At 45.6% G+C, this 60,274-nt stretch overlaps 1 protein-coding gene across 1 annotated transcript; it reads left to right on the top strand.

Annotated features, from left to right (window-relative positions):
• Nucleotides 1-8,272: 8,272 nt before the first annotated feature.
• Nucleotides 8,273-34,350, top strand: LOC122927444 (prenylcysteine oxidase-like). The gene is made up of 6 exons (XM_044279290.1): nucleotides 8,273-8,401; nucleotides 25,287-25,493; nucleotides 25,911-26,085; nucleotides 30,163-30,374; nucleotides 31,217-31,369; nucleotides 32,791-34,350. The coding sequence occupies exons 1-6, from the start codon at nucleotides 8,299-8,301 to the stop codon at nucleotides 33,450-33,452; spliced, it is 1,512 nt and encodes a 503-aa protein (XP_044135225.1). The 5' UTR covers nucleotides 8,273-8,298; the 3' UTR covers nucleotides 33,453-34,350.
• The last annotated feature ends 25,924 nt before the right edge of the window (nucleotides 34,351-60,274 follow it).

Here is a 60,274-nt window from a genome sequence, read left to right as displayed (position 1 = left end):
ACAGACAGGAATAGTCTTTTGTTATACGAAAGCTATCACCCACCGGGCCTAATCAATTCACTCCCACTAGTAAAAGTAAGGCTAACACAAATGAACAATAAGTTCGCAGTTCGCGGGTTCCCACCCAAAATATTGAGAGAACACGCACAACGTGTAAGCAACACAAGTAGAGATGACCTCCTAAAACCAAAAACAAAATCTGGCACTAAACAGGACAGCAGAATCCCCTGTGTAACGACCTACTCCACTTGGAGTACTTCCATTAAAAGAATTGTGTATAAACACTGGCAGATCCTGCAGAGCAGTATCCCCAGTGTTTTTCACCTCAGACCCCTGATGTCCTATAAACGTCCACCCATTATCCGTGACCAACTGGTGAGATCCGATCTTGGATCTATGAAAATTGATGCACAACGCACCATCACGGGATAACCCAACTTGGGTACTTAGCCATGCTTGGGATGTGCCCAGTGTGGCAATGTCACAAAAGGAAATTCTTTCACGCACCCCTCCTCAGGGGAAAAAGTACTATATAAGGGGCCATTTCTCATGTATGACAAATTATGTCATTTATCTCATCAAATGCCCCTGTGGCTTGGGATATGTGGGTGAAACCACACAAAAAATAAAGGACAGAATTAGCCAGCATAAGTCCAATATCCGCACCAACAAAAAGGAAGCCCCTTTAGTACAACATTTCCAGGAACACAAACACACGCCTAGCCAATTACGCTTTCAGGTGATCGATTGGGTCCCAAAACCCCGGAGAGGGGGGGGTCGTGATGACATGTTACATTCAAGAGAAATGCAATGGATCCGCCGCCTGGGGACCTTGGGCCCGGGAGGTCTAAATAAGGATTATAAATATGCCTAATTTCACGAATGTTTAACTTATACGTTTCTCACATTTCTCTCCAATAGGTTCTTCCTTCACAACGTATCCCCATGATTCCACGTAGAACGTTCACTATAGACCACCCTTCATTAAACATCTATAGTCCAATTAAAGGGGTTGTCCGGGTTCAGAGCTGAACCCGGACATACCCTTATTTTCACCCCGGCAGCCCTCCTGAGCCTGGCATCGGAGCATCTCATGCTCCAATGCGCTCCTGTGCCCTGCGCTAGATCGCGCAGGGCACAGGCTCTTGTGTTTACAATAACACACTGCCGGGCGGTAACTTCCGCCCAGCAGTGTGTTCGGTGACGTCACCGGCTCTGAGGGGCGGGCTTTAGCTCTGCCCTAGCCGTTTTACTGGCTAGGGCAGAGCCAAATCCCGCCCATCAGTGCCGGTGACGTCACCGGGGTTCCTGTCAGCCCCATAGAGAGCCCCGGTACGTCACCGGAACTCAGAAAAATGCCTTTGCCCTGCGCGATTTAGCGCAGGGCAAAGGAGAGCATCGGAGCATGAACTGCTCCGATGCTCATGTCAGGGGGGCTGCCGGGGGGGAAATGGAGGGCTGTCCAGGTTCAGCTCTGAACCTGGACAACCCCTTTAATGTATCGCTGCCATTGGGTATAGTATGCCTACAGACCTAGTTATAGTTATAGATATGAAAAGTGTATGTGTTTGATATGCAAAAACCAGTAGCACCATATTGAGACAATTGAATCACACCACCACCCCTTATCAGAATGATGTCTACGAATTTTAGATCCCAAGATACAATGGACATGCACTTAATCGCATCCCCACTATAGTATATACAATACCCTCCCAGACCAGGACCTTAAATGGCCGTAGGGGACTCTAGACATCACTGGGCATGCGCCAGTCCTTCTTCCCACTGAACTCCAGGAACCAAGATGGCGCGGCGGGCATACAGGGGTAATGCGCATGCGCAAAGTCCCTACACACTGCAGCTCCGCCCCCCACACACGTTGGCTACGCACCGCAGCTCCGCTCCCCACACACGCCGGCTACCGCCGGATGTCCGGCTTTGATTCTAAATAAAATACCACGGCGTGCTCCGCATGCACCGCACGCCGTGGAAACACTCAGACCAGCCATCCAGGTATTTATATGATATACTAATGTACTTGTACTTAGACTCATATTATGCGCAATATACGATACCGGCATTTAGGCTCTGGAATCAGACTGCTGCTGCCACTATACCAAATGGCTGTATAGCCCTCATATGTGCTACAGGTTCTTGTATTCTTACATGACATTTCGAACGCCACTTCCCTCCCCAGGGTGAATACAAGGGTTCATTTTGTGATAATATAACTTGGGCAACCCCCATAACCCTGAAATCGCATCTAAATCATAGACCTTAAGGATGACCATATACTTTAACCATGTCGCATCCTGTAATTAATGTCTTACTATAATCATGTATCGAGCCTGCCACTGCAGTCGTGTTTTGGGTTCTATGCTCTAATCAGGTTCTGGCTCTTTGGCTCTCTACTTTAATCATGTTTTCTCCAAATCATGTCTTAACCCATTTTTTCTAGAAAATATTTTTCCCAAATCATGCCTGAAACATGTCTCCCCAATCATGCTTGCCTGAAACATGTCCTTAGCATGTCCTTCCAAATGATATTCATTGCTTTCCTGTATCATAAACATATGACTCTTGACGCTAGCGCACAGCCGCTCTTTTTAATGAAATAATTGACTGGCGCCAGTGCCTTATACGAATGTTGGACCACAGAGGAACTGATGTCTACGGCTTTGTCTACCATCAAATCATGTGTCTAAATTGATATAAAATCAAGTGTCTAAATGATATAGGATCAGTACTTGCATGCTAGCCACGTCTCCCTTTATGACATGAATTATCTATTTATTAATACAACAGATGAATTGTTGATGGCCTTTTGGATGAGCTCTCACTTGTTAAAGGGCTTCTGTCACCCCACTAAAGTGTTTTTTTTTTTTTGGGCTAGTCAAATTAGTTATATTGCGATATATGACAATATAATTGTGTTACTTACTTTGATCCAGCAGTTTCTGCAAAAAACGAAGTTTTAATATATGTAAATTTGGTCTCTACCAGCAAGTAGGGCGGCTACTTGCTGGTAGCTGCTGCAGAAATCCGCCCCCTCGCCGTGTTGATTGACAGGGCCAGCCGGGATCTCCTCCTCCGGCCAGCCCTGTCGGCATTTCAAAAATCGCACGCCTGTGTGGATTCGGCGCAGGCGCTCTGAGATGAGGAGGCTCGTCTCCTCAGAACTCCCTCAGTGCGCCTGCGCCGATGACATCATCGAAATAGAAGACGTCATCGCGCAGGCGCACTGAGGGAGTGCTGAGGAGACGAGCCTCCTCATCTCAGAGCGCCTGCGCCGAATCCACACAGGCGCGCCATTTTTGAAATGCCGACAGGGCTGGCCGGAGGAGGAGATCCCGGCTGGCCCTGTCAATCAACACGACGAGGGGGCGGATTTCTGCAGCAGCTACCAGCAAGTAGCCGCCCTACTTGCTGTTAGAGACCGAATTTACATATAAAACTTCATTTTTTGCAGAAACTGCTGGATCAAAGTAAGTGACACAATTATATTGTGATATATCGCAATATAACTAATTTCACTAGCCCAAAAAAAAAAAATCACTTTAGTGGGGTGACAGAAGCCCTTTAAGGAGTGATAGATATGAAATATTTCATGTGAATTGATATGTATATGAATTTTTAATTGTACTGTTCTGTGTTTATATTTGCATTTATAGCTTGACAAAGGGCACCGAACTGGGCCCGAAACGTTGCAATAAGCAATAAATGTCTTGAGATTGTACCACTAGTAAATAAAGATTGAATATAAAGCTACCCTGCTGACCTTGGTGTGCTGTCTCTGAAACACTTATTCAAAGCTACTATTTCACTCCGCGGGTGGAAGGAGGCTATCGGGAGACGTGCACCCACAAAAGCCATCCAACTAGACGTGTGCTGAGGTCTCACTACGGTTATGAAGATGGGTATCTGTGGATGGCACTGTTATGGGGGATCTGTGGATGGCACTGTTATGGGGGATCTGTGGATGGCACTGTTATGGGGTGGGAGATCTGTGGATGGCATTGTTATGGGGTGGGGGGATCTGTGGATGGCATTGTTATGGGGTGGGGGATCTGTGGATGGAACTGTTATGGGGGGATCTGTGGATGGCACTGTTATGGGGGATGTGTAGATGGCACTGTTATGGGGATCTGTGGATGGCGCTGTTATGGGGGATCTGTGGATGGCACTGTTATGGGGGATCTGTGGATGGCACTGTTATGGGGTGGGGGGATCTGTGGATGGCATTGTTATGGGGTGGGGGATCTGTGGATGGAACTGTTAAGGGGGATCTGTGGATGGCACTGTTATGGGGGATGTGTGGATGGCACTGTTATGGGGGATGTGTGGATGGCACTGTTATGGGGGATCTGTGGATGGCACTGTTATGGGGGGGTCTGTGGATGGTACTGTTATGGGGTGGGGGGATCTGTGGATGGCATTGTTATGGGGTGGGGGATCTGTGGATGGCACTGTTATGGGGTGGGGGATCTGTGGATGGCACTGTTATGGGGTGGGGGATCTGTGGATGGCACTGTTATGGGGGATCTGTGGATGACACTGCTATATGTCATCCACAGATCACCCTCATAACAGTGTCCCCCAATACACCAGCCCACCACTCACTGAAGTATTTATAAACATGAATCCTTATCCTGTTATTAAGTTTAACTAACGCTGCGCTCTCCCATGTTCCCCGGTATCCCCACAGCACTTACGAACAAGCTTCCATAGCAGGCAGAGCGGACGGCAGCAGTAACGTCACTCACTGGCGTCGCGTGCCTGCTCCGCCTGCTTCATTCATAAAGTGGGAGGAGCAAGCGCTCGACGCCAGTGAGTGACGTTACTGCTGCCGTCCGCTCTGCCTGCTATGGAAGCTTGTTCGTAAGTGCTGTGGGGATACCGGGGAACATGGGAGAGCGCAGCGTTAGTTAAACTTAATAAAGGATAAGGATTCATGTTTATAAATACTTCGGTGAGCGGCGGGGCCCGGTGTAAGAGTACAGTGACTGCATCGGGCCCCGCCCCTAGTTCCGGACTCCAGCCCCTCCTCCCTCCCGGATCATACATTGCAGGCTGCGATGTAAAATGGAAGCATTCGCCCCATAAGACGCAGGGGCATTTCCCCCCCCCCCCCCACTTTGGGGGGGGGGGGGGCGGGAAAGTGCATCATATGGGGTTCTGAGAGCTACAGTTTTTAATTTTTGAGAGATTTTCTTATGTAGGGGCTTATTTTTTGCGGGATGAGGTGACGGTTTTATTGGTACCATTTTGTGGGACATACACCTTTTTGATCACTTGGTGTTGCACTTTTTGTGATGTAAGGTGACAATTTTTTTGACAGTTAGTTATATATTTTTTTATAGTGTTTATCGGACTGGGTCGATCATGTGATATATTTATAGAGCTGACCGTCACGGACGCAGCAATACCAAATATGTCTATTTTATGTTATTTTTTCTATTTTAATATTTTTTTATTTATTATTCCTTACTTGGGAAATTTCTTTTTTACAGGTGAAACCTTTTTTTTTTTCTTAACACTTTCTTTTTTATTTTACACTTTTCGTACAAGACCTCTGGGGGACATTTTCACCCCCCAGAGAGGCTGTACTGCGCAATACAGCACTGTACAGCCTCAGTGCGGGGCTGATCGAGGTCTCTGAAAGACCTCACACCGCTCCCGCACTCTCCGGTCCCGGAGAATCACATTCACGGTGACCGCTGGGTATGCAGCGATCCAGAAGGCAGGGACACCTGGGCACTGTCCCTGCCTTCTCTAAGGGTTGCCCTTCTGTCACTGACGATTAGCGTGCAGCTGCAGTTTCTGAACGGACGTTCTGGAACGTCCATTCAGAAATAGAGATCCACCCATAGGACGTTTATAGTCTATGGGCGGACGGGAGGTGGTTAAACGCCACTGTGCCTAAATCCAGGCACAAATAGTGTTTCTACATCGTCCGCGACACTTTCTAAACAGGGGGAGTAGCGTGGGGAGAGTTGTGTGAGCGGAGTCATCGTCTGAAAAAGTGCCAAGAGCTCTAGTGGGCTGAGTTTTTTTAAAAGAAGCCAGAAAGACAAAAAACGCTAGCAGGCTCTCAGTTAAAATCTGCAGCTAGTGTTTTACAGTAAAGAGAAAAATATATAAAAAATAGGTGCAAAAAAAAAAAAAAGGCAAAAATGAAGACACAAAAGAGCAGAAAAAACGCTAGGAAAACCTATGTGTGAAAACAATCTTAGGACTTGTGCACACGAATGTATGCTGGCTGTGCCCGGCCCGCAAACATATATGCGGGCACCGGCCGTGTGCACACTGTATCGCGGATCACATGAATGGGTCCGCAATCCAGAACATACAGAGCGGAAGACCACAGAAGCACTATGGGATGCATCCGTGGCATTTCAATCTGTGGCCTTCGCACCGCAAAAAAATAGAACATGCTCTATTTTCTTTGCGGTGCGGACAGATTGCGGTCTTGCGGACCCATTCAAGTCTGTGCCGGCCAAACTGAAGGTGCCTCAGCATGTGCGGTCCCGTATGGGTGGCCTTAGGCCTCTTGCATACGAATGTATTTTCTTTCTGTGTCTGTTCTGTTTTTTCTGCGGACCTTAAACGGAACCATTCATTTCAATTGGTCCGCAAAACCCCCAGAAAGTACTCCGTGTGCATCCCGTTTCCGTTCCGCTAAAAGATAGAACTTGTCCTATTATTGTCCACATAATGGACAAGGATAGTTGTGTTCTATTAGGGGCCAGCTGTCCTGTTCCGCAAAATACGGAATGCACACGTAACGTCATCCGTATTTTTTGTGGACCGCAAAATACATACGGTCGTATGCAAGAGCCCTTAGGGTACATTTTTCTTATAGGGATCTGCATTTTTCGTGGCTCACACGCAGACCCATTCATTTGGGTCCACAAAAAATGGGGACATCACACATCTGTCACCAGAATACGGTCTACATCTGTGTGGCCGTAACGCAAATTACAGAACATGCCCTATTCTTGTCCATTTTGCAAGAAAAAATGCAACAAAGTGCATTTCTGGCGATGCAAGTGAGAAAAGTACATTATGTGTATTTTGTGGATCTGCAATTTGTGGAAAATGTGTGCAAAACGGATGGCGTGCTGGAGGCCTTCTGTGACTCTTATGCGGTTTTCAGCGCTGGTAAAAATGATAGAAAACTGCAGCTTCTACATTATCAGATTATGGTGAATCCTAAAAATAATTGCCAGAACTAGTTTTTGTAAAAAAAAAAAAAAAAAAAGGGAATATAAAGCGATATGTACTGTACCCCATAATGTTACTATTGAAACAGTGAGCTCATCTGGGGAAAATCAAGCTCTTGCTATGTTGAGTGAAAAGTATAACAGATATGGCTTTTGAAATGCGCAGAAGAAGAAAAAAAAAGTCCAAAGTCCATGACAGGCCACGCCCTTAAAGGGGCTGTCTCACTTCTGCAAATAGCATTTATCAGGTAGATACTAATGTATTGTGATTGCCTATTTTCCATCACATTATACACGTCTCGTTTCCATGGTTACGACCACCCGGTAATCCAGCAGCAGTGGTCGTGCTTGCACACCACAGGAAGAATCGTTGGCCTCTCTGGGGGTGGCCGAGACTATGGGTGCGCACACAGGCACGCGTACGCGGCAGCTCCTGGCCTGACCACCTCGTATCCGCGCTGTAGCGGTGGTCATAACCCCTGGATACGAGCAGTGTATAATGTGAAGAAAAAATGAATCCAGCCAGCAAAGGAGGCAATATGGACAATCACAATACATTAGTAAGTGCCTTGTAATAACTTTCTCTACATGATAAATGCCATTCACTGAAGGGAGACAACCCCTTTAAAACAAATCAGCTTATCTTGGAGATTGCTGTGTATGGCACAGGGAATCTCTGCCCGTCTCATAGAGAATGAATGGCATAGCGGCGGGCATACACCATTCAGAAGTGGTATGGTACCCCCGTTCTCCTGATCGGTGAGGGTCCCACAACCATATTTCACACTGGACTATTACTGTTGAGGACAGCTTTTAGGCTAGCATCCCTCTGCAGGTCTCCCTGTCCCCAATCACAGGGGCAGCAGGAGGGTAACTCGTTTAGGAGCGTCCAGCCCTGAGCCCTTCTATCTCAGGCCAGCTGTCACTGCCTTGTCATGGGGCCCTTACTGCTCCCCGTGTATCGGTGCAGTCGGGCAAAGTGCAGGGGAGGCCGCCAGGCGACAGCGGCTGAGAGAAGAAGGAGGGTCGAGCATGCGCACTTCGATTTTAGGCTGCGAAGCGTTAGGGGGACGCCATGCAGCTCTCAGCCTCCGTCCCGTGCATGCTGACCGGCCTCATCCTGTGCAGCCTGCGGGCTGCAGCCTTCCAGGACCTGCGGCATCCACCCAACAGGATAGGTGAGCATGGAGGCCGTGCTACCCGGCGGGGGGAGGGGAGACCGCAGCGCCGATTAGAAGTACAGTCCTGCAGGTGTGTTTGTGTCCCACTGACATCCAGGGACACATCGGGTCATACATGTACACACACGTGTAGGTGACGTCACAGAACTTGTGGGTCAGGGCTGCAATACCAATCACAGCCAGTATGCAATGTACGGCGCTGTGATCCTAGGGGGTGCCTGCAGTCGGACCCCACGATCACTGGTGACCTATCCTATAACATTATCTATGACACTTTTAGGGCTCTTTCACACGACCGTATGGCTTTTTCAGTGTTTTGCGGTCTGTTTTTAACGGATCTGTTGTTCTGTTTTTCCGTATGGCATATACAGTATACAGTAATTACATAGAAAAAATTGGGCTGGGCATAACATTTTCAATAGATGGTTCCACAAAAACGGAATGTATACAGAAGACATACGGATGCATTTCCGTATGTGTTCCTTTATTTTTTTTTGCAGACCCGTTGACTTGAATGGAGCCACGGAGCGTGATTTGCGGGCAATATTAGGACTTGTTCTATCTTTCAACGGAACAGAAATACGGAAACGGAATGCATACGGAGTACATTCCAGTTTTTTTTGCGGACCCATTGTAATGAAAGGTTCCATATACGAACCGTATACTGAACGCAAAAAACGGCCGGTAAAAGGAAAAAAAACGGTTGTGTGAAAGAGGGCTTACTATTTTATACCTTTATTCACACCTACAATGTGTTAGTGTATGCTCTAGGCCAGGCATGGCCAACCTGCGGCTCTCCAGTTGTTGTAAAACTATAACTCCCACCATGCCCTGCTGTAGGCTGATAGCTGTAGACTGTCTGGGCATGATGGGAGTTGTAGTTTTGCAACAGCTGGAGAGCCTCAGGTTGGCCATGCCTGCTCTAGGCCCTAACCGCAGACAGCCCTGGGGTCCTTCGTAGGTCCTTGGGGCTGGCTAAGATTGGGTCACTGAGAAACCCAGAGGGGGCGTCCCGTTTGATCATGCCATGGTATGGATTGCAGCATGATCAAGGAGTTTAGTCTGACGCCAGCGCTAAGGCTACTTTCACACCTGCGTTCAGGTGTCCGCTCGTGAGCTCCGTTTGAAGGGGCTCACAAGCGGCCCTGAACGCAGCCGTCTGGCCCTAATGCATTCTCAGTGGAGGCGGATCCACTGAGAATGCATCCGCTTGCCAGCGCTCAGCCTCCGCTCCGCTCAGTGAGCGGACACCTGAACGCTGCAAGCAGCGTTCGGGTGTCCGCCTTGCCGTGCGGAGGCGAGCGGATCCGTTCCGACTTACAATGTAAGTCAATGGGGACGGATCCGCTTGAAGATGACACCATATGGCTCAATCTTCAAGCGGATCCGTCCCCCATTGACTTTCAATGTAAAGTCTGAACGGATCCGCTCAGGCTACTTTCACACTTAGAACATTTTTCTAAGTTATAATGCAGACGGATCCGTTCTGAACGGAGCCACTGTCTGCATTAATATGAGCGGATCCGTTCAGAACGGATCCGATCGAACGCTAGTGTGAAAGTAGCCTAAGACCGCAGACTGCTGGTTCTTAGTGCTCGCGTGTTCCTGCAGTCATTTAACCCCCCCCCCCCCCTTGTCTGAGGACCCGCAGTGCCCGCCGTCAGGAGACAGTGGGCACTTGTTAAAGGGGTTGTCCTATCCTCAGGATCAGATTGGCAGTGGTCCGACCCCCGGCTGATCAGCTGTTTGAAGAGACTGCGCCGCTCGTACAAGCGCTGACTTCTCCATTGACATGGCAGCGGCCGTACAGCTCCTCCGTCCTATTCAGTGGGACGGAGTGTAACTACAGCTGCTCCGTCATATTGAAGTGAATGGGACGGAGGAGCTGTAATTCCACCGTACACCCCCTGCAATGTGAGTGCACCTGACGTCATTATAAATTGGGCCAAAATGTGGCGTATCTTGTTATAGAAAAATCCACATCGCCACGGAAAAAAGGTTCGTGGCCCAAGATGCAACATTTTGCACCACAATTGTGCCGTCGGTGTAAAATTCTGTTGCACAACAGCAGTTGGTGTACAGTTTGTGAAACGTCCGCCGCAGGTCTAGACCGCATAAGCTTACACGCCCAGCAGGATTAGGAAATCCGCCCCATGCCTGCCTCCTGGGATTGAACAGACCTAGAACTATTTCTCCTCAAGGATTTCGTGCGACTGAGAAAATCCTCAGTGTGCCAAGTAGTACAGGAGTGGAAGGGTTAACGCGAGGCGGCACTTTTTATTACTGGCAATGTCTTGTATGTTTCTTATATGTGGAGTGATGGAGGCAGTGGAGACCCCAGACCCCTGCATTCAGAGTAAAATAAGTGATATTAGGTTATTGCCGATGATCCTGCCTCCTAGGCCACCAGCCGATCAGGTTTAGGTCAGGTTCACACAGGTCCCACTGTTGGGCCTCCTGCACACGACCGTTGTGTGCACCCGTGGCCGTTGTCCCGTTTAACGTGTTTTTCTGCGGTCCCATTGACTTTCAATGGGTCCGTGGAAAAATCGGAAACTGCACCGTTTGGCAGCCGCATCCGTGATCCGTGTTTCCTGGCCGTGAAAAAAATATGACCTGTCCTATTTTTTTCACGGCCAACGGTTCACGGACCCATTCAAGTCAATGGGTCCGTGAAAAAACACGGATGCACACAAGATTGGCATCCGTGTCCGTGATCCGTGGCCGTAGGTTCCTTTCATACAGACGGATCCGAAGATCCGTCTGCATAAAAGCTTTTTCAGAGCTGAGTTTTCACTTCGTGAAAACTCAGATCCGACAGTATATTCTAACACAGAGGCGTTCCCATGGTGATGGGGATGCTTCTAGTTAGAATATACTACGAACTGTGTACATGACTGCCCCCTGCTGCCTGGCAGCACCCGATCTCTTACAGGGGGCTGTGATCCGTACAATCAGGTACAATACAACCCCTCAGGTGCCGCTCCTGAAGGGGTAAATTGTGCGTATCATAGCCCCCTGTAAGAGATCCGGGGCTGCCAGGCAGCAGGGGGCAGACCCCCCCCCCCCCTCCCCAGTTTCATTTTTATTGGTGGCCAGTGTGCGCCCCCCCCCCCCCCCCCTTTTGTATTTATAACATTGGTGGCACAGTGTGGAAATGGTATATTCTAACATAGAGGCGTTCCCATGGTGATGGGGACGCTTCAAGTTAAAATATACCATCGGATTGGAGAAAACTCAGATCCGATGGTATAAAAGGGACTCCTGACTTTACATTGAAAGTCAATGGGGGACGGATCCGTTTGCAATTGCACCATATTGTGTCAACGTCAAACGGATCCGTCCCCATTGACTTGCATTGTAATTCAGGACGGATCCGTTTGGCTCCACACGGACAGGCGGACACCAAAACGACTTTTTTTTCATGTCCGTGGATCCTCCAAAAATCAAGGAAGACCCACGGAAGAAAAAACGGGCACGGATCATGGTACAACGGAACCACGTTTTGCGGGATGTTAAAAAATACTGTCGTGTGCAGGAGGCCTAAGAATGTATATCCTTTATCCACAGGATAGGGACTAAATACAGACGTGGACAAAATTGTTGGTACCCTTTGGTCAATGAAAGAAAAAGTCACAATGGTCACAGAAATAACTTTAATCTGACAAAAGTAATAATAAATTAAAATTCTATAAATGTTAACCAATGAAAGTCAGACATTGTTTTTCAACCATGCTTCAACAGAATTATGTAAAAAAATAAACTCATGAAACAGGCATGGACAAAAATGATGGTACCCCTAACTTAATATTTTGTTGCGCAACCTTTTGAGGCAATCACTGCAATCAAACGCTTCCTGTAACTGTCAATGAGACATCTGCACCTCTCAGCAGGTATTTTGGCCCACTCCTCATGAGCAAACTGCTCCAGTTGTGTCCGGTTTGAAGGGTGCCTTTTCCAGACTGCATGTTTCAGCTCCTTCCAAAGATGCTCAATAGGATTGAGGTCAGGGCTCATAGAAGGCCACTTTAGAATAGTCCAATTTTTTCCTCTTAGCCATTCTTGGGTGTTTTTAGCGGTGTGTTTTGGGTCATTGTCCTGTTGCAAGACCCATGACCTGCGACTGAGACCAAGCTTTCTGACACTGGCTAGTACATTTCTCTCTAGAATTCCTTGATAGTCTTGAGATTTCATTGTACCCTGCACAGATTCAAGACACCCTGTGCCAGACGCAGCAAAGCAGCCCCAGAACATAACAGAGCCTCCTCCATGTTTCACAGTAGGGACAGTGTTCTTTTCTTGATATGCTTCATTTTTTCGTCTGTGAACATACAGCTGATGTGCCTTGGCAAAAACTTCGATTTTTGTCTCATCTGTCCACAGGACATTCTCCCAGAAGCTTTGTGGCTTGTCAACATGTAGTTTGGCATATTCCAGTCTTGCTTTTTTATGATTCGTTTTCAACAATGGTGTCCTCCTTGGTCGTCTCCCATGTAGTCCACTTTGGCTCAAACAACGACGGATGGTGCGATCTGACACTGATGTTCCTTGAGCATGAAGTTCACCTTGAATCTCTTTAGAAGTCTTTCTAGGCTCTTTTGTTACCATTCGGATTATCCGTCTCTTAGATTTGTCATCAATTTTCCTCCTGCGGCCACGTCCAGGGAGGTTGGCTACAGTCCCATGGATCTTAAACTTATGAATAATATGTGCAACTGTACTCACAGGAACATCTAGTTGCTTGGAGATGGTCTTATAGCCTTTACCTTTAACATGCTTGTCTATAATTTTCTTTCTGATCTCTTGAGACAGCTCTTTCCTTTGCTTCCTCTGGTCCATGTCGAGTGTGGTACACACCATATCACCAAACAACACAGTGATTACCTGGAGCCATATATATAGGCCCAATGGCTGATTACAAGGTTGTAGACACCTGTGATGCTAATTAGTGGACACACCTTGAATTAACATGTCCCTTTGGTCACATTATGTTCTGTGTTTTCTAGGGGTACCATCATTTTTGTCCATGCCTGTTTCATGAGTTTATTTTTTTACATAATTCTGTTGAAGCATGGTTGAAAAACAATGTCTGACTTTCATTGGTTAACATTTATAGAATTTTAATTTATTATTACTTTTGTCAGATTAAAGTTATTTCTGTGACCATTGTGACTTTTTCTTTCATTGACCAAAGGGTACCAACAATTTTGTCCACGTCTGTATCTGATCGGTAAGGGTCCAGTGGATGGGATCCCCGCCAATCACTTGAACGAGGCGCTAGAGTGAATGGAGGGGTGGGCACGCACGTTTGACTGTATTCCCTCCAGGGACTCTGGCGCCTTAGTCTTGTGGTCGGGACTTCTCTGACTTATTTCTATCATGTGGATAGGAGATACATTCTTGTGGTGAGACAACTGCTTAAAGGGCATCTGTCAGCAGGTTTGTCCCTATCACACCGGCTGACCTGTTACATGTACGCTTGGCAGCTGAAGGCATCTGTGTTGGTCCCATGTCTATATGTGCAGCATTACTGAGTAAAATTATGTTTTATTATACGCAAATGAGCCTCTAGGAGCAACGGGGGCGTTACCATTAGGCTAGGGCTACACGAACGACATGTCACGTGACAATAAGTCGCACCAAAGTCGCTCTAAATTTTTATAATGATAGTCTATGGTGTCGCACTGTGACATGCTGCGACTGCGACGTGACAGTTGCAGAAAAATCCATCTTGGATGGATTTTTTGCTACTGTTGTGTCGCAGTCGCAGCATGTCACAGTGCGACACCATAGACTATCATTATAAAAATTGTCGCCTGACACATGTCGTTGAGTAGTCCTAGCCTTGCACACGACCATATGTTTTTTGCGGTCTGCAAAAAATACGGATGTGTGCATTCCTTATTTTCCGTAACGGAACGGCTGGCCCCTAATAGAACAGTACTATCCTTGTCCATAATGCAGACAATAATGGGACATGTTCTATTTTTTTGCGGAACGGAAATACAGAAACGGAATACACACGGAGTACCTTTCGGACCCATTGAAATGAATGGTTCCGTATACAGTGCGCCAAAAAAAATAACGGAACGGACACGGAAAGAAAATATGTTCGTGTGCAAGAGGCCTTACTCCTAGAGGCTCGGCTCTTTCTGCAACTGCCACATCCTCTGTACTTTGCTTGACAGGTCAGGTGTGATTACTTGTCACTGCCTGGCCCTGTCAATCCAAGTGCAGAAGACACAGCAGTTGCAGAGAGAGCTGAGCCTCCAGGTGTAATGGTAACGCCCCCGTTGCTCCTAGAGGCTCATTTGCGTATAATAAAACATCATTTTTCTCAGTAATGCCGCACATATGGACATGGGAGGAACACAGATGCCTTCAGCTGCCAAGCGCACATGTACCAGGTCAGACCGTGTCATAGGGACAAACCTGCTGACAGATGCCCTTCTGTCCCACCTGATTTGTGGCTCTGTGTTGTTCTTCCCATACATGGAGATATTCTTCCTGCATCTAGTAAAGAATATGGTGCTTTAGGGAGGCAACCAACATATGGCGGCACAGTGTCCAGCCTAGACTTGTAGACACTATCTATGGGGGACATTTATCAAACTGGTGTAAAGTAGAACTGGCTTAGTTGCCCATAGCAACCAATCAGATTCCGCCTTTAATATTTAAAAGCAGCTGTCTAAAATGAACGGAGGATTCTGGTTGCTATGGGCAACTAATAGAGTTCTACTTTACACCAGTTTGATAAATGACCCCCTAAGTGAGCTGCCGTAATGGGAGAGTGGGAGAAGTTGAAATCCTTCCATAAACATCATAGACGCCTGTTCAGGCCATTTTACTGCCTGGAAAAAGGTCTAAGGCATATCAATACGCCTGAGACTTTTACCTGACATTCATCAGCACAGGGCGCGGTGTGAACGGCACGAACCGCGCAGCGATGCTGCCTGTGCCTGAAATAACCAATAGCAAAGCTCCGTACAGCAAGGAGCTTTGTTATTGGTTGGTTTTGGCGGGTGCCGGAGCGATACAGGCTCCTGTAGCAGGGGAAGCTAGTGGGAGCTGAAAGGGGGAGGGGCCGGCTCCGGGGGTTTCTATAGTAAGGAGAGCGGGCGTGCTGCTCAAAGACCCCGGCAATCATGGTGGCGGAGGGCTGAAGAGGACTCCTCAGTGGTGAAAAACAGCCCCGGACATCAAGGGGACTGCAGTGTGTAATGCAGTGTGTGATCATCACACACTGCGCTACGATCATCACGCCACGCGCACGCATCACGCACTGCGCCACGCGCACGCATCACGCACTGCGCCACGCGCACGCATCACGCACTGCGCCACGCGCACGCATCACGCACTGCGCCACGCGCACGCATCACGCACTGCGCCACGCGCACGCATCACGCACTGCGCCACGCGCACGCATCACGCACTGCGCCACGCGCACGCATCACGCACTGCGCCACGCGCACGCATCACGCACTGCGCCACGCGCACGCATCGCGCCACGCGCACGCATCGCGCCACGCGCACGCATCCGCACGCGCACGCGCACGCATCGCATGCGCACGCGCACGCATCGCGCACGCATCACGCACCGCGCCACGCGCACGCATCACGCACCGCGCCACGCGCACGCATCACGCACCGCGCCACGCGCACGCATCACGCACCGCGCCACGCGCACGCATCACGCACCGCGCCACGCATCACGCGCCACGCATCACGCACCGCGCCACGCATCACGCACCGCGCCACGCATCACGCACCGCGCCACGCATCACGCACTGCGCCACGCATCACGCACTGCGCCACACGCAGCGCATCACGCACTGCGCCACACGCAGCGCACCACGCACAGCGCACCACGCACTGCGCACCACGCACTGCACCACACACTGCACCACGCACTGCACCACGCACCGCGCACTTCACCACATGCACGCGCCACGCACGCATCATGCACTGCACCACACACATCTCACATTGATGTATGTAGTGTAGTGAATGCAGGCAGGCTATTATAGCCAACTGGTAAAGTACAGGGAGGATCCGCCATATTGGACTGTACTTGGCTTTAATTGCCTGCTGTTATTTAGACCAGTAATGGTTGCCCTGCATAAATACCCACCTCTTAGGTCCTGTTCACACCACCACTATTTATTTAGCAGAGCAACAAAAAGAAGTGCTGGATCGGGCACGTAAGGCTGGGTTTTTGTAATACGTTTAACATACACATAAAACATATACGTTAACGGACAGCTCAGACAGATGCCGTACTGTGGCCTCCATCACAGTAGAGTTTTACTGTATACTTTTTTTTTTTTTCAGGACTCTGCAGGATGGGAAAGTGTAGTGTACCACGTTTTTCCATCTTGCAAAGTCCAGCAAAAAAACATGTAGGCTAAAGTATTTTTTTATATATATATATATATATATATATATATATATATATACAGTCATGTGAAAAAATTAGGACACCCTTTGAAAGCATGTGGTTTTTTGTAACATTTTTAATAAAAGGTTATTTCATCTCCGTTTCAACAATACAGAGAGATTAAAGTAATCCGACTAAACAAAGAAAACTGAAGAAAAGTCTTTTCAAGATCTTCTGTAAATGTCATTCTACAAAAATGCCTATTCTAACTGAGGAAAAAGATAGGACACCCTTGCCCCTAATAGCGAGTGTTACCTCCTTTGGCTGAAATAACTGCAGTGAGACGGTTCTTGTAGCCATCTACCAGTCTTCGACATCGGTCTGAGGAAATTTTACCCCACTCCTCAATGCAGAACTTTTTCAGCTGTGAGATGTTTGATGGGTTTCTTGCACGTACAGCCCTTTTCAAGTCACCCCACAGCATCTCAATGGGATTCAAATCTGGACTTTGACTTGGCCATTCCAGGACTCTCCATTTCTTCTTTTTCAGCCAATCTTTGGTTGATTTACTAGTATGTTTTGGGTCATTGTCATGTTGCATGGTCCAGTTCCGCTTCAGCTTTAATTTTCTAACTGATGGTCTCACATGTTCTTCAAGCACCTTCTGATACACAGTAGAATTCATCGTGGATTCTATGATGGTGAGCTGACCAGGTCCTGCTGCAGCAAAGCAGCCCCAAACCATGACACTTCCACCTCCATGCTTCACAGTTGGTATGAGGTTCTTTTCTTGGAATGCTGTGTTTGGTTTACGCCAAACATGTCCTCTGCTGTTGTGTCCAAATAATTCAATTTTGGACTCATCTGTCCAAAGAACATTATTCCAGAAGTCCTGGTCTTTGTCAACTTTATCTCTGGCAAATGTCAGTCTGGCCTCGATGTTTCTCTTGGAAAGCAAAGGTTTCCTCCTTGCACACCTCCCATGCAAGTTAAACTTGTACAGTCTCTTTCTGATTGTAGAGGCATGTACTTCTACATCAACAGTAGCCAGAGCCTGCTGTAGTTCTCGAGATGACACTTTAGGGTTTTTGGAGACCTCTTTTAGCATCTTGCGGTCTGCTCTTGGGGTGAACTTGCTGGGGCGACCAGTCCTGGGCATGTTGGCAGTTGTTTTGAAAGCCCTCCACTTGTAGACTATCTTCCGGACAGTGGAATGGCTGATTTCAAAATCTTTTGAGATCTTTTTAAATCCCTTCCCAGACTCATAGGCTGCTACAATCTTTTTTCTGAAGTCCTCTGACAGCTCTTTTGCTCTCACCATGGTGCTCACTCTCACTTCAACAGTCAGGAGCACACCAAACTAAATGTCTGAGGTTTAAATAGGGCAAGCCTCATTCAACATGCAGAGTAACGATCTACTAATTATGTGCACCTGGTGTGATATACCTGTGTGAGATCTGAGCCAATTTAAGAGGGAATACATGTGAGGGTGTCCTATCTTTTTCCTCAGTTAGAATAGGCATTTTTGTAGAATGACATTTACAGAAGATCTTGAAAAGACTTTTCTTCAGTTTTCTTTGTTTAGTTGGATTACTTTAATCTCTCTGTATTGTTGAAACGGAGATGAAATAACCTTTTATTAAAAATGTTACAAAAAACCACATGCTTTCAAAGGGTGTCCTAATTTTTTCACATGACTGTATATATAATGGAACTCTGTGGTGACAGATGCCGCAGTATGAGCGTCTGTTAAAGGGGTTCTGCAGTTCTTTTAACCGCCTCCGGACCGTTTAACGCAGGATCGCGGTCCGGAGGCAGTCGATTCATTCCTCGTAGACGCATCCGTGCGTCATCTCGCGAGACGCGAGATAACGCAGACAGCCGGCCCGCGCATGCGCATTGCGGGCCAGCAAAAGTTAAAGGAGCATTTCGTCACCAGCCTGCTAGCCAATAATCGTTGATTTTCAAAAAACCGAATCAGAAGCCATATAACACTTTATATTTATAAATATAAGGTGTTAAATGGCTTCTCTTGCTCTTCTGCTGGTCCTTTTTCGTCGGTTGGTCGCAACAGAGGAGCACACATCACAGTGAGTAGCCACCAAACACTTCACTTTGCCCCAGATCACCCCCCATCACCCCAATTAACCCCTGTCAATCACTAGTGAAAGGGAAAAAAGTGATCGGTGTAAACTGTCACTTTTTTTTCCCCACTAGTATTGACTGTTAGGTTTTAGGATAGTTTAGGTCCCTTGGTTAGGTAGTTAGTGTCGGTTAGCGCCCAGCCCACCGCACCGCAGTCACTGATTAGCGTATCACTAATCAGCATTGGTACTTTTATAGTATCTGTAAGTGATCAGAACTATTAGTTAGTATTAGTGTCACCTTAGTTCGCCCTCTACCCAAAACGCAGTGTTTGCCTGATCGGTCGCCCACACGTGCGTTCACCCACGCCCGCCCCGCCGCAGTGACAAAAAAATTATTTTTTTTATCACTGCACAATCACTTTACAAGCGCTGCAGCGATAAAAAAAATCAGTTTTGATATTTTTTATCAATCGCAGCGGCCTCCGGTACTTCGCTAGCCTCCCATTTGTAAGACAGGCTTGCTTTTTTTTCTTGGGTAGTCTCAGAGAATACCCCCTAAATTTAGTTGACCAAATGGCAAATAAGGGGTATTCTTCTGAAGAGGCCTACAGGCTTCTGACCCAGTCAGATGAGGAATGGGAACCCTTATCTGACGAATCCAGCGGGTCAGAATACGAACCTGTAGAAAGCAGTGGCATCTCTGACCCAAAGTTCGGACGATGAGGTTGAGGTTCCTGATACCACCAGGCGTACCTGGCACCATGTTGCTAGACCACAGGTTGCGCAGGACCCGCTTCAAGGGCAGCAGAGTGGGGCTGGTGCTGTTGGATTACGTGGTGAGGCATACACCAGCAGCGCAGCCCATCCTGGACCTAGTACCAGCACTGCCGTAGAACATGGTGAAGTGGCGAGCACCAGAAGGGCAGTTGAAGCTGGTACGGTGGCACGTGCAGTAGTTCCCCCGTCGCAGCCACCGCACAGACAGGCCCATAGAGCCCCTACAGTCCCTGAGGTGCTGGCAAACCCTGATTGTCAGCCCTCAACTTCAGCCGCACCAGTTGTTTCCCCTTTCACCACCCAGTCTGGAGTTCGGGTTGAGAGAGCTCAGATCGGATCGGCACTGTTTTTTTTTTTTTTTTTTTTTTTCAGCTGTTCTTGACTGCGGAGCACGTGGACTTAATTCATCCCAATTCATCACATGCCCATGTTCTCTGCTGCCATGTCCAGGACACGATTTGAGACCATCCTGCGTTTCCTGCACTTTAGTGACAACAGCACCTCACGTCCCAGAGGCCACCCAGCTTTTGACCGGCTCCACAAAATTCGGCCCCTCATAGACCACTTTAACACCAAATTTGCAGATTTATATACCCCTGAGCAAAACATCTGCATAGACAAGTCCCTTATACATTTTACCGGGCGCCTTGGCTTCAAACAATACATCCCAAGCAAGCGCGCCCGGTATGGGGTCAAATTGTATAAGCTCTGTGAAAGGGCCACAGGCTATACGCACAAATTTCGTGTCTATGAGGGTAAAGAGCAGACCCTGGAGCGGGTCGGTTGCCCTGACTACCTGGGGAGCAGTGGGAAGACAGTCTGGGACTTGGTGTCACCCTTATTTGGCAAGGGGTACCATCTTTATGTGGACAATTTTTACACAAGTGTGCCCCTCTTCAGGCATTTGTTTCTAGAACAGATTGGCTGCTGTGGCACCGCGCGACCTAGTCACTGGGGCTTCCCCCAACGGCTCGTTACCACCCGTCTTGCAAGGGAGGAGAGGGCTGCTATGTGTAACGAAGAACTGCTTGCGGTGAAATGGAGAGACAAGCGTGACGTTTACATGCTCTCCTCCATTCATGCAGACACGACAATACAAATTGAACGAGCAACCAGTGTCATTGAAAAGCCCCTCTCGGTCCACGACTATAATTTGCTCATGGGATGGGTGGACTTTAATGACCAGATGTTGGCTCCTTATTTAGTGTCCCGCCGCACCAGACGCTGGTATAAGAAGGTGTCTGTATATTTAATTCAATTGGCTCTGTACAATAGTTTTGTTCTCTATAGTAAGGCTGGGAGAACAGGATCCTTCCTCAAATTTCAGGAAGAGATCATCGAGAACCTCCTGTATCCAGGAGGTTCCGTGGCCCCATCCACCAGTGTAGTTAGCCGTCTACACGAGCGACATTTCCCCAATGTCGTTTCTGGTACCTCAACCCAAGCGCCACCCTGAAAAATATGTTGTGTCTGTAGCAGGAGTGGAATAAGGCGTGACACCTGCAATTTCTGTCCTGACTGCCCTGACCACCCTGCCCTATGCATAGGGAAGTGTTTCCGGAAGTACCACACACAGGTACACTATAAGCATAGGGATCACATCTCGCCAGGACAGGCACACAGGGCTATTAGGGCCCATTCACATACAGCTGCTGCAAACCTCTCCTTTCACCTGGGACAAAGTGCATAATGTACTTCACCACATCTCTAGGCAATTTGCGCTTTGCACATTGTCCCATGGGGAAGGAGAGGTTTGTCCTATAAAGGTAAAAAACAAAACCCAAAAAAAATCACCGCTAAGCAAAAAAGTTTAAGTTCTGTTCCAAAAGTTTATAAAAGTTAATGTTCTGTTCAAATGTTATTATAAAGTTCATGTTAATAAATTTATTGCGTTGCGGCCTGGTTTTTCTTTTTTGTTTAGTTTTTTTTACCTTCTAGATGGACCAACCGATGAACCAGCTGCAGCACTGATGTGCATTCTGACAGAAGCATTGCGCTGCTGTCAGATTACACACAAGTCGGTGTATGCGGCGCTGCAAGACGAGATTTCTCCTCTGCAGTAAAAGATACGTTTGCCGATGCTTATGAGCTGAGGGGGCGGTGGTGTTCATATGCTTTGGCAAACACTTTGTATATTATAAAAAAAAAAAAAAAAAACTGGCAATAATTTATTCATCCACATCGATTGATGTGAATGGAGAAATCGGGTTTCCCAGGGCATACGAATGGCAGACGCCTTTCCCCTCCTTATTTTTTTGGGCAGAGACTTTTTCATCCACATTGATCAATGCGAATGAAAAAATCTGTGCCGTTCATTTTTTCTTTCAGCCCAGAGGCTGAACGAAAAAAAAAATCTCATTACCCGTATGCTCAATATAAGGAGAATAGCAGAAACTCCTAATGCTGGCCATACATGTAATGATTGCGGAGACCCTCAAATGCCAGGGCAGTACAAACACCCCACAAATGACCCCATTTTGGAAAGAAGACACCCTAAGGCAGTGATGGCTAACCTTGGCACTCCAGCTGTGGTAAAACTACAACTCCCAAGATGCCCCCCTTGCTTGGCTGCTCTCAGAACTGTATAGAAATAAATGGAGCATGCTGGGAGTCGTAGTTTCACCACAGCTAGAGTGCCAAGGTTAGCCATCACTGCCCTAAGGTATTCGCTGATGGGCATAGTGAGTTCATAGAAGTTTTTATTTTTTGTCACAAGTTAACGGAAATTTTTATTTTTCCTTACAAAGTCTCATATTCCACTAACTTGTGACAAAAAATAAAAACTTCCATGAACTCACTATGCCCATCACGAAATACCTTTGGGTGTCTTCTTTCCAAAATAGGGTCACATGTGGGGTATTTATACTGCCCTGGCATTTTAGAGGCCCTAAAGTGTGAGAAGAAAAAAACTAAAATAAAAAATCATAATTTTCCGCTAACTTGTGACAAAAAAATAAAAACTTCCATGAACTCACTATGCCCATCAGCGAATACCTTAGGGTGTCTACTTTCCGAAATGGCGTCATTTGTGGGGTGTTTCTACTGTCTGGGCATTGTAGAACCACAGGAAACATGACAGGTGCTCAGAAAGTCAGAGCTGCTTCAAAATGCAAAAATTCTAATTTTTGTACCATAGTTTGTAAACGCTATAACTTTTGCGCAAACCAATAAATATACACTTATTGCATTTTTTTTTATCAAAGACATGTAGAACAATAAATTTAGAGAAAAATTTATAAATGTAGTTTTATTTGAAAAAGTGAAGAATTTCATTTTTTTGCAAAAAAATTGGTAAATTTCGATTATTAACAAATTAAGTAAAAATGTCAGCCGCAATGAAATACCACCAAATGAAAGCTCTATTAGTGAGAAGAAAAGGAGGTCAAATTCATTTGGGTGGTAAGTTGTATGACCGAGCAATAAACGGTGAAAGTAGTGTAGTGCAGAATTGTAAAAAGTGGTCTGGTCATTAAGGGGGTTTAAGCTAGGGGAGCTGAGGTGGTTAAACTGATGATCTATCCTCTGGATAGATCATCAGCATCTGATCGGCGGGAGGCCGACACCTGGGACCCCTGCCGATCAGCTGTTTGAGGCAGCGGTGGTGGCAGTAGCGCTGCGGCCTTCTCACTGTTTACCGCAGGCCCAGTGACGTCACGACTAGTATCACTGGTCTGGTCGCGGCTGAGCTCTGTTCACTTGAATGGACCTAAAAGGGTTTTTCGAGAATCTGAAAACTCTGTGGAAGGGCATGTTCATGTGGCGGAATTTGATGCTGTCAGAATCTACCACGTATTCCAGTTTCTTCCACAGTTGTTCTCTTTGGATGCCGTGGACCAGCTTGCGGTTTTTCTCCCTTGAGTGGGACTAAACTGTAAGCGGACACTCGCCAAGGCTTCAAACTGCGTTTGTCTACACAACGCACCAAGACAGGACATGTCCCATCTACTGGTACAACACAAGATGTGTCCTGCGCCCTGCTCTTTTCACATTGTTTACCCGTGACTGTAAAGCTACCTGTCCACGTAACGTGAGGTGAAGTCTGCGGACGGCACTATTGTAGTGAGATTATTTACAGGGAATGATGAGATACTTCAGGGAGGGTGCTCAGAGATCAGTCAGATGGTGTTTACATAGAAATCTGCTCCTCGAAGTGGCTATGACTAAAGGCAGGTTTACACAGGCCGAGGAGAAGCCGATTGCCGGGAAGGAAGTGCTCGGCTGCTTGTTCAGTGGGGTTACATGCAGCGATCACCTCCACGGTATGAGAACGAGGGATCGCTCGTCCTCATACAGCTGCATTGTTTCTGGGCAGCAGATCGCTGTTTAGACAGGATGATCTGCTGCCCAGAAACGATGACTGAGGTGCCCGCATGAACAACAGGATCGCCCGATTTACACGGGCAGATTGTTGGGATTGAGTGTTTGCAAGAACTTTAATTCCCAATAATCTGCCCGAATATCAGGCTGTGTAAATCCACTTTAAGGCTGGTTTCACACTAATGTTCAGAGATCCGTCAGGGAACAGCCTGCTGGAGTTCTCTGGATCCGGCATTGCCGGACGCTGCCTGAATGCCCACCGGCGCCATTAACTATGATAGGGACTGGCAGAGATCCGGCTGCAACCCGGCAAATATGCCGACTATCGGCGGCACTAAAATTGCTGCACACAGTGTTTTCAGTGCAGCCAAGTCTCGGCATACTTTGCAGTTTGCCACCGGATCTCCGCCAGTCCCCACTATAGTAAATGGAGTCGGCGGGCAGTCATGTACCTTCCGGCGGTGCCGAATCCACCGAACTCCAGGAGGCCATTTCCTGACGGATCTCTGATAGTTTGAAACTATCCTAAGGGCTCGTGCACACAAATGTGTGCCGGCCGTAACAGTATTGCAGCCCACAAACAGCTTGAGTGATAATTACCTTAATTATTATGCACTTTATCCTATGTATTGCTATTGCACATGATTTTGTAATTTTATCTTTATGCTGCCAGCCATTATTCCTGTGTTGTATTAAAGTACAATGACAGTCAAGGTCTTATCTATCTGTTCCTTCTTGTCATGTCTTTAGACTGCTGGCCATGCAAACTGCAGCGCTGCCTCAGTGGGAGGCAGACACCACTCGCCCCCTGCAGAAATTTTGCATTAGACACTGCGCCAAAATTCAGCTGGCATAAACCCTGTATGAACATCCCTTACGGCTAACATCACACAAATGTCTATGGTGGTTGGGTTTCCTGGACCGAACTCTGCCCGACCATGGGTCTACTGTACATTCACTCCATCTCAAAAAAAAAATACAGTGTATGTAAGAAAAATAAAATAAGTTGGTTCTCGAAAGTTGTGCTGCATTTTAGTTGTAATTGGCCTTTCATTATACATGTACTGTGATGTTGCATGTCTGGACCTGAGTCAGCTGAGCTAATAGTTATGGGAATTGACAAATTCTGACTCAGTTCTGTACTGTCTTAAAGGGATTGTAGTTTGTACCAAGTTTAGAAGTTAACCCTATCCACAGGATAGGGGATAACTAAATGATTGCTGTGGGTCCAACCGCTGGGACCAACACCAATCCCAAAAATGGTTGACGTAAAGGCTTATTAGTTGATGTGCTGAAGGATCTAATCATTTTCTTCTCTTCATAGCTGTGGTAGGAGCTGGCATTGGAGGAACCTCAGCAGCTTACTTCCTGCGCCAGAAGTTTGGGAAGGATGTCCAGATTGACATATATGAAAAGGGAGATGTAGGAGGCCGTCTGTCAACTATAGAGATGGAAGGGAACCATTATGAAGCTGGGGGGTCAGTTATACACCCTCTGAATCTGCACATGAAGACATTTGTGAAGGAGCTGGGTGAGTAGGCTCTAAAACGAGGACAAGCAGAGTTTCATCTACACCTGGTAGAAAAGATTATCCCTGATAAGGGTAAGGGTGGGGCGGCTGGGTTATGTATCGGCAGTCCTCGGAGTCCATGAACAGCAGCTTGAACCTTACGGGTCCAGCTCTGCAGGTAATTTGGACGTCTTCCTGTGTGCGTCTCGCTTATACGGTCAGTAACCATCCACTTTCCACCCATGCATGAATGCTTGATATACCTGGACACTCATACTGCATTTTGTCCAGGTGCACTTGGAAATTTGGATATCAGGTAATGGGTCTTGGCAGATTAGTTTTTGTGCAGGCTTACAACCCAAAAATACCATGTAATGCATCCTCAGAAGACCTATCTGGAGCGCAGAAATGTAACCTGTGAATGTTTTTTGCTCCTAGGTCTCAATGCTATCTCACTGAGGGGAAATCTGGTTGGAATTTATAATGGAGATGAGTTTGTTTTTCAAGAAAGTGAATGGTTTTTGATAAATGTGATCAAAATGATCTGGAACTATGGTCTCAATTTCCTGCGGCTGTACATGTGGGTGGAAGACGTTTTGGACAGGTTCATGAGGTAGGTGAATTGTATATGTACATCTGTACGTGATGTCATTGCTTGAAGGCACAGCAAGTTGCATTCTGACGGAACTGTGCGGTATAAACCTGGCCTGTTATGCCTCGTTTCCACTGAGCGGATCGGTTCGGGTCGGTATGGTTCGCTATTTTGGGTGTTTCCACTATGAAAGCGATCCATACAAGCGAACCATACCGCACCATTTAGGGTCCTGCTTCAGATGTAGGGCCATAGAAAAATGGAACGGTTCGGTTAGGGCGGAGCTACTTGCGTCACACAATACATTCTCCTGATCGGCCTGAATAACGTCAAACGTAAGCGCAACATAAACACCACGCCGCCATTACTACAGATAATAGGGGAAGGATGCCTGCAAACAGCAAGCTGTGGTCGTCTCATACAGAACCGCATGTATTTTAACTACCAAACACCAAAATGCAAGTAGTGAAAACACGAGCCGTTGGATGACCTCCATCATCTTTGTTTGTAGCATCGCGTTTGTTGTCGCACTAGTGTGACGTCAAGCTATGCATTTTTTTCTAAACCATGTATGGACCCGGCGGCCCGAGTTGCAGTGGAAACGCTCACCTAAATAGACCGGACCATTAAAAATCTTCCAAACTGTGCCGACCCGAACCGATCCTCTCACTGGAAATGAGGCATAATAGTCCTTTAGGTGGATAGAAATGTAAAATTCCACTTTGTGGCAAATCATATCTAATTTATTGGGGTTGTCCTAAACATTGGTGGCATCTTGCTAGGATGTGCCACCAATGACTGGTCAGAAATTGATGGTTATGATCACCTTCCAGTTGCTAGAACCAAGTGGTGGATGTGTTAAGAAAGCTCTGTGCAACTTGTCTCCTGACGTTTCTCGTTTTTTCCAAATGGGTGCATGGATGGTCTTTATAGTCGGTGGTCACTCTCAGTCTTGGTGAGCCTCTGTCTACTCCACCCCTAGCTTAAACGCATTGAGGATATTTACCCACTTGCACCTGCCCAGAGTTTGCCTGGTTCTGTCTCCTGCCCTTGTTCGGGTACACCAAATATATCAGAAAATAGTGTATGCCGGTAACAAGAAGTTGTACCCTATGCACTGGATAGAAGACAACTATAGATCGGTGGGGGGTCAAATTGCTGGAACTCCCACCTATCATGAAATGGGGGTCCTATGCCCTAATTTCTATTAAACAGTGGTAGAGCACGTGACTACATTTATTCTCTGTGGGCTGCCGTAGAGGGCTGAGCACTTATGTTGGGAGGTCCCACACACTTTGAACTGAGTGCCAGTGTACATACTCGACCATTACTTCATTGAAACAGGGATCATAAGGCCTATGTTGTCATGACTGGTGAGGTTCAGGCAGTCAGACCCTCACTGATCTTACAATTATTCCCTTTGCAGTTGATAACAGATAACTTCTTGTTAGGGTCCATGCACACGTCCTTAGTGTATTGTGGATCTGCAATACACCCGGCCGGCACCCCCATAGATCTACCTATTCTTGTCTGCAATTGCTTACAAGAATAGGACATGTTCTATTTTTTTCTGGAGCTGCGGACCAGAAGATCGGGGGGGGCGCTCCGGAAATGCGGATGCGGAGAGCACATAGTGTGCTCTCTGCATCCTTTCCGTCCCCATAGAGAACGAATGGGTCTGTGCGGAACGGATGCGGACCCATTATACGGACGTGTGAATTGAGCCTTACTGGAATACCAATTTAAATAGCCGTTCTCCTAAATATAAGAATTATGTTCCCTTGTGTTCTTGTGAGAATCTCGTTGAACATTTTGGGGAATTTCTAATTCCCTCTAGTTTAGCTGAAGGAAGCAGTTCTAGTACTGCATTACTGTATTTCTCTATAGTGGTATCCATTCTGTAATGTGATGGGGTTTCTCTTTGACCCCTCCATGCACCTTGATGTCACAGGTGAATGAGGAATGTATGGAGCGAGCTCAGGACCTGCCACAGCTGAAACCTGCTTCGGCGGCCGAAATGGAAGATAATTCTGATCCCTGATGTTCAACCCCTCAGATGCCGGGAGCAATAGCGACTGCAGCATCTAGATGTTTAGAGAGCACGCCCTATGTTCCCGATCACCCCTCCATGATGCAAACACAGGTTTCTGAGCAGATGTCATGGCAGTCCGGGCCTTGTAAAGATTGTAAGGCTTCTATTACACCCTGCCTCGGGGCCAGAAAATTCACCAAGGGGAACCAACACATTGACAACGTCAGAGATCAGCTCATCTGTTCGTGTTGATTTCTTATTCTCCTCTTTTCTTATTTGACGTGGTGCACGGAAACCATTTCCACATTTCCAGTTTCCACATTTCCTGTGATAAAGCTACGATTAAGAAACCTTTTAGTTTTTGAAATGTGTAAGCTGTTCTATGGGTTATGCGCCTATGTTTTAATGATGTTTCAGTAAATTGTGGCTCTTAATAGCTACTCAGTGAGTGCTGGAGAAAAATGTCTATTTTTTTTAAAGAGGACCTTTCACCAGTTTTTACTTTTATAAAAGTGATACCTCACACTGTAGCCCATGTTCCCTAGATGTTATATCGCTAAGTTTTTTTTCATGATATGCTCCTCCGTTGCGCCACTGTGCCCCTCGTATTGTTTGGGCGCCCTGTATGCTAATTAATAGCATCAGAACAGGGAGGAGGAGACATCAGTTTTTCTCAGTGGGCGTCTCTTCTATCTGGCTGTGACGCTGTCCAATCACGGCAGAGCGCCATTGAGAATGAACAGCTCGCCTTCTCCCTGTCTGTGACGCACTACACTGTGATTGGACAGCGCCACAGCCGGATAGAAGAGACGCCCACTGAGAAAAGCTGATGTCTCCTCCTCCCTGTTCCGATGCTATTAATTAGCATACAGGGTGCCCAAACAGAACGAGGGGCACAGCGGCGCAACGGAGGATCATTTCATGAAATAAAATTAGCGATAAGACATCTAGGGAACATGGGCTACAGTGTGAGGTATTGCTTTTATAAAGTAAAAAATGGTGAAAGGTCCTCTTTAAATTCCCCATAGACTGCAGTACAATAGTGTTGCAGTGTATGGCTACGAACAATGAAGCAATTGCATTTTCAGCTCCTCTAAGGGGACTAAAAAAATGTGGAAACATGTTTAAAAATAAAAATTAAAAAATTGTAAAAATCCCACAAATATAAAAAAATATAATCGCGCCCCCCCCCCCCCCCATTCATCCACATGGTATCAATACCTCCGAATTTCTTTTATAAAAAACGATCAAGAAGTTGCCTGTTCCCCAAAATGATACCAATAAAAATTGCAACTCATCCTGCAAAAAAAACGAGCCCTCAAAACATCAGTTGATGAAAAATATGGGTTATGGGTGTCGGAATGTGGCAAAGCACAGCAATTTTAAAATTTTATTTTAAATGGTGTGGACTGGTGCGGCATGAGCTGTACAATTGCAGCAAAACTGCAGAACCATTCATGTTAATGTGTCCGCAATAAAAACAGGAAGTTACTCTATGTGCATCCCGTTTCCTTATGTCTGTATGGAATAGAACATGTTGGACTGTTCTATTATTGGCCAGCTGTTCTATTCCGCAAAATACCAAATGCACGCGGACGTCATCCGTATTTTTTTGTGGATTCGTTTTTTGCGGACCGCAAAATACATACGGTCATGTACTTGAGCCCTAAAGCTGTGCGTTTTTGCTGCAGTTTTATAGTGATTGCATGGTGCGGCTGCAGTGCTCTCTGCCTTCATAAACTGCCACAGGTGTTTCTCCCATGGCTTCATGAAGATGACCTCGTTTTTGTTAATATTGCTAATATTTTTACAAACGTGGACGGCTGGAACAAACAGAGCAAATTTGCTTATTGTGTAAACTGGCCTTGCATAGCCCAGCTCGTCCTTGTCCCAGTTGGCTTTCTGCGTGGGATGCAGAGGGAATATTACTTTTCACGTTGAGCCTGAAGCTTCACATTACTTACATCTGGGGGTTGGGAGTTCTTTCCTACACTCCTTTGCCCAGATTGAAGATGTCATTCGTCTTGGAGATAAGCAGATCACTCATCTATTTTTATTTTTGGCAGGATTTACCGGTTCCAGACTTTTGACTATTCGTTCTCCAGCACAGAGTCTTTGCTTCATGCTATGGGTGGAGATGATTTCCTCACAAAGCTAAATGTGACCATCGATGAAGCTCTGCAGAAATCTGGTTTCTCTCAGAAGTTCATTGATGACATCGTGGTTCCAGCTATGAGAGTCAACTACGGACAAGCAGCTGACATCAACGGCTTTGTTGGTAAAAGTTTGAACACGAGGCATAAGTTGTATGGCTGATAGCAGTACGCAACCCCCTTCTTGCCAAGTACCACCCCACTCCAAGACTTTTTTATTATCAGATGTCATGAAATGTCTGAGTTATGAAAAAGTCAGGGAAAGCAGCATTTGTAATAAAATAACATACACTCCCATATTTCACCCCATATTTGTAATTTTGGATGCACAAGAGTCATAGGTAACAACAAGGGGTGTGGTTAGTGTCTGTCCTGCCGATGAGGTATAGTCGGAACCAAAGCCGAGTTCGGTTTCAAGTTTTAAAGTGGTTTTCGGCGTTAAAAATCCACTACCGAAGTTATTCAATTAAGTCACGCGTGACTTCGCAAATAGCTTACTTTGGCTCATCAGAGCCCATACATTCTAAAACTACAGAGACGGATCTCCGTACAGTATTTTTCCGAAGTTTTGAACGAAGCGACTTCGGATGAAGCATCTAAAGCTCCCTTCGCTCAACTCTAGTTACGAACTTCTCCTCTGACAGGATCGCACAGGATTATGCTGATTTATAATGCTGTGTAACCCTAAGAGTCCTGCAATCGATTGTATTACACTGACAGCATTATGTCAGAGCAGTTCAATAGTTTTCAGGACCCTCGGGGACACATGCCATTATAAATCCGTATAATCCTGTGCCATCATGTCAGAGGAGCAGAGGTTGGGCCATCTCATAGATTGGGGACATATCGCTAGGATATGTCCCCAATGTCTGATAGGTGCTGGTCCAACCTTCTAGCTCATAACATTTAGAGAGAGCTGTATTTTTGCTATTTTTGTTGTATTTTATCTGTACATCTTATCTTCTAGGGGCAGTGTCTCTAGCTGGCACAGATTCCGGCCTTTGGGCGGTGGAAGGGGGTAACAAGCTAGTCTGCACTGGGCTTCTTTACGCTTCAAAGGCCCAGCTTGTTCAGGGCACTGTTACCTCTGTGCAAGAGAAGGTTCGTCCTACAAAGTCAGGTAAGTGTCTGTATTAATTGCCTAGTCAGGTAAATTAGTGTTCTGTATAGCCCTCCCTAATTATCAGTCATAAGGTCCATTAGGTTTGCAGTGAATCTCCACCTGATAAAATATTCACAATAGTCATTTTTTTAGTTCCTGATTAATTGTCAATATATCTATATAGTTTTTGGAGCTTATTTTTTCTTCTTATCCAGGGTAATTCAGTGAAGTAATATTAAATGGAAATGGGTTGGATAGAGCAAAAAAATAGCATACAGTGAGTACTTGCCTTACCAATCCACAGTTTTTCTGTGACCGGTGTTCCGTTAGATCTCCCTACATCGTGAGATTTCCCTACCCTCGTCAGTTCCAGCTGCGCAGGTGCACAACAACAGGGTAGGTAAATCTCACAGCAGAGTTAGGGCTCATGCACACGGCCGTATGGCTTTTTCAGTGTTTTGCGGTCCGTTTTTTACGGATTCGTTGTTCCGTTTTTTGTTTCTGTTGTGTTTCCGTTTCCTTTCCGTTTTTCTGTTCCGTTTTTCCGTTTGGCATGTACAGTATACAGTAATTACATAGAAAAAATTGGGCTGGGCACAACATTTTCAATAGATGGTTCAGCGAAAACGGAACGGATACAGAAGACATACGGATGCATTTCCGTATATGATCCTTTTTTCTGCGGACCCATTGTCTTGAATGGAGCCAAGCACTGTGATTTGCGGACAAGAATAGGACATGTTCTATCTTTTCACGGTACTGAGACACTTCTGTTTTTTTTTTGCGCTGAACCATTGAAATGAATAGTTCAGTATATGTACCGCATACTGAACGCAAAAAACGACCAGTATACTGAATGCAAAATACTGTCGTGTGCATGAGCCCTTATCAGGACACTGGCCGACACTGCGCATGCACTGGGAGCCTCACCAGCGGTTAGGGTAGGGAAAAATGACATGTCAGTGCTTTTTCCACAGACAGCTAGTAGAGCATCTCAGCTATGCACACAAAAAAGGATTCTATATTGTTAATAATAAAGACCAATATAAAAAAAAAAAATTTTTGCTCAAAAGTACAAAATTGCCCCCCCCAAGGTGTTCATAGCCTTTAAAAGGTTATCTTGGGTATAGCTGGGTACAGCATTTGGCAATACCCAGCGGTCACCTAGAGAATGAACACAACCTATTTCTCCATTCATACAGGGCATGGCGCCCATGTTCCACCCATTGGATGCTTATCCTCTATCCTGTGGATAAAATCCTCTAAAAGGCTAGGCATTCATTTCAAGGTGTATTTTGGTGTGCACAGGACAGAAGGTTTGGTTAGGCTTCCATCTGTAGCTCCATCCCATACGCATGAGTCATGAAAAATTCGTAGTTTCCCATGTTAGTCTTTCCAAATCAATCTTTTGTTAATTATTTTCTCTGCCGTTTTTTCAGGAGATACAGTGAGACTGTACGAAGTGAATTCTGAGACTGGCAGCGGGTCCGCACTACACTTGTATGATATAGTAGTCATTGCGACTCCACTCAATAAGGAACTTGGCGATATTAAATTCCTCGGTTTTGACCCACCAATAGGGCATCTCGCTAAGCCTTTCAAGCAGTGTGTGGCCACCTTTGTCCATGGACGGATCAACACGTCTTTCTTTGGTTGCCCAAAGCCATGCCACTTCCCCGTCTCAGATATACTAACCACTAATAAACCCAATTTTTTCATCTATAGCATTAGCTCAGTGTCTCCAGTAAAACCAGTGACTAAATCTGAAATTTCCAAAGCCTCTGATATCAAAGTGTATAAGATCTTCTCTCCGGAGCCCCTCACAGATGAACAGCTGCGTTTCTTGTTTGAGTCGTATCACGCAGTCATAGTAAAGAAATGGTTGGCGTACCCCAAGTACACCCCGCCGGAGAAGCTACCCCCTATCATACTGCACCGTGGCATTTATTACGTGAACAGCATAGAGAAGGCAGCCAGTGCCATGGAGATGAGTGCCCTCTCTGCAAAGAATATTGCCCTTTTGTCTTACCATCGATGGTATGGAAAAGATGGACAGATCGACCAGGAAGATTTATCAGAACGTCTCAAGTCTGAGTTATAGTTTTTTTTTCTGCACTACTTAATTCTCACCTTGAAGCCTGCCACGAATGATGCTGGAAGGGCCACCTCCACACTACTTTTTTTCTTTTCTTTTTTTTCCTCCATAAACAAGTGACATGACATGATCCTTTTTTTTTTTTTACTGTTTTATTAACGGAAATAAAAGTACAACCGCATTATACACATTTGTATACATGAAAGTTTCAGACTTGTATGATCCAATTCTCCTAATACAGAAAACAATATAAACAGCAGAAAAGTAACTGTCATATTCTTATCTCTGACCCGCTCTTGCAATTCTATCCGCCCCATGTTACATCATTAAAAATATAGCAATTTTTTATGTGCACATAATTCCCAATGCACCTACTGAGCCACGTCTCCTCGAGCCGCTGTTATTGCTTGTCGCAGTCTCGAGGTTGAATACACGGCTTGTGCTGCCCCAAACTTTGTCAAATTTCTGTGTTTTATTACGGTGTTTATATACCAGTACAATGTAGGGTAGAATCTGATCAGGTTCGGTGTATTGGGGTTATGCCATCTGAGTGCTTTACATTTACGTGCCATAAATAGGGATTCCCTTAGGAATGTCGTCGTATAATGGTCCCAGTTATCATCGTTTATTATTCCTAACAGGCAGACCTCAGGAATACACGGCACCCGAACCGGTAGTAATGAGGAAAGAAGATCAGTCACCTCCTTCCAGAATATAGCTATCCAGTTGCAATTCCAGATCATGTGCCAGAAGTCCGCCTCTTGTTCCCCACACCTCGGACATGCAGTAGATGACGCTAACTGGTGTTAGATATGACTGATGAATGATGTAGAGTTGGATTCTTTTATTGTTTATTGCTGGTGATACTTGTAGATGTGACTCCAATAAATCCGATATTAATTCATCTGTGAGTGTGGGTATCATCCTTTTCCATTAGTCTATTACCGGGAGGGACTCTGCGCTAATCTTTTCTCGTACTAGGTGTGAGTAAATTGCCGAAACTAATCCTCTGGGACCCTGGGTTCTGACTACTCCTATGTAGTATTTAGACACTCTGATGCTGCCATGTGGAAATTTGTTTTGTACAACAGCCCTGAGTTGTAGGTATGAGAAGAAGTGGGTGTGCGGTATATCATACTTTTGTGTCAAAGCCTCAAATGTCATAATAATTCCTTGATCATATATATCCCCTAGGGTTTTGGCTCCTACCAATTTCCATTTATCCGCTCCCAATTACTACCTGTATATTTGGTATAGACTGATTTTCCCCATAGAGCTATGTCTGAGACCACCTCTGTAAATTTAGCTAATAGTTTAGCTTCTTTCCAGATCGTTTGGGCTAATTTGTGTAGTGGTAGCATTGGCCTTTGGAATTTTGGCGGCCCTTCCAAAACCGACCATAAAATATTACATTCAAAGATAGGGTTTTTAGGAAGTCCTCTGAGGTAGATAAATCCTCTGTTGTGAACCATGTGTTAATGAGCCTTAATTGGCCAGCTAAATAATATATAAAATAATCCGTTAGGGCCATGCCTCCCTCTAGTTTAGGACGTCTTAGCGTATCTAGGCTAACTTTGGCTCTGGATCTGCCCCATATAAACACCCTGGTCATGGGATTTAATCCTTTGAACAGAGATTTGGGTATATGCGTCTGTGTTGAGCGGTATACAGCACTTTTGAGAGTAAAATCATTTTGGCTAAATAAATCCGCCCCGCCATAGAGATAGGCAATAGTTTCTAGTTGTTAAATTTATTCTGGATATGTTCAATTAGCGGACACATGTTAAGTGATAGAGCTTGGGAATATCGCTTGGTAATTTTGACCCCTAGATATTTAAAATTATCTACCACTTTCAACTGGGAGACATGTGAGGGTCCATTCCATTCCGCCCCGCCTAGTGGCATGTACACCGATTTTTTTTTTTTATTTTTTATTTTTTTTCCCCCAATTCTCAGGCCCGAGTATTCTCCAAATTCGTCTATCAGGTTCACCGCACCACTGAGAGACGAGTCAGGTGATGACAGATATAAAATCATGTCATCAGCATATAATCCTATTCGAACCTTCTTCTTCCCCATGGTTACTCCAGATATGTTATTGCTATTTCTCACCTTAATGGCCAAGGTTTCAATTGCCAGAGCAAATAAAAGTGATAAGGGGCATCCCTGCCTCGTCCCTCTATGAAGGGGGAAACTGTCTGATAATTCTCCATTGACCAGAAGCCTACTTATCTGGTTACTATACAGAATACTGATCCATTTAAGGTACTGAGGCCCAAACCCAAAGCCTCGGAGAGCCAGTTAGGTATAAACATTCTATGGAATCTAATGCTTTGGCTGTGTCTAGTGATGCTAGCCAATTTGCATCCATAGAATATCCTAGCTGTGTAACCACCTGTACCCTTCTTATGTTCTCTGTGGTGGAGTTCCCTGGCATGAATCCGGTTTGGTCCTCATGGATTAATGATAGTATTACTCAGTTGAGGCGAGAGGCTAATATTCTAGTTAGGATTTTATAGTCCACATTTAGTAGTGCTATGGGTCTATACAATCCGCAGTCAAGAGGATCGTTGTCAGGTTTGAGTAGGAGTACTATGGTGGCTTTCCTAAATGACTCCGGTAAGCGTCCTGTTTCAAGGGCCGAGTGGAAGGTGACCAATAGTTGGGGGGCTAGTACCTCTGCATATCTAGAGTATACTTCGTTGGGAAGCCCATCTGGGCCTGGTGATTTCCCATTTTTTAGATCTGCTATTTCTTGTAGTACCTCCTCCAAGCAAATAGGTTGATCCAAAATTGCTTTGTGCTGTGGTGAGTTTGGGGAAAGAAATGTCTTCTACATAGGTGGCTATCTCTGTTTCGGATACTGTTATATTGGATCTAAATAAATCGTGATAAAAGTGTGTGAAAGCGCTGAGAATTGTTTCTTGAGTACTAAGTACCTGTCCCATGACTCATGTGATCTCTGATCGCTAGGATGGCCGTAGAGGGTGAGTCATGTCGGATCTGTTGGGCCAGTAGCTTAGCTGATTGGTTTCCCAGTTCAAAGGCAATTTGTTTCATAAAGAACAACTTCCTGTCAGCTTTAAGAATAGCTAAATATTGTCTTCCCTCTTGGAGCCACTCAATTCTGTTGGCATCAGTTGGGTGACTTAATATATTGCTACTCTAGCATGGTGCACAGAGACTCCATTTCCAGTTCCAATTTTTTATTTTATTTTTTTGTCTTTTTTAATATAGGACAGGCATCTCAAACTGCGGCCCTCCAGCTGTTACCTGTAGGCTGATACCTGTAGGCTGTCCGGGCATTGTGGGAGTTGTAGTTTTGCAACAGCTGGAGGGCCGCAGTTTGAGATCCCTGATATAGGATATGATGGAGTGTAGCGCCCCACATAGAAAAACTTTTAATGTATCCCACACCAGCCCAATATTAGACTCGTTTTCATGCGTTTTAATGAATTCTTGTAATTGATATGCTATCCCATCTGTTGCGCCCATGAGGTTCAACCAGAATAGGTGAATGTTCATTCTATACATTATTGAGGGGACATTTCGTATCAATATGCATACTGGTGAATGATCGAAAATTCCCTGGGGCAGGTATGTAATAGATCTCAAATTTAATAATGTTGAGTCATTGCCTAGTATATAGTCTATCCTGGTTAGGGAATTGTGGCTGCTACTGTGACATGAGTATACTCTAGACCTCGAATATCTATACCTCCATAGATCGTGCCATCTAAATTCTGTTAAGAATCTACTGTGCTGTGAAGGGTTCCCTATACTAAGAGGGCCTGCTACATCGTTGTGGCGATCAATGAGTGGTCTAACATCATGTTTAAGTCTCCCATGCAGATTACTTTGGCGTGTGGATATGCTGCAGCGAATGTGGCCGCTAGATGTAAAGTCTGCATGGAGCCAGGGGGAGGGTTATAAACGCTTAGTAAAACATAATGTACATTGTCAATAAAAGCGTGTACAAAGATATTTTTGCCTTCCGTATCAATAGCTAGCTCCTTTGCCTCCCATCCTAGCTATTGATGTATTAATAACGACGCCCCCTTGTGGAAGAGGAATGGTAAGAGCGTGCGTACCACTGCACCCAAGGCTTCTTCAGAACCAGAGATGTATTAGGAGTGAGTCTCTTGAAGACGCAATATATGTGGGCTGGAATTCCTGATATAAGAATGCACCATTGACCATTTTTGTGGAGTGCCTAATCCCCCTTACATTCCATGAGAGGATTTTCAACTCAGCCATGGAGTCCTAAACTTAGGTATGTCATCAGGAGCTAGACTTATCGCAATGGCTACGGGTGAACTGAGTTTGTGTGTTTGATTTAGCTATAAACATACTAACAGTAGAAACTCAATATATAAACTATAAACCTTAATATTCTAGTATTTGTAAGATAGATGTTATGTCTGATGTCACTTCTCTACCATCAGACTCTAGGCCAGTAAACCGGATGCCTCTGTCTTTGATGTCATTCTGACAGAGGCATGCCGACTACAGCAAGTGCTATGATATTTCTATTTAAGCACATAAGTATGGTAAATGTGGCCCTGAATAATTAAGTGACGCTTGCATAGCCCGAGAGTCATACACAAGAATGTGTTACGTATATCAACTTATCTAGCCAGTCCGTTGGCGCCATCTGGTGTTCTGAGTGCTGGTGTTTACAGGGGTTTCATCATCTTGGTGACCTTCTTCGTAGGGCTAGCCCCTCATTGACTTCACTAGGAGAGGTATAGAAGACTGCCCGATCCCCATCCACTATTCTTAGTTTCGCTGGATAACCCATGGAATGGGGTATGTTGGCTTCTCTCAGCCGCTTCTTGACATCCATGAAGGTGGCGCATTGTTTCTGTAGCTCCATGGAAAAGTGCGGAAATATGGAGACTCTGGTGTTGTCATATTTGATCTCTTGTCATCTTCTGGCTAGTGACAATAATTTTATCTCTAGCTTTGCAATTGAGAAATCTTGCAAGCATGGGTCGAGGTGGAGCTCCAGGCGGCGGTGGTCTAGCTGGTACTCTATGTGCTCTTTCTACCGCAAAGGCCGCACTGTCTGATGTTCATGCAGATTATTGCTAATGAGCGTTTGTACAGATGCTCATTAGCAATGATCACCTGTGCAAAAAGTGCCCTTGATTACCCAATAATCAACCGAAACGCTGCATCATCAGGTAGTAGTTCATTGGTGCGGTCACCTAAATCGGGCATGCTCAACCTGCGGCCCTCTACCTGTTGGAAAACTACAACTCCCTCGATGCCCTTCTGTAGAATGATAGCTGTAGCTTTGCAACAGCTGGAGGGCCGCAGGATGAGCATGCCTGACCTAAATCATTTGCTGGCAGCAGAAGATTGTGATGTCTAAACAGCAACTCCATTGCCAGTAAGCAATTATTCTGTATGGTGATGAGTGATGGCATTAGTGATCTCTCCTCCCCATACTGTGGTGGAGATCGCTGCATGTAAATGCTGTCGTTTCCTCCGAACACACGATTGTCACGAAGGAACGCTACCTGTACGACAATCGCTTGTTACATCAGGCCATGTAAATGGGCCTTTAGAAACCAAGCCATAGTGCTGGATCTGATGTATGACTGGATCCCATTGATTGACACTAGGGTCTGTCGGGTTCTATCTCAGCATCCATCATTTTGGTGGGAAAAAGGTATAAGACTGATTGAACACTATGAAGCTATTGCACATGACTGCTAGTAAAAACCTGATTGCGGTCTGCCAGAAGTGGTGCCACTCTTTTTCCTAGGCTGTATCTACTTCTGCAGCTTAGCTCTATTTGCTTGAATGGGGCTAATATGCAATACGACACGCAAGTCCTGGAGTGATAACTAGTGTTGAGCAAACTTGTGTTTTCACCTTCAGCGTACAAGGTTTGGGTTATCTAAGAATTCCATTATGGATTCCGCTACCATAACTTATAGTCCGTGGTAGTGGAATCCATAACGGGATTCTTAGATAACCCGAACCTTGTACGCCGGACTTGAAACGCAAGTTCGCTCAACACTAGTGGTAACACTACGTTCACATCACTATTTGGGTTTATGTTGAAAGTCCCAATACTTATCAGTGCAAGAATATTGCAGCATGCTGAGCTATTTTTGCTGTCGGGGTGACAGAAATTTCTGCGCGTCCCGTTGGATAAGTCAGAGTTTGCCGGGTATAGTTTGGATCTGTTGTCCTAAAATGGACAGATGTGACCAGAGCCTAATGGGGGCCATTCGACATTAGTTAGTTGCGGAGCAGTTGAACAAACAGTCATCTGGTGAACGTTCATTTCTGAGATATGGCCACACACATCTAAGGCTACTTTCATACTTGCGGCAGTGTGATCCGGCGGGCAGTTCCGTCGTCGGAACTGGCCGCCGATCTGCCGCTGACTGAAAGCATTTGTGAGACGGGTCCGGATGCATTGCACAGTTCTTCATACATGTTCAATGTCCCTGGATAAAGGATCTTTCTGGGAATATTCTTTCAAAGAAATATCTTTTGTCCGAGAAAATTCTCTTTGAATAAATGATCTTTCGTCCAACTATCAGATGAAAAGTTCAAATGTGTCCGACTTCTTTTTAGAGGGATAATTGGTCTGGTATTAGTCGACCAAAACAGTGTTAAATTTGACCGGACGAATGATCGTTTTGGTTGAAATTGTCTGTTTTGATCAACTTTAGTTTAACATGTATGGGCACCCTAATACCACTACTAGGTCATTAGCTTTTCTACAATGGCAGATTTGCATTTACAAATTATTTACTGGAACTTGTTTTCATTTTAGGGGAAAATACAGTAAAATTCTGCTGTTTAAACCAATGCCATTAAACAACTAGGAACTAATTTGTGAAATACAGTTTTTGTTTTAGAATGCCAGGATCCATCAACAGCCTGTCATGTATTCAGACTAATAAATGTTGTACTCTAAGATTTTGTGTGACTGATTATAGTTGTTTTTACGACATAAATGTAATCTCTGCGCATTAATGGAGAACTTGAATGACTCTTTACATCAATACAATCTCTGTTCCTATGTCCTATCCGCGCTCATGAACATCATAGAGATGTATCTTTTGCTTCGTCGGGCGTAAGGAGGACCTCTCACCACTCCTGACAGGCCTGTGTTAATAGCTTCATGCATCCCCCATGTAATAACAATTCTGGAGCATCTATTCTTATTGCTCTATGTTGTGCCGTTCCTTTATTATTTCTACTAGATGTTAACCAGTTGGGGTTGTCCCTGCACAGTCTGACAATGGCATTACTGACTGGGTAGAGTTAGACTAGGGGCGTAGCTATAGGGGGTGCAGAGGTAGCAGTCGCTATCGGGCGTAGGAGCCTAAAGTGGCCCAAAGACCCTTGTGCCACATAACAACACACCGGTATTATAGTGCGTGCTGGTCAAGTTACACTTCTGTCTGGAGGGAAGAGGTTAGGTCAAGAATTTGGCATGGGGAGGGGGGCCGTTTCAGTTTTTGCCGCATGCAGCACAAAGGCTCTGTGCTTCCCTGCCCCCTGGCCACAAAGCACTGAGGAAAGGGGGGCCCAAGCTGAACTCTTGCACCAGGGCCGTTGATCTTTTAGCAACACCACAGAGTTAGATTGTGCAGGACCCCCCCCCCCCCCCCCAGTTGGTCACCACCCCTCTGTACCCTTACTGCAGACTGCTGGTAATTCAGTTATAACTTCTAGTAGGTAAACAGGCATGTCAGGAGAAGCTACGGGTCCTTTTTCAAGGCTTCAGCTGACACCACAGACAACCCCTTTTCTAGGGGTTTTCTGGGATGACTGATATTTGACAAGAACTACAAGTAGCAGTACACTGCTTTATGCACAAAGATACATTGAAAATATGAATAACTGTGTTACTGCTATACTTACTACATGAAAAGTAGAAGCTCCTAGGAGAATAGGTCGGGCCCATTTACCAGCGACAAGGTGGCTTCTATCAAATGGGACCAACACTAAGGCCCTTTTCACATGGGCAAGAATTCCGTGCGGGTGCAATGCGTGAGGGGAACGCATTGCACCCGCACTGAATCCGGACCCATTCACTCCAATTGGGGCTGTGCACATGAGCGGTGATTTTTACACATCACTTGTTCATTGCGTGAAAATCGCAGCATGTTCTATATTGTGCGTTTTTCACGCAACGCAGGCCCCATAGAAGTGAATAGGGCTGCGTGAAGTGCAAGTGCGGATGCAGTGCGATTTTCACGCAAGGTTGCTAGGAGATGATCAGAATGGGGACCCGATCATATTTTTTTTTTTATAACATGGTTATAAGGGAAAATAATAGCATTCTTAATCCAGAATGCTAAGTAAATTAGGGATGGAGGGGTTAAAAATAAAATAAAAATGTAACTCACCTCATCCACTTGTTCACACAGCCCGGCTTGTTTTCTTTCTTCTTCTTTGAGGACCGGGGAGGAAAAGGACCTTTGGTGACCTCACTGCGCTCATCACATGGTCCATTACCATGGTGAGTAAGAGTCTTACTATTCTTGTGTGTAATGCGGACAATAACAGAACATGTTTAATTTTTTTCTGCGGAAGGGACAAGTGGACATACAGACACAGAATGCACATGGAGTGATTTTCAGTTTTTTATATAAGAAGGAAGTTAAAGTGCATGCTACCATGGCTGCAAAGCAAAAACAAATAAGTACTACAAGTAGCAGCACACTGCTTTATGCACAGACACATGTTTATAACTCCTCCCACCAGCTAGTTACATAGACACGCCCCTATCACTGACACACTCATGAATAGCCCCCTAAAGCGTTTAACTTGGGGGGCACAGGCACCTCGGTTATATATGTAGGCTAGGTATATATTTAGGTACGTTTGTATATGTGTATATATATATATATATATATATATATATATATATATATATATATATATACACAGTTGCAAGAAAAAGTATGTGAACATTTAAAAACAATAGACAATCACAGATCTGTTGTCCTAAAATGGACAGATGTGACCAGAGCCTAATGGGGGCCATTCAATCACAGTCTGCTTAAACTAATAACAGACAAATAATTAAATGTTACCATGTTTTTATTGAACATACCATGTAAATATTCACAGTGCAGGTGGAAAAAGTATGTAAACCCCTAGACTAATGACATCTCCAAGGGCTAATTGGAGTGAGGTGTCAGTCAACTGGAGTCCAATCAATGAGATGAGATTGGAGGTGTTGGGTACAGCTGCCCTGCCCTATAAAAAACACACACCAGTTCTGGGTTTGCTTTTCACAAGCAGCATTGCCTGATGTGAATGATGCCTCGCACAAAAGAGCTCTCAGAAGACCTACGATTAAGAATTGGCGACTTGCATAAAGCTGGAAGGGTTATAAAAGTATCTCCAAAAGCCTTGCTGTTCATCAGTCCACGGTAAGACAAATTGTCTATAAATGGAGAAAGATCAGCACTGCTGCTACTCTACCTAGGAGTGGCCGTCCTGTAAAGATGACTGCAAGAGCACAACGCAGACTGCTCAATGAGGTAAAGAAGAATCCTAGAGTGTCAGCTAAAGACTTACAAAAGTCTCTGGCATATGCTAATATCCCTGTTAGTGAATCTACAATACGTAAAACACTAAACAAGAATGGATTTCATGGGAGGATACCACATAGGAAGCCCCTGCTGTCCAAAAAAAACATTTCTGCACGTTTACAGTTTGCACAAGAGCACCCGGATGTTCCACAGCAGTACTGGCAAAATATTATGTGGACAGATGAAACCAAAGTTGAGTTGTTTGGAAGAAACACACAACACTATGTATGGAGAATAAGAGGCACAGCACACCAACATCAAAACCTCATCCCAAAGGTGAAGTATGGTGGTGGGGGCATCATGGTTTGGGGCTGCTTTACTGCGTCAGGGCCTGGACGGATTGCTATCATCAAAGGAAAAATTAATTCCCAAGTTTATCAAGACATTTTGCAGGATAACTTAAGGCCATCTGTCCACCAGCTGAAGCTCAACAGAAGAAAGATGTTGCAACAGGACAACGACCCAAAGCATAGAAGTAAATCAACAACAGAATGGCTTAAACAGAAGAAAATACGCCTTCTGGAGTGGCCCAGTCAGAGTCCTGACCTCAACCCGATTGAGATGCTGTGGCATGACCTCAAGAAAGCGATTCACACCAGACATCCCAAGAATATTGCTGAACTGAAACAGTTCTGTAAAGAGGAATGGTCAAGAATTACTCCTGACCGTTGTGCACGTCTGATCTGCCACTACAGGAAACGTTTGGTTGAAGTTATTGCTGCCAAAGGAGGTTCAACCAGTTATTAAATCCAGGGGTTCACATACTTTTTCCACCTGCACTGTGAATGTTTACATGGTGTGTTCAATAAAAACATGGTAACATTTAATTGTTTGTGTGTTATTAGTTTAAGCAGACTGTGATTGTCTATTGTTGTGACTTAGATGACGATCAGATCACATTTTATGACCAATTTGTGCAGAAATCCATATCATTCCAAAGGGTTCACATACTTTTTCTTGCAACTGTATATATACAGGGGCGTAACTAGAATGTTATGGGCCCCAGTGCAAACTTTGGATCGGGGCCCCCTCCCCCCATTTTTACAAAGAAGCTGCAGATTTTCTTACTAATGGCTCTTTCCTGTGCGGCTAGTCCGCTGCGTGAATGAGGGCCAAGCCCCGTAGCAGAGACGCGGAGCAGTAACATGATTGATAATGCTCTTTGCCTCTCTGTGACCTTTTTACTACAAAATCACAGTGAGATAAAGTTGTCACCGTGATTTTGTAGCAAAACGATCACAGAGAGGCAAAGGAGCATTATCAATCATGGTACTGCTCTGTGTCTCTGCTGTCCGGAGCGGGGCTTGGCTGTCTTTTACACAGCAGATTAGGCACACGGGATCCGCTCGTGTTAAAGAGCCCTAAGCCCAATGCATGGCTACACTCACCCAGTCCTAATAAAATCTGGCCCTACCTCATCCAGGGTGTCGCTGGCGTCGGTGTGATGTCCGCTGGATCCAGAACAAGGTCCCTTTGGTGATAGAGAAAAAAAGAATAATCACATAAGGAAGGGATGGTGACTGCCCCTGTGAAACTACCAGCAGGGGGGCGCTGTGCTGGCCTGGTAGACTGAACTATGCCAATGTATAGCAGGGTAATTTAGGACATTTCCCCTAAGTGCAACCACATAGTACTAATGCCCACCTTAAGGCCTTTAACAGTAATTAAGCCCACCTTGTGGTCCCTTCACAAAAGTTATGTCCTTCTTGTGGCCCCTCACAGCAGTTATGCCCACCTTTGTTCCTGTCACAGTAGTTACGCCCAGATATGTACCCCTCACAGTAGTTATGCCAAATATGTGCCCCCTAACAGTGGTTATGCCAGATTATGTGCCCCTCACATTAAATATGCCCACATATGTGCCCCTCACGGTGGTTATGCCAAATTATGTGCCCCCTCACAGTAGTTATGCCTTCATATGTGCCCTCTCATAGTTATGCCTTTATATGTGCCCCCCTCACAGTAGTTATGCCAGATATGTACCCCCCTACAGTGGTTATGCCAGATTATGTGCCCCTCACATTAGATATGCCCACATATGTGCCCCTCACAGTGGTTATGCCAGATTATGTGCCCCCCTCACAGTATTTGATATATGTGACCCCTCATAGTTATGCCTTTACATGTGCCCCCCTCACAGTAGTTATGGCAGATTAGGTGCCCCCTCAGTAGAGATGCCCACTTTTGTGCCCCCTCACTCTAGTTGTGCCCATTAACCCCCCTCCTTCCCCTTTGCCCCCAGTCTGCAGTGTTAGGGGAAAAAAATAACACATACTTACCCTCTTCCCTGATGTTGCGCTGCCACACTCACATCGCGCTGCTGGCTGTGCTGAAGGCAGTTTCCCAGGCCTTCAGAGCTCCTCCCACAGCCAGCAGCGCGATGTGCGGCCAGCAGAGGGAGCGCTGGAGCTCCTGCTTCACTGATGATCTGGAGACAGGGCCGAGTGTATGTGAGTGAGTGCGCGCATCCCCCCTCTTCCTCCTCCCCCCCTCTGCGCAAACCTCCCCCACCTTGCCTCATATTAAACATGTAATGGAGCGCCCAGACAGGGCCCGGCCTTGTCACTGTACTTCAGGCCGGGCCCAGTCACAACGCTTCATTGCATGTTAGTACAGCGGGCCCCCTCCCCCCGCCGGGCCCGGTCGCAGTCGCACTCCCTGCGACCGCTATCGTTACATCCCTGTATATATACATATATGTGTGTGTGTGTATATATATATATATATATATATACACAGTACAGACCAAAAGTTTGGACACACCTTCTCATTCAAAGAGTTTTCTTTATTTTCATGACTATGAAAATTGTAGATTCACACTGAAGGCATCAAAACTATGAATTAACACGTGGAATTATATACATAACAAAAAAGTGTGAAACAACTGAAAATATGTCATATTCTAGGTTCTTCAAAGTAGCCACCTTTTGCTTTGATTACTGCTTTGCACACTCTTGGCATTCTCTTGATGAGCTTCAAGAGGTAGTCACCTGAAATGGTCTTCCAACAGTCTTGAAGGAGTTCCCAGAGATGCTTAGCACCTTAACCCCTTAAGGACCGGGCTCATTTTCACCTTAAGGACCGGGCCATTTTTTGCAAATCTGACCAGTGTCACTTTAAGTGCTCATAACTTTCAAACGCTTTGACTTACCCAGGCCGTTCTGAGATTGTTTTTTCGTCACATATTGTACTTCATGACACTGCTAAAATTGGGTCCAAAAAGTTATTTTTTTTGCATAAAAAAATACATTTTTTACCAAAAATTTTGAAAAATTAGCAAATTTCAAAGTTTCAGTTTCTCTACTTCTGTAATACATAGTAATACCCCCAAAAATTGTGATGACTTTACATTCCCCATATGTCTACTTCATGTTTGTAGCATTTTGGGAATGATATTTTATTTTTTGGGGATGTTACAAGGCTTAGAAGTTTAGAAGCAAATTTTGAAATTTTTGAGAAATCTTCAAAATCCCACTTTTTATGGACCAGTTCAGGTTTGAAGTCATATTGTGAGGCTTAGATAATAGAAACCTCCCAAAAATGACCCCATTCTAGAAACTACACCCCTCAAGGTATTCAAAACTGTTTTTTCAAACTTTATTAACCCTTTAGGTGTTCCACAAGAGTTAATGGCAGATGGAGAAACAATTTTGAAATTTCTATTTTTTGGAAAATTTTCCAATATAATAAATTTTTTCCAGGAGTAAAATAAGGGTTAACTGCCAAACAACACTCAAAATGGGTTGCCCTGATTCTGTAGTTTGCAAAAACACCCCATATGTGGTCGTAAACTACTGTTTGGCCGAACGGTAGCACATAGAAGGAGGGGAACACCATATGGGTTTTGGAAGGCAGATTTTGCAGGACTGGTTTTGTTTATACCATGTCCCATTTGAAGCCCCCTGTTGCACCCCTAGAATAGAAATTTCAAAAAAGTGACTCCATCTAAGAAAGTACACCCCTCAAGGTATTCAAAACTGGGTTTACAAACTTTGTTAACCCTTTAGGTGTTCCACAAGAGTTAATGGCAGATGGAGAAACAATTATGAAATTTCAATTTTTTGGAAAATTTTCCAATATAATCAATTTTTTCTAGGAGTAAAACAAGGGTTAACTGCCAAACAACACTCAAAATGGGTTGCCCTGATTCTGTAGTTTGCAAAAACACCCCATATGTGGTCGTAAACTACTGTTTGGCCGAACGGTAGCACATAGAAGGAGGGGAACACCATATGGGTTTTGGAAGGCAGATTTTGCAGGACTGGTTTTGTTTATACCATGTCCCATTTGAAGCCCCCTGTTGCACCCCTAGAATAGAAATTTCAAAAAAGTGACTCCATCTAAGAAAGTACACCCCTCAAGGTATTCAAAACTGGGTTTACAAACTTTGTTAACCCTTTAGGTGTTCCACAAGAGTTAATGGCAGATGGAGAAACAATTATGAAATTTCAATTTTTTGGAAAATTTTCCAATATAATCAATTTTTTCTAGGAGTAAAACAAGGGTTAACTGCCAAACAACACTCAAAATGGGTTGCCCTGATTCTGTAGTTTGCAAAAACACCCCATATGTGGTCGTAAACTACTGTTTGGCCGAACGGTAGCACATAGAAGGAGGGGAACACCATATGGGTTTTGGAAGGCAGATTTTGCAGGACTGGTTTTGTTTATACCATGTCCCATTTGAAGCCCCCTGTTGCACCCCTAGAATAGAAATTTCAAAAAAGTGACTCCATCTAAGAAATTACACCCCTCAAGGTATTCAAAACTGGGTTTACAAACTTTGTTAACCCTTTAGGTGTTCCACAAGAGTTAATGGCAGATGGAGAAACAATTATGAAATTTCAATTTTTTGGAAAATTTTCCAATATAATCAATTTTTTCTAGGAGTAAAACAAGGGTTAACTGCCAAACAACACTCAAAATGGGTTGCCCTGATTCTGTAGTTTGCAAAAACACCCCATATGTGGTCGTAAACTACTGTTTGCCCGAACGGTAGCACATAGAAGGAGGGGAACACCATATGGGTTTTGGAAGGCAGATTTTGCAGGACTGGTTTATTTACACCATGTACCCTTTCAAGCCCCCTGATGCACCCCTAGAGTAGAAACTCCATAAAAGTGACCCCATCTAGGAAACTACGGGATAAGGTGGTTGTTGTTTTGGGACTATTTTTGGGGTAAATTTGATATTTGGTTGCTCTATATTACTCTTTTTTGAGGCAATGTAACAAAAAAATTAAAATCTAAAATTGTTTCTACATTCGCTATTTAGTTTTGTGGAACACCTAAAGGGTTAACATAGTTTGTAAAGTAACTTTTGAATACCTTGAGGGGTGTAGTTTCTTAGATGGGGTCACTTTTTTGGAGTTTCTAGTCTGGGCTACATCAGGGGGGGCTTCTAATGGGACATGGTGTAAAAAAAAAAACTGTCCATCAAAATCTGCCTTCCAGAAACCGTATGGCGTTCCCTTCGTTCTATGCCCTGCCGTGCGGCTATATAGCCATTTACGACCACATATGGGGTGTTTCTGCAAACGACAGAATCGGGGCAATAAATATTTAGTTTTGTTTGGCTGTTAACCCTTGCTTTATTACCGGCAAAATGGATTTAAATTGAAATTTTGCCCAAAAATAGGTGTTTTGGCACCGTTTTTATTTTATATTTTTAACACCGTTCATCCGAGGCGTTTGGTCAAAAGTTATTTTTATAGCGACGACTTTTACGCACGCGACGATGCCCAATATGTATGGCTCTCAGACTTTGGAGACACTAAGCAGGCATCCTAAAACTGCGGCCCTCCAGATGTTGTAAAACTACAATTCCCACCATGCCCTGCTGATGGCTGTAGGTTGTCTGGGCATGCTGGGAGTTATAGTTTTACAACATCTGGAGGGCCGCAGTTTGAGGATGCCTGCACTAAAACTAATATTTTTGGGGGAAAGAAAAATAGTTTTCGTGTCTCCAAAGTCTGAGAGCCATAGTGTTTTATGTTCTCTAGTGAACTGTTGGGGATTATAAAAATTTAGTACTCCATGGAAGTGTGATACTCCCTGAAGCAATCGATAACGCAGAGGCCCGGATGATCGGGGCACGTGTCGCACTGAGTGGTGGTGTCCTTCCGTATCCCCCTCCTGCGACACACTCTGCACTTTTTTTGGGTTCGTCCCTTCTTTCCAGTATGGGGGACCACACCTGGAAAGTGTTGGCCAGGGACGATCCGGGCGCCTCCAGTTCCCGAGGTACTCCGGCCTGCTCTTTCCCGGTCCGAAAAGATCAGGTCCTTGAGGACTGCCTCATAGAATTGGAGGAATGTCCCTGTGCTGCCAGCGCTTCGGGATAGTACAAAAGAGTTGTACATGGCAACCTGCACCAAGTAGACCGCAACTTTTTTGTACCATGCCCGGGTTTTGCGCATGGCGTTATATGGCGTGAGGACTTGATCCGAGAGATCAACTCCTCCCATATACCGATTGTAGTCGACGATACAATCGGGCTTGAGGACCGTTGCCGCGGTACCTCGCACAGGGACTGGGGTGGTGCCGTTACCGTGGATTGTGGACAGCATAAGGACATCCCTCTTGTCCTTATACCTGACCAGCAACAGGTTTCCACTGGTAAGTGCACGGGTCTCACCCCTGGGGATAGGTACCTGGAGGGGGTAGGCAGGGAGGCCGCGCTGATTTTTCCGCACGGTCCCACAAGCGAACGTAGATCTGGCGGCAAGGGACCTGAACAAGGGAATGCTGGTATAAAAGTTATCCACGTACAAGTGGTAACCATTATCCAGCAGTGGGTACATAAGGTCCCACACGAGTTTCCCGCTAACACCCAGAGTGGGGGGACATTCTGGGGGTTGAATACGGGAATCTCGCCCCTCGTACACACGAAATTTGTAAGTGTACCCTGAGGTACTCTCACAAATTTTGTATAGCTTCACGCCATACCTCGCTCGCTTTGTGGGAATATATTGGCGGAAACTGAGTCTCCCCTTGAACGCAATGAGCGACTCATCAACCGCGACCTCCCTTCCAGGTACGTAGGCCTGCTGAAATGTGGCCCCAAAGTGATCGATGACAGGCCGTATCTTATACAGCCGGTCATAGGCAGGATCACCTCGGGGTGGACATGCTGCATTATCGGAATAATGCAGACATTTCCGGATGGCCTCAAACCGGGAGCGTGTCATGACCATACTGTACAGTGGGGTCTGGTACAGGACGTCCCCACTCCAGTATTGCCTGACACTGGGTTTTTGGACTAGACCCATATGCAGCACGAGGCCCCAAAATGTCCTCATTTCGGCTGCACTGACCGGCGTCCAGCCACCGGGTCTAGCCAAAACTGAGCCTGGGTTTTGAGCGACGAACTGTTGGGCGTACAGATTCGTCTGCTCCACCATCAAATTCACCAGTGGGTTACTGAAAAAAAAACTAAAATAGTCAATTTCAGTAAACCCCACTGTGGGAATCTGGATTCCAGGATTGCCAGCGAAATCCGGAATCTCAGGCTCAAAGTCCACTGGGGGACACCAGCTAAGTTCATCGGCAGGGGTCTCCGGTGAACTTATTTGGTGGGCCGGGAAACCAGTACGAACCCCAGGGCGGCTCGTACTAGGGTGGGCCACAGGATCCCTAGCATGTGCGGCCCCTGGCTCCGCCTGGCGGCGTCTCCGCCGCCTTGGTGGCTCATCGTCATCCGATGATGATGAGGAGGATGCTGATGATAAGAGGAATGTGGGGTCATCCTCATCCTCACTGGGGCTCTCGGAGTCGGAGGCAATCTGGGCATATGCCTCCTCGGCCGAGAACACCCGGCGGGCCATGGGTGTGTGTGCGTGTAGGTGTGCGTGTGTGTAAAACTTTATTATATGTGCGTGTGTGTGGGGGCAACGGGTGTTCGCGTACTAAAAAAAGGAAAAAAGGGCAAGTGTTAGGAAAAAAAAAAAGTTGCTGATTAGCGGTACAACGCTGATCAGCGGTGGGGCAGGCGATGCGCTAACAGTGGACGGACGCTAAAAAGTGCCGACCAGTCAGCGAACGCAGAAAAAAAAGTGGTGGTGAGGGGGCTAGTGGTGGTGGTGGGGGGGGGGGGGGGGGGGTTGGGGGGAGTGGTGGGGGGATGGGTGGAGGGGGTGGGGGGGCTGGTGGTGGTGGGGGGCTGGTAGGGGGGGCAAGTGGCAGGGGGGGGTCTGGGGTCTGATAGATGGATCAAAAAAAGTTTTGTGTAAAAGTTAAAAGTTTTTTTTTTTTTTTTTTTTTTTCCTAACTAACTTTTCCCTTCTTTCCCTGCCTAACGATGCCTCTCCCTCACTGACCCTAACCTACCTGGGTGGCGATGGGTGCAGGAGGGTGATGGATGGCGATTAGGGGGACACAGGAGCTGGTGCTGGACGATGCTGCCGGGTGCTCGTGCAGAACAGGAAGAGGAGGGGAGAGAGGAGCGCAGGAAGTTTGAATCTCGCGCCTCTCTCCCCTGCACCAATCAGCACCCTGGACAGCAGTGTTCAGCACCAGGGCCAGCACCGCCTCCTCAAATCCTCGGACTGCGATTGGTGGTGTATAATTACGCCACCGATCGCAGTCTTTTTCCGGTTCATCGGGTCACCGGACACCCGAATGGACCGGAAACGCAGAAAACCGCAGGTCTGAATTGACCTGCGGTTTTCTGCGATCGCCGATACGGGGGGGTCAAATGACCCCCCCCTGCGTTGTTACGGGATGCCGGCTGAATGATTTCAGCCGAAATCCCGTTCCGATTAACCCCCGCGGCGCCGGAATGCCGATTTTAAGTCAGGACGTACCGGTACGCCCTTGGTCCTTAAGGACTCGGGAAATAGGGCGTACCGGTACGCCCTGTGTCCTTAAGGGGTTAAAATGATGCAGTCCTCAGAAGATCTAAAATATACCAGAGGGCCTGGATCTCACCGACCCTTTTTGTGCATGTGATGGCCACCAGAAACAAAGCTTTCCAAGACAGAAACTTTAAATCTACTTTATCAAGCGGCTCAAAGGTTGACAAGACTAGCCCTTACAATACAGTAGGGAAATTCCAAAAAGGTAGGATGTCTGGAGGTCTGAGATTTTTAATTGCTCTGAAAAATCTTCTTACTAGAGGCTGATTAGAAAACTTTTCATTAAATAAAGCATTGAGAGCTGAGAAATGAACCTTCAAAGTGTTGAAGCTGAGGCCCTTCTTAAACCCCTCCTGAAGAAACTTGAGCAAATCAGGAACATCCGTAGAAGTACATCCGACTGACTCGGACCAAAAGGGGAAGCATCTGGTCACCCTATTATAGACTTTAAGAGTGAACGGTCTCCTATAGGCCGAGAGAATCTGGATTACATCATCTGAGAGGTCTAGCTCTTTCAGCAAACACCTGTCAGCCTCCAGGCTGTTAGACAGAACATTTCGGGGTTCGGGTGAAACAAACCCTCTTGTTCCAACATATCTGGACGGACTGGAATTTCCCAGAAGACCCCTCTTGACAGGCTGAGAGCTAGTGGAAACCAGGACCGGTAGAATTGCAATGATTGAAGCCTGATCCTCTATTACCTTCAACAGAACTCTCATTATCAAGGGGAGAGGTGGAAAGACATAAACCGTCAACTGGTTCCATAATAGTGACAGACCGTCCAGATGAGACGCACGATCCTCCCTGAACAGGGAACAGAACCTGGATGTCTTTCTGTTCCGCCTGTTGCTATCACATCAATTTCCGGAAATCCCAAGCGATTCGCCACCTGTAAGAACAGGTCTTGATGAAGACTCTACTCTGAGGGCCGAAGGAAATTCCTGCTGAGCCAATCTGCTCTTTGGTTGGATGACCCCTTGATGTGGACTGCTCTGATCTCCTGTATCCACATTTCCGCCCAAGCTACGATCAATCTGCTGTCACGGCCTTTGGTTTGCGCTGTGACACTGTTGCCACACTTGCGGTTGCCTGCGGCAACGTGTAGCTTTCCATGCTTGTGTGTGCACTTCCGCTTTAAGTGTCTTCCTTCCCTTGTCTGGTGTTGGAAGGGTTAACTCCCTTCCTAGTGTTTTGTTAACACTGGGTTTATGTGTGTGTGGGTGTGGCTGCTTGGGCTATTTAGCCTCTGCTGGATGCCTGAAGCTGGGGGGTACTCCAGCCATGGTGTATGCTGGAGCTATCTTCCTGGCATATTCCATCTGTCTAGTGAGGGCCACCCTTGTGGTCATAGAAGATGTTTTTATGGTGTCACATTTATTGCAGCTATGGGTGTCCTGGGTTCCTGTGTGGTTGTGGTGTGTGCTGTGTCCTTTTAATGTTGGTGTGGACAAGAGCACTTGTGCACGGGTTCCAGTCAGTGTGTCTGTGGCAGGTAAGTGTGTTACTAGTCTCGCTTACCTGCCATCTCTATAGCTGTATGTGTTCCCCTCTCCTTGCAGCTTGGTTGGTGGAGACTACTGTTCATCCGTGTTGTGGAGGAACAGATCGTCTTACCCTGCTTCTAGTCCAGGGATTTCCTGAGGGTTAGTAGGGCCCCGAGGTTCTGGAGTATGAGCCCTCCTACCATCTGGGTTGGCTCATACGGTTAGGAGTCAGGGTCAGAATTAGGGACGCATTAGGAGGTGACCTGCTCCCTGATCCCGGCGTCCTGGCCAGGCTGATCCCCTTTACCCTTGGACACTGCATGGGGGGGGGGGGGGGGTTTCCCCCACTCCCCGCCGTGACATCTGCATTCTTCTGCCAGCTGTGGGGATTTGGTTCCCCCTTGTTTGCCAGGAACCCACAGGTATGCCGCATTTAACGCTCCACTTCTCACTATTGGAGACAGAAGAAAAAAACATGTGTGAGGAGTGTCTTAGGCCTCTTTCACGCGAACGATGTGAAAAACGCACTTGCTTGCGGATGCAATGCATTATTCACGCAGCCCCATAGATTTCTATGGAGCCAGGGCTGCATGAAAAACACAGAATATAGAACATGCTGCGTTTTTCACACAACCCAGAACTGATGCGTGAAAATCACCGCTCATGTACACGGACCCATTGAAATGAATGGGTCAGGATTCAGTGCGGGTGCTATGCGTTCACGTCACGCATTGCACCTGCGTGGGAAACTCGCTCGTGTGAAAGGGGCCTTATAGTGTCCGCCCCTTGGTGGTTCTGTTCAATTTGAATGTTGTTCTTTTTTTCTGTGCTAGTAGGGAGAAAGGAAGATTAACCCTTTAGTGTGCTGCTGATGGACACTATGGAAAGTTAGATTTGCTGACAGTTCCCCTTAACCTTTTTTATTTTTCACTCTCGTGGCTGTCTGAAGCCCTGTGTAATGCAGGAGAAATGTTTTTTTTTTTTTTTAACATTCGGGGATACATATACCTTACAATTCATATGCTTTTTTTTTAGCTGTGGAAATATCAATAAAATGAGTTTTGGCTTCATTTAAAAAAAATGTTTTACACCGTTTCACACTAAATAACCCGATTACATTTTTCACGTGGTTATGCTCGCATGGATACCTAATATGTGTATTTTTTTTTTTTTAAGTTTACTGTGTGCCCAGTAAAATGTATTTTACAGTAAGAAATAGCGATATTTTTATTTTGGATGTGTCAGATTTTTTTCACATATTTTTATTTTTATGACATTATGTATAACATTTTAATCCCATTATCGGATTACAATTTTATAACTATTTCACATTTATAACATTAGTGACAGTTCTAAACAATCAGCACAATTCTTTAATGCGCCTCCAAGGGTCACTCCTGGGCTAAAAGTTCAGTATAAGGCCTCATGCACACTGTCCGTAATACACAGAGACCGACCGTAGGGCCACCGTATACAGTCACAGGACCTATTCACTTGAATGGTGTCAGAGATCCTCACCGCAAAAAAGTAGTGCATGCACTTTGCAGTGCTTTCATTCCGCACCACACCTTCCGGATTGCGGACCCATTCAAGTGGTCCGCAATTGGTCCACATCCATGATGCGTTGCACAAATGGCCGGTGCCCTTATATTGCGGACCCTCTCTAATGTTGACGGCAAGCAGAGAATGCAGCACTCGCAGGAGCACTGCGTTCACTTCAAACAGCTGATATGGGGTTGGACCTTGGCTGATCTCATCGCTCCGATGGCCATTTAACCCTGCTCATCTGCAGCAACGTCAAAAGATATCGCTGCAGACTGGTGACATTCTGCAGTCAAAAGACAGTGGGTTGTCGTTAAGGGGTTAAAGAAGCCAATGTCAGATTTTCTGCACAGGAAAGAATATTGCAGAAGACTACAATTGAAGTGGCTTATATCTAGTAATAGGTTGTCCTTCATGAGGCCCACTATAATATCAGTGTGAACAAAGCCAAAGTGCTAAACATACAGTGTAAATGCGGACCAGATAATATTGCATCTAATGACTCCTTACAAGACATTATTGGGATTTGGAGCCGTGCTCGATATGTAGAGAATGACAAATGGATTTTGTCAGATATTTTCGTATAAAGGGTTATTTCAGCAGGCGTATATGAAGCAGGTACACCACATGAGGGGATGCCGCACATGGAGGAGGGGAGTCTGCAAGAGTTCATTTAAGGACAGGCTGGATATATGAACTCTTCAGTAATTGGATTGTACTCTGCTGCCTCCTAGTGGTCATCTTATGCTCTGCTCTGGCTGATCTGTTACTGTGAACCTACAATATACAGTATGCAAGAGGTTCTGGGCTGCAAACTAACGTAGCCCTGAAATCGGGCAATATTAGTACTCCTTGTTTTTTCCTGCTGTAGAGACACAACACTAAATGGATTCCAATCAAAGCTGTCGACGCAGGTGGTACACTGTAGCAGAAGCAGCTTGACCTTACCTAAACAGTTTCCCTTTAGCGCATTTCATATTACCTAGTGCTACGATCAGTTTTCTATTAGAAGCAAAAATGATTTGGAGAATTTGTCTAAACATTTGATTAAACCACGGTGCTGAGCGAACTCTGCTGTGACCATCAATGGCAAACCATATTGTTGGGTGATAAGAGCAGGTTCTGCCTTGGTACTAATGATGGCCACATCACAGTAGACTGGAGAGCGCCTACTGCCATAAAGCATAGCGTGGAGACAAAACCAGGTGCCATGGTGTGGGGTGCCATCAGTTGCCATGCCCATTCCCATATGGTAATCGTGAAGCGAACATTGACCAGTCTTTGGCATGTACAGGATATCATGGAACCAGTCCTACTGCCTTTTTTGACTCAGTAGACAGTGACCTAACAAGATAAGGCTGCCCACACTTCACAGTGTGCTCTCCAGGGTATCTAGCAGTTCCTCTGACCAGTTCGGTCACCAGATCTCTCCCCCATCTACAATGTCTGGGAATGGATGGGGCGACTGATCTCCCATGCACAGCGGCAAACATCCACCTTGGCAAAACTAAGAGCTTGTAATGACATAATACAGGCGGATACCCAGCACCTGCATGACCGTTACCATGCCAGAGTGGCAGCCTGGACCGCAGTATGGGTAGATGCCACCCAGTATTAAATATAAAGGGTGCACCACCTTGGTTGTGTGAGCTCTGATCATACACCACTAGCTCTATATACTTTTTCAATCGCATTAAAGCAATTGTCCCATCTCGCTGTTTCAAGAGCAAGATAGCTGGGCTAGGCTCACAGAGACAGCAGAGGGTCCGGCGCTCCACTGTTTCCATAACTCCTATTGCAATGAATGGACACTGCCTCCATAACTCCAAAAGTTACAGAAGCAGCGTAGCTCTCATTCTCTACAGTATAAGTTATGGAAACTGCACAGAGAGGGCGGCTTGGCTGTTTCTGTAAGTCCCGAACCCCCCAATCTCATGATCAGCAGAGGCCCAGTGATCAGGACACTTAACACCTTTGCTGTTGTCTCAGTGGGACAACTCCATTAACAAGGAAATAGTCAAACACGTCAAATATCAGCATTTCCTCAGCTCTATGCAGCCCCCATACATAGAAGCACAGGAGATCGGCTCTCAGACTCGCAATACTGAAAAAGACCACTGCAGCCCCTACTTTCCACCTCATGTGGATGTACCAACCAAAGGTTAATTGTATAGAGAAAACCACGCACTCTCTATGTGGAATATGCAAAATTCAATAAAGAAATTGGAAGTAGATTCGCAGTGAATTGCCTGTAATCGTAGACAAGTAATATGTTGTCAGACATATATATTGTTACAGCTCTGGATTCTCAGTTTTGCCAAGTGTTGGATCATTAATCTTGTCCAATGAGGCTGCGATGTAAAGGTTAGCTGTCCCAATATGGACAATGGCATCGCAGCCCTGCCATCCATATCGGAACGGCTAACCTTTCAACATAAAATCCTTTGCGATAGATTGATGAAGGTCAACAACGACCGAAACGTTCACATCGCATCCTCATGGGACAAGATTAATGATCCAACACTTGGCAAAACTTAGAATCCAGAGCTGTAACAATATACACTCACCTAAAGAATTATTAGGAACACCATACTAATACGGTGTTGAACCCCCTTTTGCCTTCAGAACTGCCTTAATTCTACGTGGCATTGATTCAACAAGGTGCTGATAGCATTCTTTAGAAATGTTGGCCCATATTGATAGGATAGCATCTTGCAGTTGATGGAGATTTGAGGGATGCACATCCAGGGCACGAAGCTCCCGTTCCACCACATCCCAAAGATGCTCTATTGGGTTGAGATCTGGTGGCTGTGGGGGCCATTTTAGTACAGTGAACTCATTGTCATGTTCAAGAAACCAATTTGAAATGATTCGAGCTTTGTGACATGGTGCATTATCCTGCTGGAAGTAGCCATCAGAGGATGGGTACATGGTGGTCATGAAGGGATGGACATGGTCAGAAACAATGCTCAGGTAGCCCGTGGCATTTAAACGATGGCCAATTGGCACTAAGGGGCCTAAAGTCTGCCCAGAAAACATCCCCCACACCATTACACCACCACCACCAGCCTGCACAGTGGTAACAAGGCATGATGGATACATGTTCTCATTCTGTTTACGCCAAATTCGGACTCTACCATTTGAATGTCTCAACAGAAATCGAGACTCATCAGACCAGGCAACATTTTTCCAGTCTTCAACAGTCCAATTTTGGTGAGCTTGTGCAAATTGTAGCCTCTTTTTCCTATTTGTAGTGGAGATGAGTGGTACCCGGTGGGGTCTTCTGCTGTTGTAGCCCACCTTTCTTTCCCATTCTGACATTCAGTTTGGAGTTCAGGATATTGTCTTGACCAGGACCACAACCCTACATGCATTGAAGCAACTGCCATGTGATTGGTTGACTAGACAATCGCATTAATGAGAAATAGAACAGGTGTTCCTAATAATTCTTTAGGTGAGTGTGTATGTCTGACATCATAATACTTGCCTACAATTACAGGCAATTCACTGCGAATCTACTTCCAATTTCATTTTTGTGTGCATCACAAATAAATCCACTTTGCATATTCTATATAAAGAGTGTGTGGTTTTCTCTATACAAGTATCTATGGGCATAGACCCGTATACCACAGCACCTCACATTAAAACACAGGAGTGCATATTCCTTCCCCTTTTTCTATCCAGCCAAAGGATAAGGCTGCCGCCTGTCTTTCCGACTCCCCCATTCACATTCGCTATGGGTGAACATGTACTGTATATGTATTCAATGGGGGGGGGGGGGGGGGGCAGCTGCCACACTTTTGGCGTTGGCTCATTTCCTGGGAGAATAGAAGGATTGGACAAAAAGTTGAATTAGTCTTACCGGTAATTCCTTTTACGCGAATCCTCCATGACGGCACCTTACTTGGAGATTATCCTCCTCCTCCAGCCAGGCAGGGACAGGAAGGTTCAAAAGGGCCCGCCTCCTCACTTATCTTCAGTGTCTTCTGGACTTGTCAGGCCCTAAACTTACACACTCATTCGTGACCTTCACCAGTTACTTATCTATTCTCTGTTATACATATTAAACCTCATACATATAACTCTGGACTAATTATTTAATTTTATAACTAGTCTTTTTTTTTTTTTTTGGGGGGGGGGGGGGGGGGGGAGAATATAAGCGGTGCCGTCATGGAGGATTCGCGAAAAAGGAATTACCGGTAAGACTAATTCAACTTTTCCCCTCCCCTCCATGACGGCACCTTACTTGGAGAACTAACAGATTAGTCAATTAGGGAGCGACAACTGCTTGTAAAACTTTCCTACCGTAGGATAGGTCTCTTTTAGAATCAATATCTATCCTATAGTGCTTAACAAAGGTATGGGGATTCGACCAGGTTGCTGCCCTACAGATCTGATCTAAGGAAGCGGATGCTTCCTCTGCCCATGAAGTCGATACTGCCCTTGTTGAATGAGCCTTGATATTTACCGGGGGTCGTTCTCCTATTGCTATGTAGGCTTCTGAGATGGCCGATTTTAACCAGCGTGTAATAGAAGGTTTGGACGCTTTTAACCCTTTCCTACCCCCTAAGAATTGGACAAATAGGTTATTAGATTTTCTCCAGTCTTTAGTTTCTGATATATACTTCAGAACACACCTTCTGACATCCAAGGTGTGGAAATCCTCTTCTTTTTTAGATCTAGGATTTTCACAGAACGAAGGGAGAACCACCTCCTCCATTCTATGTAACTCCGAGACTACCTTAGGTAGGAAGGAATTGTCGAACTTTAGAATTATTCTGTCGTCCCTGATCGTCATGAAGGGTTTTTTAACCGAGAAGGCCTGTATCTCGTTAACCCTACGTGCAGAAGTAATGGCCACTAGAAATACTGTTTTAAGGGTCAGATGTCTGATATTTGCTGACTCTAAGGGCTCAAAGGGGGGTTTAGTGAGACCGGAGAGGACAGAGTTTAAATCCCACGGAGCGACCAGAGGTCTACTCCAGGGTCTGAGTCTGACGGTTCCCTTCATGAAGCGAATGACCCACGGGTTAAGAGCTATTTTTTCATCTAAATAGACACTTAGTGCTGAAATTTGAACTCTAAGAGTGCTAGGTTTTAACCCTTTATTAAAACCTTCTTGAAGAAAATCTAGAATAGACAGAATACTCCCCCCAGAGTTAGAAGTATTTTCTGAACACCAGGAAATATATCTATTCCAGATTTTGCGGTAAATTTTATTAGTGACTTCTTTTTGCTGGCTAGCATGGTATTGATTACTCTGTCCGATAAACCCTTAGATTTTAAGACTGCCCTTTCAGGATCCAAGCAGAGAGGTGCAGACTCTGCGTTTTTGGGTGGAAGACTGGCCCTTGACAGAGGAGGTCTTCTG

The sequence above is a fragment of the Bufo gargarizans genome, chromosome 2 (genome assembly GCF_014858855.1).
Source record: "Bufo gargarizans isolate SCDJY-AF-19 chromosome 2, ASM1485885v1, whole genome shotgun sequence".
Lineage (NCBI taxonomy): Eukaryota > Metazoa > Chordata > Amphibia > Anura > Bufonidae > Bufo > Bufo gargarizans.
The sequence above is the reverse complement of the archived record's forward strand: the minus strand, read 5'-3'. Positions and strand labels throughout refer to the sequence as shown.

Coding starts and splice junctions, on each gene's coding strand:
- LOC122927444 (XM_044279290.1), top strand. CDS start 8,299: ATGCAGCTCTCAGCCTCCGTCCCGTGCATGCTGACCGGCCTCATCCTG. Junction 8,402..25,286: donor GCATCCACCCAACAGGATAG/GTGAGCATGGAG, acceptor TTCTCTTCATAG/CTGTGGTAGGAGCTGGCATT. Junction 26,086..30,162: donor GTTTTGGACAGGTTCATGAG/GTAGGTGAATTG, acceptor TATTTTTGGCAG/GATTTACCGGTTCCAGACTT.